The sequence below is a fragment of the Carassius auratus genome, chromosome 7 (assembly GCF_003368295.1).
Source record: "Carassius auratus strain Wakin chromosome 7, ASM336829v1, whole genome shotgun sequence".
In the NCBI taxonomy this organism is placed as follows: domain Eukaryota; kingdom Metazoa; phylum Chordata; class Actinopteri; order Cypriniformes; family Cyprinidae; genus Carassius; species Carassius auratus.
This window is the reverse complement of record NC_039249.1, coordinates 20570042-20642130: the sequence shown is the minus strand read 5'-3', so window position 1 is coordinate 20642130 and position 72089 is coordinate 20570042.

The following is a 72089-nucleotide window of genomic DNA, read 5'->3' as shown; positions in this document are numbered from 1 at the left end:
TCCACTTCAAAAGCATTTTACAAAACTCACATGAGGGCACTGAGAAGGATATGTATTTCTGTGCAAAATGCTACTATAGCGAGGATGAACACGAATGACCCTCGGTTCCCCATTCGCTGGCACTTCAGAGAAAAATGAGAGTGAGAATCAGGTCAATGCTGCTTTAAATATGCAATGAGTATCTTAAGCCTCCTCCATGCGATTCATTGATTTTCTTATTCCATCATCCTCAGACCTAATGAAGGGCTTTCATTTTTTGATCGTGTAACCTTTCCGTCTAAAATATGATGAATCATTTATCTCAAAGGACTAAATACATTTTAATCAATCGACTTTTTCAGTATTGATTAGTAGCTGGAAGACGAAAGTTATTGCATTCGGTCATGAAAGAGGGGACAGATATGACATCATTTTTGATTGGTTTATACAATCAAAAAGGGAGTTAGTGGGTAGAGATGACATCCTCTTGGACCATTGTGATCAATCCATAATACCTGCAGGGAGTTATCCGTTAGTATTCCCATTAATCTTAATGGCAAAACTGTAGCATGCAGCCCTGATGCTGCCATTTTTATAAGTTTTTTATTTTATTTTATTTTTCTCAATTGCCACTGTATGTGTATCATTATTTGTTTTGGGAGAAAAAAAATCCTTTTCAGCATGTCTGCATTAAATTGATCAACAGTAAATTGTTAGAAATAAATATATATATTTTTAAAATAAATGTTGTTCTTTTGAAACTTGATAATGCATCATGGTTTCTGAAATGTAATGTGACATTGAAGACTATATATGTATATATAAATCATTTATTTATTTGCATGCATGCAGTTTGCATGTTGCTTGGCCATCAGTGGAGAAAGATAAGTTTGGCCATGTAATGTTGTCGTTATATAATCTACAACACTATTAACTAATATACAGATTTCTGCTTGAGCAAGCCAATGCATGTGTTATGTTCGCATTTTGTTTATTTACAGCACTTTAAAATGCCCCCCACAATAATACTCACTTTGTACAAGTTGTAAAAAGAAACTGGACTCAGCTTTACTTGTCTATGCCTTGAAGTTACAATTATCACTCGTACTGAGTTGTGTTATCACAAGAAGTAATCCTGTCTTCCATCTACTTCAATTTACAGTATACAGATGAAGAGATTTTGCCCCCTGGATAAGGACATGACATTTGCCACATACAACATGAACAAGGTAGTGACATCACTGCAAACAGCAACTGACTGATGATATTAAATAAATATATAATGAAATGTATTCTGCTTTCCACATTTAGATAAACAAAACAAATGTTTAAATAGGCAATGCCATAATTTATCAATGACAATAATACAGCCCCACCGAACATGCTGACAGACATAAAGAATAAAAGTGCATGCTGCTACTTTTAAATAATCTCCTTTCATCTTCTTATATTAAGATGCAGATCTTGTCTTGGTCACAGATTGTGCTCAAGGGCAATAATGTCCATTTCTCCCTTCAATAGCACATCACCCACAGACCCAATAATGCATTAACATCCTATTAACTGAGACTTTAAAGTGGCTTTGTAATTGATAAGGAGGTTGGATGGGAGGACTGAGAGTGACAGAAGGCGTGGCGGCAACCAGATGGGAAGCTATTATCTAAATGAAAATCTGAAGTGTCAGGCTGTATCTAGTTTTCAGTGCTTTTTGGGACAAAGCGACAGGAATAAAACAGTTGAGTTCTGGTCAAACTAATTGTGATAGTTTTGATCTGAATTTAAATTACACACTCCCTTAGCAGCTCTATTATACTGCATAATTGCCATATAAGAAAAGAAATGAGTGACTAAAAGAAATACTAATTTGAATTACATTCATCCAAAAACATGGTTTTCATTCTGAATGTAATAAAACATTCATAATCTGTGGATTTGAGAATTCAGAGTTGCTCAGAGGCAGTGCAGTTTTATGAATAAATTGTTTTAATCTCTAAAAATTACACAGATTTACTGATGTTTAGGAATTAAGCTTTGACAGTGATGTGAATGCTGATGTCTTCTGATATCTTCTTCATATTTAGTCCCCGTGCCTCTGAGTGGTCACCTGTGCTGACAGTGTCATCAGATGCTCCAGGCAAAGGGAAAGCATGCAGAAACCCAGATAATGTCATCCCTGGCATTCGACAATTTTGCGCCGAGCGTGGTTCAGATGCCGGAGTCCGATAAACTGTCACTGATGCCAGTTCTTCTAACTCTTAACCAGATGCTTGGCTGCTCCCTACAGTCCCTCCACAGCAAACCCGGGATGTCTCAAGCAGCACAGTGATGGGACAAGTCAGCACTGCTTCTGGGACTGTTTGCGTTGATGGCCTTATCTCAGGACAAAGGTCTCTGTCTTTTAGTCAAGGCAGGAACTTTGTTCAGTTTATCAGGGGACTGCAAAGATACAAGAAGAGTTTGGTGAAGAAGAAAGAATAAACCACACATCAATAACTGGAACAATGTGTTTATGTCCTTGTCTAGATAGTCAAGGGCATTTTGGGCCTACGCTGAAAAATGTGAAATGACTGACTCATTTGTTTAAATGCATTTTTTACACTGATCTAACTAAAAATAATGGTTTTCAGTTTAAACCTGTTTTGTCAAATTTGAGAGCAAATAACTCTACCTCATCCTCCACTGGTTACAGGTAGCTTGCATGGCAGGCAGGCTTGAGAACTGGCTGGCTTGACAACGGAGCGGCTGGTGAACGTGAACATCGAGTGGATGGTGGGTTTGATGGAGGTTACCGCCAGAAAACCAGGACATTGAGCACATAGGGAACAAAACGCAAGACACAGGACTGACAGTTACGATGACCTTCACTTTAGAATTAATTATAAATGCATTATTCATATTAATGTATACTGCAGTTTTTAGTAGCTCTTGGGGAGGTATGGAAAAAATAGTACTTATTAGCTAATAGTGAACTACCACATTCTACTAAGCACTATTACTTACTAATATAGTAATCACAGTTTATTGATACTAGCAGTTTCTAGAGTGTTCATATTGTGTTACTCATGTATTTCTGTGTGTTATTCATTAATAATGGAACAGTATTCTAAACTGTAACCCAAAAGTGTATCAAAAGGTCTTAAAGTAATGAGACAAAATACTCATTGGTCATGTTTCCACTTCCATTTTAGATTCTGATTATCTGGCATTATACATTATATATTCTTCTTCTTCTTCTTCTTCTTCTTTTTCTTCTTATTTTTGCATTTTATGGATGATATTTTATGGGCAGTTTGCTTAGCAAACATACAGGCAGTAGATTAATCACAATGTAATCCTGTAAAACTTGAAAGTAGCAGTAATGAATAATTATCATACCATATTACACAACTGCATGTCATATTATTGGAATAAGAATCTGTCAGTAAATTCATCTAAATTTAATAGCTAATCTGATGCAGATCCCTTCTGCACAGGTAGTGCTTAAACAAGAGAATGCCTTTTAATTCCCTGTTATTATTCATATATACAGTGAGATAATTAAGTACGGCTTTTTATTAAGCACTCAGGGAAGGTTTGTGTGTTTGATCATGTTGACACTAATGTGATGATGCCTCACTAGTATTTGAAGTCATGTTGCCCTACAATGTGTACCTGCAAGGCTATTATTTTGCTTACATTCATTTTATTCTGCACACACAAATCATGCAAATGGTTTTTATATTTTAAGATCTGTGTTTTTTAAATGGGAACCTTCACTAGACAAATGCTAATTAAGAAATCAGAGGATCCCAGGACCTTGGAGGATCTGTCTTAGCTCGTGAGTCATTTGTTTCATGTGTTTGTTCTTGTGACTTGTCTAGAGGCCAACAGCAATCAGAGGGCAGTGAGACCTTCTTCACACTGATTATACAAGCTGTTATGTACCATGTCCCATGTCCCATGTCCCATGTACCATAATGGTAATACTGTAATTTCTTTCTCTCTGTCTGGTCATTCATCTTAATTCTGCTCTGCCCATTTATAGCTGTTCGCCTGAATAATCTGACTACTAATTGAACAAAAATAAACACCAATTACTGTTTGATTACTGCATGTAACCTCTCAAGAGAAGCTCTGTAAATCAAGCGAAATCGCCTTGTTGCCTTAGTTCTCCAAATGGAAATCTTCCAGTTAATGTTTCGTAATGAGATTTAAGGGGTAGGTTGCACACTCATCTGTAAGAGGGGATTTACGTTTATATAATATTTTCCACATAAAATAAATGTTTACTAGCTAGTATATACAGTAAACAGTATTATTTTATTAGCATGGAGATGCCATTATAGCTTTTATTATTAGTTCAAAGTTTCTTTGTTTTTATTAATAGTTTGGAATTCCATTAATTAATTAATTAATTCATTCATTCATTCATTCATTCATTCATTCATTCATTCATTCATTAATGGAATTCCAAACTATTAATAAAAACAAAGAAACTTTGAACTAATAATAAAAGCTTCATTCATTCATTGAATTTAACATTATTATTATTATTATTATTATTATTATTATTATTTATTAACTAATTAAAATAATGTATTATATATATATATATATATATATATATATATATATATATATATATATATATATATATATATATATATATATATATATATATATATATATATATATATATATATATATACGATTAATATACAATATAATATATCATATTAATTTTATTTCCATATTAGTTATTAATTTTAGTTCAAATAAATGAAAATGAAAAATTTAGAAGTTGTAGAAATCACTTTCCGAGTTCAAACATATCCATTTCGTATTAAAACAAAGGGTTTGGTATTCTTAAAGAACGTGACTTTGGGTCAATTTGTATCTCTCTGTCTCACAAATGTGGTTTTGCCTATTTATTTATTTTTTTTCAATAGTAAGAATGATGATTTTCAGTGGGACAAGATTTGTACTGTTCTATAAGTGATACTTTACATCTGCACAGACTTAAAGATTTCTCTCAGTTTACCTAGAAATGTCTTAAGAAGCTTGCAGAACACTGATGATGAAAACATATTTTCATATTCTAAAGGTATTAGGAGTCCAATGTTATTATGTGTTTGTGTAAAGGACAAAATAGTTTGACATAGGACGTCCCTTTATTAACTTTTAAGCCCTATTCAGCTCTAAAACAGGAAATGAAAGGGCAGGAAAGGAATGTTTTCTGGAAAAATGACAAATAGTGCATTATGTAACTTAACTAAATTGAAGGAGCATTATTAAAGGTATTTTGTAGATTTACCCAAAATAACTTCAAAGCATTACATTATTTAGTGTTCTGTGGCATGTAGTTTAGAAAGAAAGCATGCAATGAAATACTTTTAGTTTCATGGTTGCCTGTCCTTATTAATCTCTCCTCATTCACTGGAGAAAGTCTGCATCTGATAATAACACACAGACACACAAATGAGATTAACAGTTCTAACTACACCTGTGAGACTGTGCTTCGTTATCGGTCATTATTAACATAATGCTCTGACTGCAATTAAAAAAATAAATAATAATAATAATAAAGCATGAGATTAACATTCCACTCAGCTTCTTGTTTCTCGCGATATAACGTTGTTGCAAATAAAGTACAAAGTGTCTGAGAGAGATAAAGTTTCAGACACAGTGAGAGAGAGTGTGAATAAGACAGAGAGGAAGAGATGTGATTGGATGGACGCACACAGGGATAAACACAAATCCCGTATTTGTAACTGTGCCAAGAGTCCACGCCTCTGTGTTTCCTCTATCTGTACAGTGTAAGAACAGAGTCCAACATACTCCTGTCTCCAGTACGTGAAGAATTCAATTACGTGTTCATGTGTAGCTTTCCCTTTGTGTGTGTGGAGAGAATGTCTGTAGTGAATGCCGATGTTGCTCGCTCCCACCGGGGAGTGAGGGGGCAGAGAGAGCCACAATACGAAAGAGTGAAGATAGCTCTGTACAATGAAGGATCAAATAAATAAAAGTGCTGCTGAAGCTGGCTAGCAGTTCTGATATATGCATGTCTACATGATAAACATGAATCTGGACTTCATGGGAAAATTTTAAGACAGTAAAAAAAAAAATGAGAGTTTGGTTGGAGCTCAGGGATGGTAACCGAAAAAAATGCCCTTACGTCCCTACAAGAAGTGAACCATGAGTAATCACCAAGTGTGCCTTTGAGCAAGACACTGAACCCCAAGATGCTGGAGGGGAACTATCCCTTTAAAAAGAGTCCTTATTGTCACTTTGGACAAAAGTATTTGCTACAAGACCTGACTGACCTAAACGACAGCTTAAAACCTCTGCAGGCACAGTTCAGTACCACGGACAGCTACTATTGTTTTCGATTACAAAGATAAATTAAAAGTGCAAATTGTTCATGTTGCATACATATGCATTTTTAAATGGATAATTATCTTAAATTATCTTATTAATATTGCAACATGGGGGATGTACCCCCCCCCCCCCCCAATCCCCTCTGTTTCAAGACATGTCTCCAGCTAACAAGTAATGATTTCAATGGAATAGCTTTCCTTGGGAAATCGATATCCATCTAAGATGTTCTGCATACCAATGCTTTCTCAGAAACCATTACATGGGATTTTGATATATACAAAGATAAATAAATAAAAAAGGTAGCATTATGTTTATATTTAGCATAAAATGTTTTAGCGTTTATTTTTATTTTTCTTTGAATGGATCCTAATCATATTTGTTTCAGAACCTAGCACTATTCATGGTGAAGCATGTTCTCTTTTTATTGATTCCGAGTACACCTGGCTGCCCACGTTCACTCTTTCAATAAACTCTGATATCTTACTCCCTTCTTCTCTTTCTCATGTGTTTCATCTGATCTGAAAGAGCTATCCATGAAGGTTTTCATTTTGGTGCCCTGGCAAACTGGTTAATCATTAAACAACATTCACCACTCTATGTGCATTTGTAGAGAGACTGGCTGCATATGCATGTGTATACTGTGTGTGTTTGCAGAAACTGTGCTGCACTGTCATTTAAAAGATTTGGTCATTTAAACAGAATAGATAATAGAATAAATGAATAAATAAATGAAAAATGTAATTATTAATAATTAATTATTAATAAAAATAAATTAACAGCATATTAGGATCATCAAGTGACAATAATGACTGCTTCTCATCTTAGAAATAAAACAACATTTTAAAAGATATCCAAATAGATATTATACATACAGACTTTTTACACTTTGTGAGCATAAGACAAATCTTTCAAATGACATGAAAAATTATCAGTTATTCCAAACTTTTGACCACTAGTGTATATACAGTTATTTCATACAAAAATATTGATTTGTAGAGTTAAAACATTATTACAACAACTGCCTACAGTTTCCCCTACACACATCAGAGCTCAAACAGAAAGTGAATCAAAGAGAAAGCAGCACATAATGGGCTTATGAAGCCTAGTGTGATTTGTTGCTGAAGAGATATGAAAAGGACAGAAGAGAACTTGATATTTAGGAGCAGGAATCTCTCTGGAACTCAGAGAACAAATGATATGCATGATACATTTTAAAAATCCTTTTGAAAAAAAAAAGAGCCTAGTTTAGTTATTTAAATATTTCTGAACACTACAAACCATTGCAGAGCCATTTGGTTCATTTATTTGAGGAATACGCCAACTGTATATAATCCCAATTCAGATGTCATCAACTCGTTAATCTCTTATACAGCAAATTCATTTTCTTCTCACTGACATTTCCAATGATCCAGTCACATTACTGTGTCTTTCGAGTGTCTTTCTGGCCTGATTCACTGACATACAAGGAGGTTATTATTGGGCTTTAATGCAACATTACTTCAACTCACCTGGTACCCAGGCACTCATAGGTCGAGCCAGGGCCAGATATTTATCAGACCCTTACACTTCTCGGACCCCCTCCAATGTCTGTCACGCTGTAAATTGAAATGGAAATAGATGTGTTGCAAAGGCTCAACACTAACTTCAAAGCAGAGCCTTAAGCTATGACATATCAGAAATCTTGCTGATGTCAGTTCATCAAAGTAACAGACCAATGACAGAATGACAAAGGGTCAGGAATGGGAGACATGGGGGACTTCAGAGAAAAGGAGGGATGCACTGCAATAGCAGGAATTTCTGTAGCTACTCTGAGGTGAAGAGGGTTTGAGGAACCCAGGTGGCAAGCGATGTGACTGCTGTTCAGGGCCAATTACATCTCTCTCTGTCGATCTCTCTTGCCTTGACCCCAGTGGCATGTTTTCCAAATCATCCTGATTTTATACATCAGAGTAACTTAGAAGAAAGAGACAGACACTTCAACAAGCTTCTAAAATTGAAACCACAGTGTAAATAATAGCACTATATTTAAACGTACTGTCTATTTTTAATTTGATTGCAAAGTGTATTTTCTAAATTAGAACACAATCAGCATTCTGACCTGTGTGAGATAAAATACTTCAGAATCACATACCATTCAAAAGATTAGGGTTGGTAAGATTTGCTGTTTTTGAAAGAAGTCTCTTATGTTCACCTGATAAAAACAGTGATATTGTAAAATATTATATCAATAATAATAATAATAATAATAATAATAATAATAATAATAATAATAATAATAAATGTTATATATACTTTAAAATGTATTTTATTTCTGTGAAAGATGTATTTTCAGCAGCTTAGAAACATTTCTTATCATCAATATTTTTTTAAGGATTATTTGATAAAAAAGAACAAAAGAAAAAGAACTCAAACGAAAACCATTTGTGAAATAGAAAAAAATTGTTTGTACCATCATAAATATTTTACTGCCAGATTTGATCAACCTGAATAAAAGTATTCATTTTGTACTGAAAAAAAAAAAAAAAAAAAAGCCTGACCCCAGACATTTGAATGGTTTTTCAGTAGCAGCGCCGTGGTAATGATAAAACACTGCTCATTAATTTACATGTGGGAAATGTGTTTGCATGAAAAAAAAAACAAAAAAAAAAAACATATTAGTCATTATAGACATATTTTTAAATTGGTAAAGTGTCTCTTAACTTTAACTGCTGCTCACACCAACATTTCCTTTGCTCAGACTGAAATAGAATGCTGGAAAGCTTCAGAAAACACAACTCATCCATTGTCTTTTATTCTGCTTAGAAAGATTCAATCAATTCTCTTCTCTGCGCTGTGAGGTGCCAACTTACAATCTAACCCTGCTGTTTCTTAGGAAGTGAAGAAATTCCGTTACATGTATAACAGTTTTTTTTTATTATTTAAGATGTTTTTAGATTTTTCCCCATTAACATTACATGTAATATTACTTGAAATGTTACACCCTTAGGGTGAATATGAAACATGGATTATAGAGTAAAATGTATATGATATGATTTTATATTGAATTCAATCTTTGTAATTGTTGATACTACATACATGAAGGATATACCAGCTAGTAATCTTAATTACTGTTCAGTTTTATTGTTTTAGTTTTACTGATTTGTATATTACTTTACCTCATAAGAAAGGGAAACTTCCCCCCAAATACTCATCTGTTAACCCTTTTTGCAATTTCTGTACTATACGATTTCTGAACTATAGTTCATAACCTACCTGTCTGCTCAGTTAAATCTAAGTCTATCTGCTAGCCTTCCAAATGTCCTGCACTGTCCTTGATAGGCACTGATTTCCACTCAGCTGCACCCTGACACAGGTTAAGCTGCTCACAGGCACAGCTGTTCCACAGTTCAGCCAGCCTGTCTCTCATGACAGGCTCACCCACAGTGAACTCATGCACAAACCGTTGGGTTATGCTATTGATGTACAGGGAGCTACAACAATGGCCTTTGATTTTGCGTTGTAGGGGACAGGGGGGCAGGAGCTATGAAACAAGCTTCTGCTCTCCCTGTAATGAGTGCCTTTATGTAAGCATGGCATCTAAAATCAATAGTCGACAGGCATATAGCAGAAAAAAATGTTGAACAGGAACATTAGCAATATGCAGCCTTATAGATTCAGCACAGCATTTTATTATTCTATTTTTCTAGCTTCAGTGTCATAGAAGGGACACAGTGTAAAAATAAGCAAAGAAAAAAACACATATTGAAGTTCCATGCTGTTCTCTATAAGAATATGTTATTTTATGCATGTGCTTATTTGAAAGGAAAAATTATACATTTAAACTTCTTTTGTCATTTTCCATTTTCCCTTGGGTATATATATTTGTCCCTGGCGGTGTGGGACAGTTTTCACAGCCGCTGTCAACAAGTGATGCTGCCATCATGATTTTTTTCTTTCTTAGAAACATGTCTGGTCCTCTCACAGGCCCTGAGGGCTGTCTGAAGTTTCTCACTTAGGTGGAGTGTATGTCTGTGTCCATCAAAGGGGATCAATTGGTGAATGTAAAAAAACAAAACAAAACAACAACAACAACAACAACAACAACAACAACAAACCATGCCTTTTAAAAATGTTTTATGTGGCACAAGGCTGCATTCTCAAATTTTATTTTCTTAAAAGTGATTCATATGAAAACATACTACCACTCAAGATTTTATTTTTTGAATGAGATTTCTAAAGAATCATGTGAGAATCTTAAAACAAAAATAATAATAATATTTTTTGCAGTAAGGCCATTGAAGGGCTATTTTGGGCTCCTCAAAGAATCTTTCAAGTTCTTAATATGTATATATGTATAGTGTCAAGAACATTTTAATAATCTAAAGAACCTTTTGTGGAATGGAAAGGTTCCATAGATGATCAAGGTTCTTCATGGCATCATACATGCCATGACAAAAAAAGTCAAATATTTTACAATAGCACTGTTTTTGCTGTATTTGTTATCAAATAAATAGAGCACTGATGAGCAAAAACCTATATTAAAAACAAACTAACCAAAAATATATACATATATCAGAACCCAGAATTTTTCTTTTCTTTCTTTCTTTTTTTTTTTTTTTTTGGTTTTTGAAATCAGCCATGTAATGGTTAAAGTATTCTGGTCATGTTAATGGAGATATGAGAAAGTATTTTACATAAAAAAAAAACACATTTAAAGTACAATGAGTAGTATTTTAGTACCTCTGTATATCCTCACTGTTCCATTCATCCAGTAAGCTCATGCATTTTCTATTGTTTCCAATCGGAAACTATTTGCTTTTTATTTTTATTTAGTTAAAATGGCCAGTTTGCAAAGACTCACTTCATTACAATTCACCTACAAAACAGAATGAATATGTGTGTGCGTGTGTGTGTGTGTGTGTGTGTGTGAGTCACTATAAAATATTCTAGCCAACAATATCCTAAAGTAACATAAGGCCCAACTGTGAAATTAGTATATAGCAATAATCTAACATGACCTAGTCTGAACCAGAGAACAAGTTGTGCTAAAATTTATCAGCTCGACTCATGAATATTAATTGCATGACGTTCACCCTGCAGTCCTACCTGATTTACTGGAAGACAGTGATAAATAAGTGCTAGTCACAGTGGGATTGCTGCTTGGTGCATTGCTAATGCAACCATTACTTGTATGTTGCTTAAGAAAACCTTCCTAAAGGAAAATTAAATTGAAACCATACAGATGTGATAATTGTTTGAACAGAAATGTCTAAAGAAGGTGGAGGTGGTTTATTACGACCTCATTACTGGATAGGTGTGGTAGAAAAGGTTGATTTACTAAATAATAATAATAATAATAATAATAATAATAATAATAATAAATAATAATAATAATACATAACAATTATTTCATATTAAACTGATAGTAAGAAATAGATAGAGAAACAGACAGAACATGGACAAAATATGTTCTTCCTTCGTTTTAGTGTATGAACACATCAACATTTCTGCTCAATTACTTAGTATTCAAATTTACTGCTTAGAAGCAGAGATCAAAATTATGTATATATAGCAGAGCCCTATACTCTATATAGCTTGTACTGTATTCCCATAGCAACAAATCACAGCTTGAGAGAAGAAGCAATCTGACAATGTTTTCTCTTTCCATTTTGTATGGACACAGCTTCTGAGATCTGATTTCACAGGACAAGAGAAACAAACAATCTTCTCTTGTTTACTATACAATGACTGCAAGAATAAAAGCACACAACAAAACTTCAATGGAGGACTCTCTTTCCTCATTGAATGGATGTCCATTTGCATATGTTCTGTTTTCAGTGGAGAGCTGTGGAATGCCATTGTATTCATTCCTCTATATGTTCAATCATGTAATGCAACTGTCTAGTGATGGCTTCCTAGAGGCTGAGCAGGAGTTTATAACAATTGCAGTCTCTCGGAGCTGTTCTGTTATGCTTCTGCTGAAGGTGTGACCAAAAGTAACTGTAAAATGTTTTTTTTTTTTAGAGCATCACTGTGGTGATTGATCTAACTATGTTAAGCTGCAAAGAAAGAAAACAGCTTACCGGCTGTCTGCACTACTGTTGATTTTCCTTGGTCAGCACAGCCTACCTGTGTACAAATGAAGAAAAATAAAATACTATACAAGTTTAGATGTTTTGATACTACTGCTGACTTGTGACAAACCTAGAGTTCAGCCCAGGTATCTGCTGTCTCACTGTCTGTCTGTCTTTCCGTCCGTCCGTCCATCCATCCATCCATCCATCCATCCATCCATCCATCCATCCATCCATCCATCCGTATCTATCTATCTATCTTATGGTTATGAAATCAGATTGGTTGAGCAGCATTCCAAGAATACTGAATTCAGTATCAGTACAAGTGAATCAATGACTCATTCATTTAGTCTTTATGAGTGAATCATTGAATAATTCAGTCAACTGATTCATTCCACATCAATAGCACTCTTGCATGTGTGATACTGCTTCTCCTATTCTCCTCTATTTGATCAAATATTTCAAATGAAACAAAAATCAAAGCAAATAACAATGACGAAAGGCTGAAATTGTCACATGATGAGTGGATTATACACTTTAATCTGAAATTTCTTCAATGTGAGAAGGTCAAACTAGGCTATATATGTATATACGTATATACGTATATATATATATATATATATATATATATATATATATATATATATATATATATATATATATATATATATATATATTCTTCAGTGAACACATCCAACTGCACACACCAAGCCATGCCATAAAAAACAATAATCCTTGGGTTTAGGGGCAGGAGATCTTGCAGTTTTGAAAAATAAACATTCACTGAATAGCACATTATTCTCCTAACACCCACTTCTCCTTCCCACCGTTTCCTCCCACACTCTGCCACACTCTCATGCCTCTCTCTCTGCTCTTTTCATTTTCCCTCAGTGCTCTCAGGAGCCATGAGTCCTTTTCTGTTCTCTGTCTCGTTGTGTCTCCTGCGCTCTCTCCATCTCAGTTTCTCCTTTTCCGCTCTCTCTCTCTCTCTCTCTCTCTCTCTCTCTCTTTCTCTCTCTCTCTCCTTTGTCTTTCTTTTGTAGCTGGAGTGGAGCCCCTGTCTTCCTTGTCAGTAGTCTGTGTCTGCTGGCTGCTTTGGTGACAAAAAAAAAGTCACAACAACAGCACATCCTGTTACCAGCAGGTGACAACAGAAAGAAGGAAGGAAGGAAAATGATAGCGAGAAATCTAAAACTAAGAAAAGAGACAGAAAAAGCAATAACACCTAGTAATTTATGCCTTAAAGATCACATCAATTGTTTAAAAAAAAAAAAAAAAAACTTATGCTTATGCTTAGAGTAATCATTAATACATAATATTCAACTGTGTTTACTCATTAACACTTAATGTATACAAATAGAACAATTATTTACATATGACAAAATACATCATATGTCCTTGCTTTGGCAAAATAAAAAAAATAAAAGATTCATTTTATGGAGAGCGTTTCTGGATTTTGTCTCATTAGGCTGATTATTCACTCTTGGTTTTGGGGTGGTATGCTCACTTTGGAGCATCTAAATGTAGGTCCGGAATATAGTAAACTGAAACAACAAGCTCTGCAGCATTCTCACAGGGTGTCTGTGTGACTGAAACGTCCTTGACAGATTTGTCTGCTGTGAGGCCAGGATGAGCCACATTATGGACAGACACCTGTGCCTCCACTGGATATGCAGCTGCAATAGAAACAACAACACCACAGCCCACCTGTCATCCATAGCAGAGAGAGACAAACAAAGTGTGCTAGAGCGATAGAGAGAGAGAGAGAGAGAGAGAGAGAGAGAGAGAGAGAGGGAGGGAGAGAAAGGGGGTGGATGGCGAGGCTATTTCTTTATCTTTCATTTGAAAAGCAGGCAGTAGCTGCACTAATTATGTTGATTCATGTGGTTTGCTCTCATAAAGCTTCTGTTGACAGCAAACATGCAAATGCCCCCTCATGTTTCTGTAATGCCGACATCAGACCTTATTGATGGAAAGCCCCTGGTGGATTTGTCCACTTATTAAACCTGCAGGGAGCACCTCCCACATACCCCGCTCATCTTAACTGCCAAGTGAAAACAATGCAGAATGATGCTTGAATTCTTCCAAGACCGCCTATTTGAATTTTACTGGATTGTATTTACAATTTGCTGCATAGCAACATGGACCTCCCTTAACTGCAACTGATGAAAAGCCACATGTTAAGCTGTGTTGAAGCTCATTGTTGCTGTAACTGCAGAGTAAAAATAAACCAGCTAAAGGTGTGATTTGTTTTTGTTTTTTTTTTGTTTTTTTTTCTGATCACACACACACACACACACACACAAAAAATGTGTTTGTTGATATCTGGGAAACATGTTCACATGCAATGCTACAGCCAGTTGTTCTACTTTAAAATGTGTGCTTCTGTGTCAGAAGGTTTTTTTTTTATTTTTTATTTTTTTTTGATAAGTGTGATTTTGCTCACTGCCAATTAGTATTTTGACACTCTGGGTTGCCAGATGGTGGAAAACACGGCATACTGCAGCCATGGAAGCAGTAAATTAACTGTTTTTACATTACCTAAAAAGCCTCAGCATCCACCTAAAAAGCTCTATGACCAAAGGAATATTAAAACAACGATAAATAAACTGATGAATTTTCCATTTTCAATTTCACTCGTTCATGTTGCTTGTCCTCAATCTGGCAACCCTTGGAGATTTGAGTGCAGTACCCATTTCAATTGCTAGCTGTCAATATTACATATGGCAACAGGGGGAAGTCGTGGCCTAATGGTTAGAGAGTCTGACTCCCAATCAAAAAGTTGTGAGTTCGAGTCCCGCGCCGACAGGAATTGTGGGTGGGGGGAGTGCATGTACAGTTCTCTCTCCACCTTCAATACCACGACTTAGGTGCCCTTCAGCAAGGCATCAAACCCCCAACTGCTCCCCGGGCGCCACAGTATAAATGGCTGCCCACTGCTCCGGGTGTGTGCTCACAGTGTGTGTGTGTTCACTGCTCTGTGTGTGTGCACTTCGGATGGGTTAAATGCAGAGCACAAATTCTGAGTTTGGGTCACCATACTTGGCTGAATGTCACGTCACTTTCACTTTTCACTTTATTTGTGAGATAAAGTTTGGAATAAAAAAAAAAAAAAAGGCACACCGTAAAACATAAAGAATCAGTTTTTGAATTTTTACGAATGACCTACACCTAATCCCACCCCTAAACCTACTCATCACTGGGGTCAAGACAAATCGTACAAATTCACACAAATTAGCCACCTCATAAAATATGTACGAATTGGCTGTGAGATAGCGCTGAAAAATCGGCTTCAATAGGAAATACTGGGATGCTGAGGTTGATGATAGAACCTTAGCTAATGGATCCATATCTTCATAAATCTATTAAAGAGGCATTAAACATGCATGGAGGTCCATTTTCAGCACATAAAAAAAGGAAAATAAAATAAAGCCAAATCAAAGTCAAATATGATATATCAAGACAATTATGAGATATCAATACAATTATGAAATAAAAGTTAAATTGTTATGTCATAATTATGAATTAGTATATATACAGTAATATATATGATTTTTACCACCTAGTAACATAATTATGACATTATTAACGTTTGAGTCATAATGATTATGATCATTTTTTTGTCATAATATAGATTTTTAATAATTTTTACTCGTAATTTTTTAATGTTTATTTCCTCTCTCTCTCTCTCTCTCTCTCTCTCTCTCTCTCTCTCAAGCATGAGATGCAAGCATAAGATATTTGATGATCACTAGAGCAGATGAGCTCAGCAACCCATTTCAGAAAATATTATTTTCCTGGAAAAGGAGTGGGCTCTTGCACTAGCCTCCCTGTTGCTACGGCACACCATGTGTTCTCCACTACGTCTTTGTGCCTGATAACTTGTGCGCCCAATTTGAGAGACAGTTTTCACAAACTACATCCATCCCATATCGTCAAGGGAATTGGCAAACAGCAATTTGGTAAAGGGTGCTAATTTTGCCCATGTCACGCTCAGCAGGGGACAGCCAGTGTCCTCACTTGGACTCAAGGGTATGCATCTATAAGTGCGTACAGCATTTTAAAGCTCTAAGTTTCTTCACATGAAACCAGCATGAGACTTGTAACCGGCTGTCAACAGGGAGCAGAGTGACACTAGCAACCATGCCTTATATCTCAGTTTAGAGAGCCTTGTCATACATGTCATGCTAACAGCAACCACCCAGAGATTTAATGTTTGAAATATTTTATAACCTTGCAATAAGTTCATATTGCACCAATCTGTCACATCTGGCCTCTATAATGTACATGTGTCACACACTTTCTCTATAGCTCGGCAATGACATGTCAGTGCTTGGCCACAGGTCACAGGATGGAAGTCAAGAAATGAATCTCATCCTGTCAGAGGAAGAACCTGTCATCCCATACCTGCAGGTGTAAAAGGGCTTCAGCCTCATGCCACTCAAGTTCCTCTACTTAAACCCATACCCCTCACTGCCATCACCAATTTTTATTTCAAAGTGTAATTGGAATTATAAGTGTCTGACAAAGAAGATAATTCGTTTTCAAAGATATGAGTATTTGGCTCACACATATATTTTCAGAGCACTGATATTTAATAAAAAAAATAATAATAATAATAATAATAAAAAAATAATAATAATACACATACATTAAAAAATAATAATAATAATAGTGAAGATGACTGGGACAGCCTTGTTCCTTTATTATGTGCTCAGTGACCATTTTTTTTTTTTTTTTTATGTTTGTTTTAGAATTCTCTCCTGATGGAAGATTCAAACATGGTCCATTATAATATTTCTAACAGAGGCAGTCAGGATTAGACTTTTAATCTGTTGGTATTTGATTGAATTCATGTTGCCATGAATCTGAACATGATGTCCAGGACCGCCTGAAAAAAAAAAAAAAAAAAAAAAAAACTGGCCCACAACATTAAATATCCAGCATTATATTTGACCCTGGACACAGGGTTAAGGCCCCGGTACACTTCAAACAAAGTTCGTTTTCGTTCTTCGTTTGTGGGCAAAAAGAAGTTTGAAAAAGGCTGAGTGGTGTTATACTGTTTTCTAACATTCCGGGAGGCTGCTGGTCATTGAAATTGCTGGTCAGCTATTTGTTGGTCAGCTGTTTCGAACTGCTGAAATGAACTCAACACAAACTTCATTTCAACCTTATTTTATTTTTATTTTTTTCCGAAATTACGTAATCTCAGTACGTTCTTCAGTTTCATCGGAAGTATATCAGGGCCTTTATCCCTTGTTTGTACTAAACACATCTGGTGGGTTTGCTGCCAAAAGGCTATTATTTTATTTAGTTTTTTGTTTTAGTCTTATCTGAACATGGAAGCCTGTGCCATTTTATATATATACATACTTTTTATTGTTGCATTTTTACAATCTTTTACTGGTATAAATATTTTATTTTATTTTATTTTTTACAATGTGGAACTGTGACAATAAACAGGCACCTGGACTTTTGCATTTCACAGACAAAACAAAAAGAGCAAGTTGTTTCACCTCAGCATCTCCCACGTCTTGTGCTTCATCTGCCTCCAAACTGGCTTGAGTCATGTCTGAAGGCTTTTGACCCAGTGGTCTGAAATCTCATAGAACTTCTGAGGTTGAAAATAAGATTACAGAGCAGGCTAGACAACACAAGGATTGCAGTAAAGCAAAACAGTTAAAGGCAGGGTAGGTAAAAAATATATAAAAAACGTTTTTTCCAAATTTGTTTAAACTTTATTTATATATCAATACATAATTAAAATGTAAGTACTCAGAAAAAGAAAGTATAAAAATCAAGTGTCTGTAGACCTCTCACGACTGTTTTAAAGACAGCTCATTATTTCCATTCACTCCACCCCCTCCCTTCTGGGCTCCTTCCAAAGCCACGCTATAGCTATCATCTTGAGCTAGGCCTATAGATTATTTATCGTCTCTACTACGGCTCGCTAAGTAATGTTATGTTAGCTATATTATGCAGCTACGTGTGCTAATGACACATGCTTCATGAAAAAATAAACAAAAAAATATGTATGATCAAAATACAAAAATAAAGATTTACATGTCCAGCAGAAATAAAGCCATCAAGGAGTCACTTTTCAGCCCCTTGAGTTCCCTCAGTTCTCGCATCGCTGGAAATCCACGCCGATATTAACTCACGTTTTATTTCTTTGTTTATCCAAAGACTTTTTGTTCATTGCCTTTTCTTGTACTGTAACTGTCTTCCTTTTTTTGCCTGGTTTGCCTTCACTAACTGCATAGGCCGGTACTGTGAATTTTGCTTGCTGTTTCTCTGCAATTGTTTTGGTATTCCTAGGATCCGTGCCTCTTGAATTCCTCAAATCAAATCAAATCGCCATGGTTGCGAGAGAGTGACAGTCGCCTAAGCCAATCCTATGTTTCGTCCCGAATGGAAATAATGAGCTGTGTTTAATACAGATTAAACGGTCTAGAGTCACTTGATTTTTATACTCTTTTTATCAGAGTACTTACATTTTAATTATGCATTGATATATATAGAAAGTTTAAACGAATTTGGAAGAAAGTTTTTTATAAATTTTTTACCTACCCTGCCTTTAAGACTGGAGCTGGTAAGTAAGAGAGCTTTGGTGGGTACACAGGGGACGAATGCTCCCCTAGATGTGATAGTATGTCAAAAAAAAAAAAAAAAAAAAGAAGACAAAAAAAAAAAAAAAAAACACCTTTTCAGGCAAAATCTTTTCAAACATGCAAAAGCTGTCACAGGGAAGCTGCAAGGCAAAAGTCACACTGGCTAACAAAAGCGCTGTAACAAACAGGGTTGTGGTTCTTGAGATGCTCCCTAGTGTTGTGTTGTTGTAGATTCAGATAAAACTAAAGGCTTTCTTAGTTGATATTGCAATTGTATATTCATATTATATACTATATTGTTGATATTTACACTTGCAGCTTTATGATGTTGATATTTGCAGTCACAAACTGAATAAATTAGTTAATTAATTCTCAAGACACAGAACATTTTGCACTATTTTCTAAGCCAATAATTTTGAAAATGACAATATTTACACAAATTAAATGGATAGTAATGTTACAATGATGTTCAAACTAATTTAATTAGATCTGTTTATTTTAACTATGACATTCCTCAATATTTAAAATAGATAAATAAATAATTAGCATGCTATGGCATTGTGACATGACCTCACTGAACAGTACTTCACTGGGTCAGTCTGACACAATGAAAATAAGTAATGAACAACACTGAGGTAAAATAATGGGAGAAATATGGACTGCAGGAATGGAAATACATTTTTTTTTCTTTCTTTCTTCTATTATTTCTTTCTTTCTTTAATTAAGTTACTTTATTTTCTTTTTTTTCTTTTTTGTTCGGGGAAGGGGCAGGGGGATTGTTGTTGCACATTTTGCTTATTCACTATTTATCCAGTTTTATTCTTATTGACTTGCTGTCAGTTTGTTATGCACAATGAACAGCACATTTTTAAAATGTCGTGTCGACAGGTTCAGCAAGCAGGGAGTACCATAAGTTTTAGGGTGCTCAGTCAGTGACACTTCTGCTTATTCACAGATTGTGGCAGCTGGCTCTTTATATTGGGTTAACTGTTCCATCTGCGTTATGTTGTAGACTACATTTCAAGTAATATTTTAAGAACAAGAGAAGCTGCATAAAAAAAAAAAAAAACATCATAAATAAGATAGTTAATAAATATCATTCTCATTTACATATCCGTCAATGTGGCACCACATCCCTTTAAGTTTAACGACATTAACTGAACAAACCTGAAAAGTAAATGAGCTAAACAAGCAACATTTATAATGCTATGGTTTTGTTGCTGCATACCACTAACTATATTGCTTTCTTGTTTGTTTGTTTTATTTAAATGTAAGTTATTGAAATATCATTCTGACAAAATAAGTAGATACAAGTGTTAATTGCATGACTAGAAAATAGCTGCCTCAGGGTGTTGCCAAGATGGCAAACATGAAGACTAAATTTGGAGGTGGAACAGAAGGGCAAAACGATGCATACCAATCAGACAAAAATAAATAAATAAATGACATTAGCATGATGTAATTTCAAGGTTCAGTTGATACTCATGACAAGCATCATGGTTATAGAATCTATATTTTATACAGAGAAGCAAATGTGTCCACAGCAGATTTGATCGGTTGTCTTTTTTTTAATATAATTATCTAGACAGCCTACTGGAATTTTTTTTCTACTGGAGTTATTTACCTGCTGTCATGGCAAAACCTTTAGCCAGGCCTGAGGATCCCTGGTCACAATATATATATATATATATATATATATATATATATATATATATATATATATATATATATATATATATATACACACACACAATGTTTTCATTGTGGTGTGATATTTTCATTGTGTTGCAGCTTGTTTTCATTGTGTCGTGTTTTGTGTTGTGGCTTGTTTTCATTGAGTTCTGCCTTGTTTTCGCTGAGTTTTGCTAAGTGCACTCTATTGTGGCTTGTTTCCATTGTGCGGTGCTAATTGTATTTAGTTGTGGCTTGTTTTAATTGTGTTGTGCTAATTTAATAGGGCTGTAGCTTGTTTCAATTTTGTTGTATTACTGTAATTGTTGTGCCTTTTTCCCGTTGTGTTGTGCTAATTGCATTGTGTTTTGACTTGTTTCCATTGTGTTGTGCTAATTACACTGTGTTGCTGCTTATTTCAGTTATTATGTGGAGATTTCATTGTGTTTTGACTTGTTTCCATTGTGTTGTGCTAGTTTCATTGTGTGTCTTGTTTCAATTGTGTTGTGCTAATTACGCTGTGTTGCTACTTATTTCAGTTATTATGTGGATATTTCATTGTGTTTTGACTTGTTTCCATTGTGTTGTGCTAGTTTCATTGTGTGTCTTGTTTCCATTGTGTTGTGCTAATTACACTGTGTTGCTACTTATTTCAGTTATTATGTGGAGATTTCATTGTGTTTTGACTTGTTTCCATTGTGTTGTGCTAGTTTCATTGTGTGTCTTTGTTTCCATTGTGTTGTGCTAATTACACTGTGTTGCTGCTTATTTCATTATGTGGAGATTTCATTGTGTTTTGCACTACTGGGCCATCGTTATAGTTCCAATATGAAAGATCGAACACAACTAAGTTTACTGATGAAATCAGAAGACTTATTATAATAAATTATGAGGAAACAATATTATCAGTTAAATCATGGGTGTCAAACTCAATTCCTGGAGGGCCGGAGCCCTTTTTTTCCAACCCTGCTCCAGCACACATACCATGTAGTTTTCAAATAAGCCTGAACAATTTGATTAGTTGGATCAGGTGAGTTTAATTAGAGTTGAATCTAAACTCTGCAGGGCTCCGGCCCTCAAGAAACTGAGTTTGATACCCCTGAGGTAAATGATCATTATATTAATTCAGAGACAGGTCAAAACAGGTGACAATAATTGATCATTGACTGCGGTCGTTGATGTTGCTTTCTGTAATGAATGGCAATTCAAAAGTTCAGTGATTCAATAGCATTTCCCAGTTAAAGGAAATATTTTGCCAAGTATATGATTGGCACATTTGCCACCATAGCAGCCTTATCAGCTGTCTAGACCAGTTATTTTCATCTGAGAAACCTACAGCAGAACATGCTGAATGTAATCCTGCAACTGACATGGACATGTCGTGGTTCAAAGGAGTTCAGATTGAGAGACAGGAGGCTTTCTGGTGCTTGCACGATTAAACAGGCTAACAAAAATAATCCTGTTAGCATCTCTGCTTCTCTCTGTGTGTATCTGATACGGGGCTCTGCTTTCGCTTGGTCTCACGCTCACTTTCTTTCTCACTTTCTGCCAGCCTAAGGCCTCTATTGGCTGTTGATATATGCCCAGCATTAGTGTGAATTACTCCTGCTGTTATCTGGTGTGTGTGCCAGGCTCCTGCCTCTGTGAACACATTCATACTACCTCACAGATGCCCACCTCCACTGTATCAATTCATTTGTTTTGGATGAATCATCTTTATCTCGAGTGCATAGCTTATTAAATGGAGACTCACAGGACGAGGGCCATTTTCGTTGATGTATTGCTCTCTCAGACATCTCAGCCAAGAAAAAGCAGCCCCAGATTCAGGTTAGCACAAGGGAACCACTCAAAATCAGTGGCTATGTTCACTGTTTGGAATGCGGAAATCGTATTTAGTAGGCAAGATTTTTACAAAGCTCATCATTCTGAAAAGCGAAATGTGCTCTTATTGGCCAGCTATCCAGTGTGTTGTGACAAGACAAAAACAATGAGGTATTTGTTGCATCCAGTGCAGACATAATTACTGATTATAGTAACTTATAATACTGTCTTTTTACACATTGTGTAACCACACTGTCCTTGCAAAGATGGAACTGCCCCACTTTATAAACACAGACACTGGCATTGTAGGCTACTGGTTCAGGAAACAGTCCTCGTCCTCCATAAAATGTGCTGCACACATCTGAATAGTTGGGTTGAACTGTTCTGGAATGTTGTTGTAAATACAATTTAAACATGCAACTTTACAAATCTTCTTTATGCACCAAGAGCTTGTAACACTCCAAAGAGAAAGGAAAAATTTAAATAACATCATATGCCTCCTTTAATACCATGTCCAAACCAGACTTGATGTGATTACTATTTTTATTGTGAATGGGTCAATTGAACATCATATTCTAAAAACCATAAATAATGTCCTTATAATCTTTAACATGACTTTATTCTAAAATTATTTCATTCTGCTGACATCAATCTGATGTAATAGTGGAGAAAATAGGTACAGTGCCCTACACTATTATTGGCATCCTAGTTAAATATGAGCAAAGGGGCTGTGAAGATATCGCTGCATTTTGTATCCTTTTGATCTTTCATTCAAAGAATTCTCAAAATTCTAACGTATCATTGAAGTAAAAATACTGAAAGTGTGAGGAAAATTTCATGATGAAATAACTGTTTTTCTCCAATGCATGTTGGCCACAATTGTTGGCACCCTTACAATTGATTTTTTTGAGTAAAGTTTTCTGAAGTTTTTTTTTTTTTTTTTTTAGCACACACGGGTGACTAGGAGCATGAAATTGTGCAGCAATGGCTCGCTGTTCCACATGATTATAAATATGAGGAACACAAGTCCAATAACCCCTTAATCATCCATCACAAGGAGTAAAACCAAAGACTATAGTTCTGATGTGCAGAACAAGATTGTTAAGCTTCAAAAAATTGAAAGAAAAAGAAAGAAAAGAGCAAAAGCACTGAAAATCCCCATTTGAATCCCATTTGAGCTTTGAATCTGAAGGATCTGGAGAGATTCTGCATGAAGGAATGGTCTCTGATCTCTTATCAGGTGTTCGCCAAACTCTTCAGGCATTCTAAGAGAAAACTCAGAGCTGTATTCTTGGGAAAAGGATGCTGCAACAATTGGGTGCCAATAATATTGCCAACATGAACTAGAGGAAACATTTATTTCACAATGAGAGCCCCCCCCCCCCCCCCCACTTTCAGTTGTTTTAGTTTACAGGAAATTTAGAATTTTGTGATTTTTTTAATGAAAGATAAAAATTACAAACAATGCAGATTAATTTTCACAGCTGCCTTTGCTCATATTTACCAAGGGTGCCAATAATAGTGGAGGGCACTGTAGATATGCTTCAATAGAAGAACCATTTATGGAATTTCTTAAAAGGACCGGGGTGGGTTTTATTTTATTTTATTTATTTTTGTGTGAAGGATGTTTCAATTTCCTAAATACTATATTACCTAAAAAAATATATTACCTAAAAAAAAAAAATAATAATAATAATAATAATAATAATAATATATACACATGTATATATATATATATATATATATATATATATATATATATATATATATATATATATATATATATATATATATATGTATGTGTGTGTGTGTGTGTGTGTGTGTGTATCATGTAACTATTGATTCCGATAAATAACTGATTTTCAAGTGAATAAAATGGAATGTTTCAGCTACAGTGCAGAAATGATGTGCAGTTTTTCATTTGACTATAAGTCACATTTAAAAAGAAAAATGCATGTTAACATAGAAAACAGAAGCACTCATTCACAACAAAAAGCTACAGAAAAAGATACCTTAAAGTTCCTACCTGTCCTCTCGGCTGTACGTGCTTCTGAGTGAGTTAAAGTATTTTTATACAAATTTCAAGATCAGGCACATAGTTTGTGCAAATCAATGAACGATGCATTTAATGAAGTTACTTTTAAAGTTAAATGTAATCTGCTAAATTAAAGCATACAACATTTGCAAGACTGCATTTACATAAGCACAGAATCTTCCAGATGACCATCAAGGAAACAACTAATTTGTAAAGAAATGGCAGAGCAAGTGTCAAGGTTAGTGTTTATCTGTCTTAGGTAGACTGAAGGAGGTGAAATACAAGGCTGGACTGAGTTTTGTGAAAGAGAAGAGTTTCTTCATGGGCATATATGACTACATGGACATTGTTGGTTGCCATGGAACTTCAGGTCAAGAACAAATGTATTGATCTTTTGAAACGAGTGAGCAAAGAGGAAAACAAGCACATAAAGACAGTCAGGCACGTGCACACATACATCAAAGGGGGTTTGAGCACCTGTCCTTTTTCTTCCTCACTAGAATGTGCCCTTTTTTTAATGGGGACTTTTTAAAATAATTTTTTAAATAAATGAATATACGTATATATGTGTGCATGCTTCTGTTTGCGTACAGCTTTCCTCGTCAAACAAATAAAAAATCAAAATATCTGGTCTAGTCTGGAAATGTTGAGACTCTGTCGAGTTCTGATGTCTTTCTCCCTCTGCGTCTCCATGCAGCACAGCAGTGTCACTCATTGATCAGCTGCACATCACGGTAACAAACAGGCAAAGAGCCGCAGAAGTGAAGCCCTCCCTCTCTTTCTCTCTGTCTTGCTGTGGAGGTGAATGGTGATGAACAAAAGACTAAGCTACCTGTGTCTCACATTTACAGCTAATTATCCAATCCATAACTCATGAGAGCTACCAAGTTAGCTAAAGTTTAGTTTAATTTCAAGTATCAGTATTTAACGTTTTATGTTATAAATATTAAAACAATATTAATGTATGTGTAAATCCAGGTTAAATACATTAATGTTCTTCATTAAACAGAGTGTAAGTACATCTACTGTAAATCCCCATTCTAATGCAGCTTCTGTGTTTCCTCTGCATTACAAAGATGAATTTAGTCTTTCCAGATTTTGGACTGGTATCACCCCAAATGAGTTATGAATTGAATAATTCTAATTGAATCAACTGAAGAATTAAAAAAAAAAAAAAAAAATATATATATATATATATATATATATATATATATATATATAGCCATCCTATTCCTTCCTATTCTGTGTGGTGATCAGTTCAGTATATATATATATATATATATATATATATATATATATATATATATATATATACACTGAACTGATCACCACACAGAATAGGAAGAATATAAAAAACTTTAGGAGTCAGATGTCCGCGGTGGTCCTTAAGATATCAGCATGACACCCCTAATATACTTAACGTTTTGTTTAGATTTTTAATTTTTTTATAAATATGAGAAGTGCCCTTTTTTCCACTTGAGCCCCTGTCCCTCAAAATGTCTGAGCACATCCCTGAAGACAGTCAAACAAAAGCCCACCATTCCTGGCATGACGACTGTTGATACATGCATGTAAAGCTGAAAGACGATTGCTTTCATTTCTTCCTCCTACCTCTTGTTTGTCTGATTGGACTTGTGTTTTCGATGGCTTGACTATAAAAATGCAACCAAGCATTTCCCAGCATTCCTTGGATATTTGAGCTGACAACAACCTTGTTTTGACCTTTCTAATCAGGTTTTATCAACAGCCACAGCACATCAGTGATTTACTCCCTACTCACTTCTGTCTCTCTCTCTCTTCTCAGGCCAGTGGGAAAAAGCAGCAGACTGAAACATGTTGACACAATTTTGATTAAAATGCATTTCGGAGACTACACAGCGCAGATGAAAAGCCTTTATTAATGGGGCAATAAAAATGATTAGCCATTAAATAGGACACGGTTAATAAAATGGTCTTGTAAATAAGACAAGAGACAAGGTACAGCTTCTGTACACTATGGATGCCATATTGTCAATTAGTATTGCAATTGGTATTTCTTTGTTTTCACTTTGATATTTGATATTGTTATTGTTCAAAGAAAATACATGTAAGCTACACTGTATGAATAGGTACAGAAAATAGATAAATGGATGGATGCCTTCCATTTACTGAAAATTATTGTTCTTCAAGTAGTCTCAATACTCTTTAGTTCTTGGATGTTTCTCTTTAAAACTCAGAAATGTTTATATCGTTTTAGGCTCATATTGAGAGGATTTTGAGTCTCAACCATGTGTGACATGTTGTCTCCTGGGGAAAAAGCAAACAAACAAAAACAGGCCTCCCACAGGAGGTTTTTCTACAAAGAGGGCTACACCCCCCCCCCCCCCATGCTGTAAAAATCTCTATTTAAATTGCATCTATGGGTTTTGGATATTTTCTAACAGCTGAGCTGAGCTGGCTTTGAAAATAGGAACTATGACCTACAGTTGTAAATACCAGACCAGGACAACACTGGGATCTGTGTGTGTGATGGTTAATAAAGACAGAGGAGAGGATGGGAAGCACAATTATATAAGTGTCTTATTAAGCCATACTGTCATTCATTTACCCCCATGTTGTTACAAAACCTGCATTACTTTTTTTTTTTTTTTCTTGTGCAGAACACAAAATAAGATATTTTAAAGAATGTTGGCAACCACATACTTTTGGTGACCATTGAGAAAAAGTAATTTGTTCTGTAAGAAAGAAATATACAATAACTTTATATATATATATATATATATATATATATATATATATATATATATATATATATATATATATATATATATATATATATATATGTATGTATGTATATATATATATATATATATATATATATGTATGTATATATATATATATATATATATATATATATATATACACACACACACACACACACACACACACACACCATTTTGTCTGTCCTACTCGACTGTTTCTAGGTTTATTTAATCATTATCAATAAAACATCATATTAAGACATATTGAATTCAGAACTTTGTAAAAAATATATTGCAAAGAAAGCAGTCCTTCACTTAGCTGATCCAGACCTCCAGAACTTTATCACAACACCACAGACAACATCAGAATCAATCAGATTATTGCACAAATCAAACAGAATTACATCACCCACTGACAAACCCAAACACAACAACAGAGTAAAATGCTATGCTATGTGGCCCTAAAGAGAGAGTACAGTATGACGGAGTATCTGTTTATAGTGTCAGATTAGAAGCTGAGAAGCACACTGACCAGATACAGACTCCGCGGACACAAGTTGACGGTAGAGACGGGCAGACACAGAAAAGCATGGCTGCCCCCAGAGCAGAGATTGTGTTCACACTGTGATCTGAATCAGATGGAAACAGAACTGCACTTCCTAAAAGTGGTTAATGCTCCAAATACATGGACATACAGACACTGTACTATGATAAAATATGGCAGATCCATCAAACATTTAAAATCTTTCAGACCAGGAGAAACTGCCATATCTGTTAGGAGAACACAAGAGCTGCTGTGTGTTTGCTGCTCAATATGTGTCTGCCTGTCACCATAGAAGGGAAAAAACTCAATCTACCCTGATCTGACGTTTCCAGCGCATGTAGATTATATTTTGCCATATTACTGTATTATATTATTTAGGTGTATATTTTGTTTCTGTAAATCTGTCTAATCCCTTATTTTATTCTATTTAAAATTTCTAGTTTATATACTTTAATTATTAATTCATTTTGCACTATTTGCTTAATACGTTTTATATTATTTATTTATTTATTTATTTTCTGTTAATACATATGTGCATTATTTGTAAGCAGCCCAGCTGCAATTGCTCTGGCATTTCAAATGTATAGTTTTGTCATGCCAATAAATCACTATTAAATTGAAATTGAATTGAGAGGGGGGGGGGGATCCTGTAAATAAAAGGCTCCAAAAGCATTTTCAGAGAAAATAGAATAAATCTCGAACTGAATAAATCTGTGATTTCTAAATGCTGGATCTTAAATCATAACAAGTCTTCATTCAAAATTAAGAGCCAGACTTCTGTCGGATGTTAAAAAAGAAAAAAAAGCTCGTAGTCATCAAAACTAAGCCATTAATGCATTTATTTATCGAGCTCTTGTGAAGTCTATTGACCCTAGAAACATGCTTGTGTAATCTAGTATCTAGCACTGGTACAGAGGTGATGAGACAGACATCTGCTCAGATGTGCCTGATGTGTCATCAACTTGCGTAACTTTATTCAGGTCAGCAGCTCTCTATTCTCTCTTCATCCATGGTTGTATATACCTGTATCTCAGTAGCCTAGACTGCTTTCTGGCATATGGCACACACACAAATTAATTATATACACAAGAAGGATCCCAAAGGATTTCATGATGTATTGCATCTCATTTATTAAACCAGATACTATCCTTTAAATGGGGTCAATAAACCAATCCAAAATGACAGTAAAGACATTAAAAGTACAAATAAAATAAAAGTAGCATGGTTTTCACAAACATATTAAGCAGCACAACTATTCAACATGAATAACAGTAATAATCAGCAAATCAATCTATTAGATTGATTTCTAAAGGATCATATGTCATTGAAGACCGTCATAAATTACATTCTAAAATATTAAAACAAGAAAGTCATTTTAAATTCTAATAACACTTAATAATGTTACTGCTGTTTTTTTTGTTTTTTTACTGTACTTTTGATGAAATAAATGCAGCCTTGGTGAGCATAATATATATATATATATATATATATATATATATATATATATTATATAATAATTAGCCATAACCATAAGGAACATGGGACACATCAAAGGGCTTGTCATTGCGGTGACTTGCGGGCTGGACTTCATCGTGATAGGTTGGCTTGACAACAGCATGGCTGGCAGGCCCATCTTCTGAGCGGTCGGCAGGCTGGAGTGAGCTGTGGCCAGCGGGCCTGACATCGGAACAGCTGGCAGGCTGGAGTGACGTGGCCGGCAGACTTTACAGAAGAACGGCCATCGGGCTTAGCACAGGAACCGCCGGTGGGCTTGCCACAGGAGTGGTCTGTGAACTTGACTCAGTAACATGCAGGCAGACTTGACTCGATAATGGCCGGTGAGCTGGTTCTGGCTTCTGGTCCTGTTGTGTCAGGGAGGTCCACGGGGTGATGGTAGTTGGCCCTGTTCCAGAACAGAGAGTTGAGGGAGGAGTCATCCAGGGCTGTAGCTGCGGTGAGCCTGCAGAACTCCCAGGAATACTCAACAAAAGGGGATATCAAGGCGAGCAAGGGCGCCAAGCTAGTTTCCAAATGATTACACAATTGGAACTGAACGAGGATGGGAACAAGAAAGCTAAAGTTTTACTTGTGTTAAGTCAAAGGATTTAATTTCTCTTTGAGTTTCTGTTTTGGGGGGCTCTTGCATTCTAGTATTGTGTAATTGGTTTATTGCGTTGTTAATAGATGTTTTTGAGCAGTTGGGAAATGTGAAAGTGCATGACTCTCTGTAACGTATTGACTTTAGTATATATATACTATGGCTGAAACAATTAGTCTGCAAATTTTTTGAGTAGTGGTTTGATCTCGTATCTACCTAATGTGAGAGCCTGCTATAATGCGGTTTCACCAGTGTGGCGATGTAGCGCAAGACTGTATTACAGCTCTCCTGATTCAGTTCAAAAGAAGAAGATAGTGCTTCAGTTAACCTGAGAACCTGAGGCTGCTGAGCAGCGTTTGGATGAATGTGTAAATATATACTGCACGCCTTCTTCTCAAAAACTAAATAAACACAACAAAAACTGGCCACGATGTAAAAGCAGCACTTAAGAACACATTTGATTAAAAAAAGTCCACCCACATGGAAAAAAACAATATGAACATATATATTTTAATATAACTTAGGTTTTGATATATGTTTTTAAAATATGTGACATATATAAATTGCCTGTTTACCTATTTTATATGTACATATATGTATATAATATAGGAAAACGGCCAATTTTATGGACATGGAGGGATATTCTCTTATGGATGCTTTGGCACAATCAGAAGTAGAATATAAAAACCTAACTTCTTCAGTTTCAAAGTAATCTCCCTTAACCTGTGGATACACTGCAGTGCTCCATGACATTAATTTAGCTTGTATGCTGTCTCTGTCTCATTAGATATGTTCTACAGTTTGCTTTGTAAATTAGACTATGCTTTCCTCCGTCTTGGCCATATGGTGTGTATGTTTCATTTTATAGTGCTATAACATTTTGATATGCTATTTTTAGGGAGATTTGATCAGCTGTAAAAAAAAAAAAAACAAACAAAAAAAAAAAAACAATCACATATAATACTTCAATGTCTACCAAAATAGAACAAGTTTCCGAAAACTCCTGTACTTATGGGATTAACACCTTGTCATTGCACCAGTCTCATGTTGCTCTCTCAGCTTGTCTCAAAAATTGCATATGTATTCCCAGTATCCAGACATCTTAACTTTTCTGAACTCACAAACCAATCAAACTTCACTATTGGCTGAAAATTTACAGCCAATCACACCCATTTCATTGTAAACTGAATTTGTGCTCATTTGTCTTTGTGAAAAGACGTCCCATCAGTCTCCACGACACAGTCTTTGACCTCAGGCTGCAGGTTTTATTTACAGGCATTGCTGAAGATGGATGACCTGGTTACAGTCAATGATCAGTCTGTAAACAGCTAAACTCAGGCATCAACTACAAAATCAGCGCTGCAATTTAAAGTTTAAAAATGTCACATAAGTTTCAGTTTGGCATCTGTAATGTGTCTCTTTTGATATGTTAGAAAGGCTGCCCTTAGAAAGCTTTTTAAAAGTCAGCTTCAGAAGCTAAGCAAGATAAAATACAATACTTCTTTATAATCTATTAAAAACATTGGGGTCAGGTTTTTACTTCTTGGAACAAATTTATAATTATATTCATCCAGGATGCCTCAACTAGATCAAAAGAGCAGTAAAGAGATTTATAATGTTTTTTTTTGTTTTGTTTGTTGTTGTTTTTTTTTTGAAAAAATGCTGTTCTTTTTTAACTTTTCTTGATTCATCAAAGAAACCGAAAGGAAAAGTTTTACGGTTCCACAAAAACAATAAGAAGTACAAGTGACACTGAAGCCTGGAATAATAGCTGCTGAAAATTCATCTTAATTAAACTCAATTCAAGTTTATTTGTATTGCGCTTTTCACAATATTAATTGTTGCAATGCAGCTTTACATAAAAATATCAATGTTACGCCATTAATGGAATAAATTACATTTTAATATATATTAAAAAATAAAACATATTTTTAAAATGTAATTATATTTCACAGTACCTCAGTTTTTACAGAGAGAAAAAAAAAGATCAGCCTTATAATAATAATAATAATAATAATAATAATTGTCAATCCCTTCCTGTTGAATATTAATATTTAAATAGGTAACCTTTTTTCATTTTTAAATTTAATATACAAGCTTAAACAAGAAATTCTGACTATTAAAAATAAAATTTTAATACTTTGACTTAAAGGTACAGGTTATAGGACCTGCCACGAGAGGGCTCACTTTCAAAACAATAACAATCGCATGGTTTGATGACGCAAAGAAACAGTGTGGAATGATGGGATATGTTGTCTTCTACGCAACCACTGACAGCCATCAATCAGAGGGAAAGATAAATCATGGATTTAACGCAAGTTCAACAATTGGTGCGAATAGATTACATACAAAGTCAATGCAAAGACGCGATCAGACGATGGATCAGATGCGTCCTCGTGCAGGTCTAGAGATGAGATGCCCTGCGTTTGGCGTATATGCTCCATAATACTAATCTTGTTGATTGTTATAATAGCACACATTTTCTGTAAAGATACGAATCAAAACAACTCACCTGTCGAGTAAAACACAAGCGAGATCGGCAACTCTTTCTAGTTGAAGTTTGTCACAAAGCTACTTCTGCATTTGTCCAAGACACTGTTATCATGTGGTTTCTACGTCAGTAAAGGTGGTAACAAAGGGTAACTAATGTCTTTGACAGGCGACTGCACTGCCCCGTGTCACTGTTTAGAATGGGAATTTTCTCATGATTTACAAGTAGTTGAAAACATTAGAGATATTTTTAGTAATCAGCTGGACAAAATATATAACGCTAGCCTAGTGGTTTTGGATATTTTACTGTAAATATCTTTAAAAAATTACCTTTAAGTCTAATATCTTTGGAGATGAGGGGTGAGTGCTCTATGCTGGTTTGTTTTGTCCATCAGGCCTTGAAATTAATGAAACCAGTGTCCCCTGCTCTCTCATATGTTTATCACCCCTTCTTCCACCCTACCGCTGAATACATATACCTCTCAATACAGCCTAATGTCTTACTCCACTACTCCAGACTATCAAACCCCCAGCATTAGCAAGTGTAATACAGACGGAGGCCATCATACTCTGCCTTCTTCATATCACACAATCTGCAGGGCAGAGAGTTTCTCTGGAGTTTCAAGTTCCATCCACACACAGGCTTTCTAGGCCTAAAATAACTTGGGCACATCACCAATCATAATGATTTGATAATTATATTAGGAGATGACGATGGCCCTTTGCCTTGCTGCCTGACTGACCCCAGGCTTCGTTTTCTCCACTCTTCTTCTAACATCCTATGGGCAGTGCCAAATGACTGGAGCAGTGAAAAATGGTTCCCGTCTGAAAGTGCGCTTGCCTGTCTGGGAGGCCGAATTTATATTCAGGCTTCCCTGTCTCCAGCCCTGTGTTTCTGTGGCTCAGGAGGAATGCTGGACTTGCGGATGCAGTCCTTCTGGGAACTCCCACAGGACTTTAATTATCTGTGAGTGAAAGGAGCTGTGGAGCAGAATTTTGTAGATGAATGCATGCATCTGAGGGGTATTTGCTCTCAGTTTTGCTCGCTCTTTCCTCTTTTCCCTCTCTCTCCATTGCCATTTCCCTTGGTCAGACACTGTGTGACCTGAATGAGCAAAAATGTGGGCTAAATGGAAATGTCCAGGGAAATGGTTGCCCTGCCCGTCTGGAAGCTGAAATTCATCACATGCATATGTCCTCGTTGCCCTAACCCATGATGAACACCATAAACAAATTTAAACAAACAAGGACATGAACATGAACAAACATAAACAATTAAGCTAAGTATATCCAATATTTGTATAGCAAAGTATTTTGTTTCTCTCTCAGATTTAAAAAAAATAAATAAATAAAAAATAAATAAAAATAAATAAATAAAAAAATATATTTTTTTTGGGGGGGGGGGATAAACTATCCCTTTAAATTGTCCAAAAGTTACAGTGAAGACATTCATAATTAATTTAAAAAATAAATAATTTGTCAAAGAAACTAAAAAAACAAAAACATTCCATATGATATTAATATAATATTTATATGGTAATATTAAATCTGAAAATTCAGCTTTGCATTCAAAAAGGTGTATATTGTAATAATTATTCACAATATCACTGTTTATACTGCATTTTAACCAAATAAATTTAGTCTAAGACTTTTAATCAAGTCTAGGACTCCTAATTATTTAATAACAACCAAAAAACATTCTAATAAAAGCTGTATTATTTTACATGATCGGGGTCAATGTTGTAAACACCTCTACAGAAGAACACTGTTTTAAAAACAGCCCATGTTGTTTAAAATGTCTGCCTTCTTTTCATTAAAAAGGTCACAATGAATGCATTTGTATTACACCCACACTTTTTCACGCCAGAGGCAAAGGAGAAACCTCTGGCTCAGTTGGGTCAGCTAATATCAGGCTGGATTTGCTCGTGTGATCTCGTCGCTCACTCTTTGGCACAAATCAGTGTACTGTGAAGACACACTCAATGCACATTTGCCTCTCTATCTAGACACTATATTTAATATCCCTTGGCTCGCTTGCATGAACAGGACTCACCCCATATACTCAATATTACATATAAACTACATAAATATTTCAGCATGCCTGAAGCTTAATATAATATTTGCTTGCATAGAAAAAAAAAAAAATTTTTTTTTTCCTTTTACTAGTATTGCATCACAATGGTCATATATAAATGTATCTATGCAAAAAGTGCAAAGAGGATTATGAAAGATTAGACAGCACTGCATCCAGATTAAAGAGGACATCTGTGAGGTCCCTGCCACCAACTCCACTGATGAAAATGAGAGTTTGTTCAGTCACCTCATGTGTAAATGGATTTCACCAAATGCCTCAGTTAATTTCAACATGATAATGTCACGCTGCTTCCTGGCTTGACAGCATGCAATTACAAAAACAATTAACCGTTATCCAGACCTCGGTCATGTTGCAGGACAATAATACATGCATACTGTGATACTGGAGTAGTGTTTCCCTGTATCTTTTGTGCCATGTTCTCAAAGCTGCTGTGCTCTCTCAGATAAGAACCTAAGCCTTTTATGCTTTGATAACATCTTCGCTTTGTGCTCTTAAAGTCAAACACACATTAAGAGAACAGTCTGTGTGTGACATTACACGTAACTCCCCCTGCTAGGAAACCCGTCAAGGTATAATGTCATTTTTTAGGGTAATATTCTGTTGTTTGTTTTCAGATATTGAACGCTTTGACAATGACCTACCGTGGCGCATGTCTGATAAGGCAAAATGAGTGTCATTACCTTGTGGAACTAATTCTGTATGCCTGATATATTCTTCCTCAATTTCTGTATGTAAATATAATAATAATTTTTGGAAGAACGGTTCTATCCAAAGTGATTCTTAAATAATGGACGATGCCATTTTTTGTAGTTTGAAATATATATATAAATTTTCATTTGAGTATAAAAAGTTCCATATAGAAATTGCACCATTCGTATGCTTTTTATGCTGAAAGGTATTGTAAATTATAGTCCTGTAATTGCTATTCATGCAGCTTTTTTTGTACAAAGTGTGTTAGTTTGAATTACACCTTACAGAGTTAGCTTTCTACAAATGGCATACACTTGTCTATGTCTATGCTCTAAACTGCGGCAATAACCACAGTCTTATAACATAGTTCACTCAAGCAAATGTGAACTGTGAAAAGCCTAATGGAAATTATAGGCTGGACACATGACCTGGAAAATATATAATCATCCCATTTAGGGTCAGAGCAAGAGGTGTAGGCAAGTACAAATCAGTTCTGGAAACAGAATGCACTGGACAAACATGAGATTAAAGATTTGTTTGTTTTGAATCTCTACTAAGACTTGTTTAAATGATTCTGATGTCCAGTATCTTATCGATTAATACATTTCTTCTTTTAATACAATAGTGATGGAAGTCTTATGACTCTTCTTGTGTTACAGGACCTCGGAATCATTAAGAACACTCACCAGGTCCTCTTCGGAGGATGTGACCTTAAGAGGTAAAGATGTTAACTTTTCACCTGCTTTGGGATTACTGTAACTATTTTTGTGCTCTCTGCCCTTTCTGCTCAAATGCCTTTCTCAAATATTAGATGGTAATGATCATATCTGAAGCAAATTTGATTTTATCTTTATGCATCAATATGGATGGTGTTGGCGCAGTGGATAAGACACATGTCTTTGGTGTGAGAGACGTGGGTTCGAAACCACTGTAAGACACCAATGTGTCCCTGAGCAAGACACTTAACCCCTAGTTGCTCCAGAGGTGTGTGACCTCTGAATTAGCAATTGTAAGTCGCTTTGGATAAAAATGTCAGCTAAATGAATAAATACAATATAAAAACATCAGTTTTAACTTAAGCTTTATATATAGTTTATTTGTAAACTATGCAAATGGACTGCATATGTACTAAATGACACCTGTTGTTTTTACACAAAGAAATTAACAGAACTTCAAAAGGTTTTAGATACGTAAATAATTAATTAAAACAGCCAAATATTTACAAATAAACCATTTAAAAAACATCTCACTAATGTTTAAAAGAATAGTTCACCCAGAAGTGAAAATTTGATTAAAAAGTCTCTACCCCCCTGCACCCACAATCACCCATTAAGTGTTGTCCTATGCGTTGGGTCCCACGATTGTGCTGGTCTATACTAGGAAGGTGCCTGTTATAATGTTATGATGAAAGCTCTTATTCTATAACAAACTATTAAAAATGTTCTATAAAAACGTTAATGCCCTGGCAGTGGCAAATAGTTTTGATTTTATATTTAATCTGATTACATTAATGTGTAAGTTGACATTTACAATAAATATTTTAACTGCTATTATGTAAAAGGAATACTGTTGTAAAAAAGCACCATATTTGTTTAAAGTGTTTGAAAACCAAATGTTATTGCACTTTTTGTTCATATATATATATTTTGTGCATAACAATTCGATTAGTCACAAAGAAAAAAAAATAATAATTTGTAACACAGACTGGGGATAGATGCAACAGTGTGAAGTAATTTGCTGAAATTCTCTATGACTATTATATATATAACTAAATAACTTTTAAAACTCACACTTCCAAATTATTTATCCAAATTATAAAAAAAACAAAGAATAATACATTTTTGAATAAAGTGAACCATTTAAAGTGACAAAAACATTATATTTTATTCCTTTCAGGACTTTACATTTAACACAAAAACAATTCCTGTGTGTGTGTGTGTACTGTTTTCGGCCATTAGCTGTGTTGCCATCTACCTTAATTTTGTGTGAATTTTGGAATATCTACATTGGCCCAGTAGTGCACAACACAGTGACATTAAAAAAGCAAACATAAGCTCACAACACAACGTTATTAAGCCACAACACAATGACATTAAGCCACAACACAACAACATTAAGCCACACCACAAAGACATTAAGCCACAACACAATGACATTAAGCCACAACACAACGACATTAAGCCACAACACAACGGAAGTCTCACAACATAATGACATTAAGCCACAAGACAAAGACATTAAGCCACAATACAACGGCATTAAGCCACAACTCAACGTAATTAAGCCACAACACAAAGTCATTAAGCCACAACACAATTAAATTCTCACAACTTAACAACATTAAGCCACAACACATTGACATTAAGCCACAACACAAAGACATTAAGCCACAACACAAGGACATTAAGCCGCAACACAAAGACATTAAGTCACAACACAAAGACATTAAGCCACAACACAATGAAATTCTCACAACACAAAGACATTAAGCCACAACACAACGACATTAAGCCAAAACACAAAGACATTAAGTCACAACACAAGGACATTAAGCCAAAACACAATGAAGTTCTCACACCACAAGGACATTAAGCCACAACACAAAGACATTAAGCCGCAACACAATTAAATTCTCACAACTTAACAACATTAAGCCACAACACATTGACATTAAGCCACAACACAAAGACATTAAGCCACAACACAAGGACATTAAGCCGCAACACAAAGACATTAAGCCACAACACAAAGACATTAAGCCACAACACAAGGACATTAAGCCGCAACACAAAGACATTAAGTCACAACACAAAGACATTAAGCCACAACACAATGAAATTCTCACAACACAAAGACATTAAGCCACAACACAACGACATTAAGCCACAACACAAAGACATTAAGTCACAACACAAGGACATTAAGCCAAAACACAATGAAGTTCTCACACCACAAGGACATTAAGCCACAACACAAAGACATTAAGCCGCAACACAATTAAATTCTCACAACTTAACAACATTTAGCCACAACACATTGACATTAAGCCACAACACAAAGACATTAAGCCACAACACAAGGACATTAAGCCGCAACACAAAGACATTAAGCCACAACACAAAGAAATGAAGCCACAACACAATGAAATTCTCACAACACAAAGACATTAAGCCACAACACAATGAAATTCTCACAACACAAATACATTAAGGCACAACACAATGAAATTCTCACAACACAAAGACATTAAGCCACAGCACAATGAAATTCTCACAACACAACAACGTTAAGCCACAATTCAACGAAATTAAGCCACAACACAATGAAATTCTCACAACACGTTGACATTAATCCACAACACAAAGACATTAAGCCACAACACAAGGACATTAAGCCACAACACAATGACATTAAGTCACAACACAACGACATTAAGCCACAACACAACGGAATTCTTACAACACAACAGAAATGCTCCCGACCACTAGGGGGCAGTTGGTCTGCAGAAACGGGCAATATACTACGTATTTCCTGTGAAATCTCAGGGAGAATAAATTGTTCCTGTCTGTATTCTGCAGTAGTGTGAGTGCATTACCAGCCACAAACCTTTGTCAGTAAACGATGATTATGAAATAATATTTATACATTTTGCTATAATACAACAAATTAAGTATACCACAGTAATATAATTATTTAATGAAGAGTTCCATAAACATCCGTGAGTGGTTTACACAACAATTGTTGTGTTCCGTTTTGTGAGGCTCCTCAAAGGTTTTTCACACTTCTCCCCTGCTTGAAGAAACTCAAAATAAGTGGATTCAGAGTAGTAACGTTAGATGTAAAGATTTTAACATCACTTCTGATACTACAGTCTGCAGACGCCTCTTCAAGAATGACAAAAGCATTTGAATCTACACTAGGTAAGCTCTAAACCCTTATTACTATATTACCGAGCACAATGTAGGCCTATTGTGAATTTTTAAATTGTCATTCTTTTTTCTTCTTTTCTTTTTTTTTTTTTGTCGCTGTGGTTGCCTGTTTGTTTTAAAACCTCTTCCATGGATCAAGGCAATACGTGTTAATAGATGATTGACACAAAAATAAAAATAAAGGTGAATTGCCTTAAAGTGGGACACTTCCTAATGTGGGACACTTAAGGTTTTGTGTTTGTAGCTCCCAGGGCCGGCGCTAGCCATTTGGGTGCCCTAAGCACAAATGCTTGGCGGTGACCCCCCCCCCCCCCCCCCCCCCTCCCCGCGTTACTGAAAAAATAACGTTGTTACCTGCAAGCGACGCACGAGCATCATCCCGCTGTCTCTTCTTTTTTCTTTTTTCCGCCCCCGACTCTTGGTGCCTTTTCGAGGCCATGTCTGAGGTCGTTGTCTGCCAAATTTGACATTGATTGAGGCATAATCGAACAGTCCACTATTATTAGTTGTAGATTTAATGTTTTGGTCACACATCACAATATGTCACAGAAATCTGAAATACAAAAAAATGTCCCACATTAGGGCAATTCACCTACTCAACATTATGTCGTTGTAAACCCTTATGGCTTGCTTTTTTCATTAGTATGCCTATACAGAAATGTTGTAAATAATGATACCATCAGTCACCTATTTAGATAGATCCCATAGAAGAAATTCATAAAGGTTTAGAATGAAAAAGGGGAGAATAAGCTAAAACCCCAGCTAAATTTATTTTTTATTTTTTTATTTTATTTTATTTTTTTTACTTTTTTTTTCAATACATTAGGCCTATATATTTTTTTTTAAGTATCCTTCAAGTTCAGTGTAGGAAAACTAACTTTTTACATTGTTTGGTGTGTATTTTCTGAAAACGTGTCACATCCAATCTAGATTTGAGATGTAGAACCATTTAATTGCCTTTTCAAGAGTTATTGAACCTGCATTCCACATGGTTTGTGTGTTCAGAGAAAGGATAGCTACAATGAAGAGAGAAGTTTGAATATCAAGCAATGCAATGGTAAATGTTGTTATTGTATTGTTTGTAACAGAGAAAGAAAATGTTATAGCAGGATTCTACGGTGCCTGTAAGGTGACTTGTTTGGTTTACTTTTCATGGCCACGAAATAATAACTTGTGGGAACGTGATAATATGTTGTGGCCACGACATATTAATTTGTGGGAACGTCATATTAACTCGTGGGAACGTCATATTATGAGGTAGCCACAAGATCATTTTGTCGAGGTAACGACATCCTTATGTCGTGGCCTCGAGATGCTATGTTGAGGGAAAAACATCCATTTCTCGTGGCCACGACTTCTTATGTTGAGGGAACGACATGTTTTTCTCGTGGCCACAAGTTTAATGCAACAAACCTGGATGTCCATAGCAACCCAGGATTATCAGAGATGGATTCATTAATATTTTATTTTGAATTAAGTAATTATTATTTTAACCACATGATTTGGCTACCGGGCTGTATTACATACGATCGTCAGCATTCAAATGAAGTTTATCATAAATACATATGGCATAAAGAGCATAATAAAATAAAAACACTTTTTTTATCCATCCTACAGTCTTGTAAGTCCATTAACTGATAATATTTCCCACATAATATGTGTACATTATTATTATTAGCATTAGCCTATTATTATTGGTATATTTTTTTATATCGTTTATATTAACTTTTTTGCTTCAATTTCGATCACTTTACTTAACATTCTGAATACTTTTGTACATAATATCATACTGTAAATGCTCGACATTAACATAAAATGTCATAAATGCGTAAAATGTAAATGCATACATTTTATATGTATAAACAATATAATAATTTCTTAATTAAAAATAATATAATAATGAATCCATCTCTGATAATCACGTTAAACTCGTGGCCACAAGAAAAACATGTTGTTCCCTCAAAATAAGAAGTCGTGGCCACGAGAAATGGATGTTTTTCCTTCAACATAGCATCTTGAGGCCACAACATAATATGACGTTCCCACGAGTTAATATGACGTTCCCACAAATTAATATCTTGTGGCCACGACATATTATCACATTTTCACGAGTTATTATGTCGTGGCCACGATGAAACTAAGTTAACCGTACAAGTCACCTTACAGGCACCGTAGGATTCTGATTGGCTGTCAATGTTTTTAATCGTTGATCAGCTGGAAATTTTCTTAAAGTGATTACAACAATATTGTTTCTCTATGTCTTTATCATTATAGCTGTGGTGTGGACTCCTTTTTAATACTGAGAACGATTTTTAAAACTATATATCTTTAATGCTGTCTATATAGTTTGGTGTGAATGGGCCTTTAAGGTTTATTGCGGTACATAGCAATCTAAAAATGGCAACAGTATTTAAAATACTTTATATCACGTAAAGAAGTTCCTATCACAGCAAATACCTATCAGAACCACTGATGCAAATAAACGTGGATTACCAGAAGCCCTGCTGTTAATTCTACTATAACTTAGGAGTTATAAAAAGATAATGAAAAAAAAAAATAACTGTACAAAAATGAACATAAACTGTTGTTCAAGTTCACATGCTACTTCTCCTGTAACATAAAAAATGTGAATGGATATTGATATGATATTGATGACATCACCACAGCTCCTTTCGGACATGTCAAATTAACACTGTTACAACTAACCCTGTGTTACTTTTATCCCCAGTCTCCGAGAAAATTCAGTTCTTCAATAGCCTGGAAATGTCCACATTATATTAGCCCTTGGCATGTTTACAAGAGTAATTTACTGAAACTCTCCAATATTCCTGCCCTCAGGAAGTAAACTACGGAAGGACGATAGCACAAAAAAAACAAAAAAAAAAACATAATATTACCAATTCTAATGTTTTGCAGTTTTCCGCTTCATTTACTGCCCAGCATTGCACACTTACTTCCTCTATGAGATAGGGTTGAAGATTAATGAACTCATTCTAAAAATGGAAACAACCGGATCTGTAACTATTAATACTGTTGTAGGTGACTAGGTTATTTTTATAGAGCGCTTCTTACACTTAAGAAATACCATTATTCCAATGTAAAGATGAGACAATGGGAAAGACAGAGAGAGGAAGGAGAAGAGAAGGAGAAGATAGTAACTCATGAGATAGGCATTACAGAAAAAGTCATCATAGGTCTCCGTGATCATGAATTTGACAAGCAGGTCTGAATAATTGAGCATGAGGACATCCAATACCTGATAAATGTGACCCTGCACAAATGGAAGCCAGATAGCACCTAATGAAATATTCATACCTGAGCTGATGACCCCAGCGCATGGAGCGCTCCTACCTACACCACAGCACAAAGAGCATGAGGAGGCTCATGCCACTGTTTGTGCTCTGATGCATTGGAGCCAGCTTCAAAGACACAAAAACATATTGTGCAATATATTTTTCACAGTTTCAGAGTTTTATCCTGCAGTGTCTGTCAAAGGTGAGGTTTGTGTTGCACAGTATGAGACCGTGTACAACATATGGTTGCTGTTCAAAGAAATATACACATTTTTAGTGTATGTGGTTTATTGGGATGAAATTGTAACCTCCCCAGGTTAAAAATAAAGTACACTTTCATAATTTACTTAAAGTGCTCTATAATTTTATATATATATATATATATATATATATATATATATATATATATATATATATATATATATATATATATATATATATATATATATATATATTTAGTCACCAATTGAAGCACACCTGAGTGTACCAATTTATGATAGTTCAAGTGTACTACAAGTGATAACTAAATATATTCTGTCAAAGTCAAACTACAGCCTCTAAATATATAGCCTATCCTATATATATATATATATATATATATATATATATATATATATATATATATATATATATATATATACTGTATATGTGTGTGTGTGTGTGTGTGTGTGTGTGAGCTTGTTTATGTGGTTAACGAGGACACGAATTTGTATAATGACATAGGTATGACACAGGTATTACAATGAGGAGGTGGTTTATGAGTGTCCCAGTAATTCAAAACGCTTATAAATCATACAGAATTAGTTATTTTGAAAATCCAAAAATGCACAAAGTTTCCTGTGAGGGTTAGGTTTAGGTGTAGGGTTGGGGTAGGGCAATAGAAAATACAGTTTATACAGAATAAACCCCCATTACGCCTATGGAGAGTCCCCATAAACCACATATACCGACATGTGTGTGTGTGTGTGTGTGTGTCTATCCTATGTAAACAAGTAATTGTTAACTATGATGTTGCTTTATTGCAGTTATCAACTACTTTGCATAGATGATAGCACAAAAGACCATTTCACAAAAATAAATATATAAGCAAACAAACTAATTAACAAACCTTATGAGTGAGCATGCCCGAGTACTCTGCTAAAACAGTTCACACTTGAATACCAATGTTCAAATCAAAACTACTGTATGCCCTTGACCTGGGTCCAACGTGATGCATACAACCAGGGTGATTGAAATCATCCATACAACCCTTTGTAGCTTCTGGAAGTCATACATTTCTAATGGAAAGAAGAATGGGAAATGTATGTATTTATGGCCATATGCCTATGCAAATTTTTTGGATTAGTAAAAATGGTTGTATGCAAAAAGGGTGGGCTTTAGAGGCTTTACAGGTTAGATGACATCAACTTACAAGGATAGTTCACTCAAAAATATTCACCCTAATGTTGTTCCAAACCGATACAACTTTCTTTTCTTCTGTGGGAACACAAAAGAGCACATTTTGAGAAATTAATTTGGGTTCAATGCATTTGTTTTTGTTGTTGTTTTTCTTTTTTTTCCTTTTCTTAAAATCTTCAAAAAGGGAAATGTCACACATGCTTGTATCGACAGAAGGGTGAAAAAAATATGATAATTTTAGTTTGAGTTATATCTTTAAAGGGATCATATGATGTTGCTAAAAAGAACAGTATTTGGTGTATTTTGTGTAATGCCATGTGTTTATGCAGGTTAAGGCAAAACAATTGTTTTCTGCATACTGTACATTATTGTTGCTCCTCTATGCCCCGGCTTTCTGAAACGTGTAAATTTTTAAAAAGCTTATCGGTCAGAAAAACAAGGTGTACACTGATTGGCCAGCTATCCAGTGTGTTGTGATTGGCCGAATACCTCTAGCACTTGATGGAAATGTAACACCCCTTAACATACTGTGATTTTGTGTCCCGGCACAATGAGACAAAACCAATAAAACCCATTACAAACAAGGCATTTGTTGCATCCAATGGGGACGTAATTACTGATTATACTGACTTATATACTGTCTTTTTACACATTGCGCATTGCGTATCGCGCTGCATAAACATAAAGCCATGTCTTCATTTGTGATCGGAGAAACAACAAGCACTACTCTAAACTGCTCAAAACTTGGATTTGAATCATCAGCGGCACATTCTTTAAATATGGAAATGTACTTACAGGCTGTGAGTCAGAATCTAGGCTATGTCACGCTGTCAGTCTCTGTTTTCCTGGGTGTTCCCTAGTGAGCTCACTTCTCCTTAGGCACTTCACCATAGGCACTTTAATTCCTCTAGTCTGGTTCTGTCTTCACAGTAATTGCACTCCAATTAAATCGCACAGGTGCTGACAATCCTTTGTCATTAGTCTCCCTATGTATAGCTGTTTTTCTCTGTCATCTGGATCGAGTCCTTACCGTCTGTGTCAATGTTTTCATCTCCCGAGGCTTCCCCTTACCTTCTCGTTCCTCCGAGTTCCTATCCGTTTCATCCGGTTCCCTCTTTTGTTTTGTTTGGTTTGTCACCCTGGACTGTTTATTTTGTATTTAACCTTTTGGTACAATAAAGCCTACCTGCAATTGGATCTACCCTCTCCTTGTGTTTTCCTAAACACCAACCGTCACAGAAGGACTCCATCAAGCTAGATCCAGTGGTATGTCTTTTCGTGTCTCCTCCCCAACCAGCATGGTGGAGCGGAGGAATAAATATTTAAAATTGGCCTCATTCCAGCAAGAGGGCAATGACGTGGGAGTAATGGCACTGGTTTTTTGGTCCCTGGCAGATTACAATGATGCGGCCCTCATGGAATATTTTAACGCTGGACTGGATGAGCCGGTTCCTCAGGAGGAACTCAAACAATTGGATACATGGGTTCTGGGAGTTTGTGTGATACATTTGAGTTCTGGGAGTTTGTGTGCTACCTGCAGCATCGGCTTCCATGGGATACCCCAGCCACTCCTGTCTCCTCCGATAGGATGGCCGCCAGTCCAGAGCCACTGCCCAGGATGGTCACCAGCCCAGCGTCACAGCACAAGATGGCCGTCATCCCAGCGTCACAACAGGTCATGGCTGCTGAGCCAGCGCCTCAGCACAAGATGGCCGCCAGTCCAGCGCCACAGCACAAGATGGCCGCCAGCCCAGCGCCACAGCACAAAATGGCCGCCAGCCCAGCGCCACAGCACAAGATGGCCGCCAGCTCAGGGCCACAGCACGAGATGGCCGCCAGCTCAGCGCCACAGCACGAGATGGCCGCCAGCTCAGAGCCACAGCACAAGATGGCCGCCAGCTCAGAGCCACAGCACAAGATGGCCGCCAGCCCAGCGTCACAGTACAAGATGGCCGACTCAACGCCTGAATCTCCAGACAAGGTGCCACCGGCTCGCCATCATAGAGTGCGGAGGAGGAGGAGACAGGCGTCTAGCATTCCTCAAAGCCCGGAGAACGTTCCGGAGCGGGCCGCTGTCGTCCAGGAGGATGTTCCCGAGTGGGCCGCTGCCATCCAGGAGGCCGTTCCTGAGGCCGATGCGGTGCCCGATGCTGTTCCGGAGGCCGAGGCGGTGCTTGATGCTGTTCCAGAGGTCGAGGCGGTGCCCGATACTGTTCCGGAGGCCGAGGCCGTTCCCGAGGAGGTGTCTGATACTGTTCCCGAGGCCGTTCCCGAGTAGGTGCTTGATGCTTTTCCGGAGGCCGAGGCGGTGCCCGAGGCCGTTGCCGAGGAGGTGCCCGATGCCGTTGCCGAGGAGGTGCCCGATGCTGTTCCAGAGGTCGAGGCGGTGCCCGATGCTGTTCCAGAGGTCGAGGCGGTGCCCGATGCTGTTCTGGAGGTCGAGGCGGTGCCCGATGCTGTTTCGGAGGTCGAGGCAGTGCCCGATGCTGTTCCGGGGGCCGAGTCGGTGCCCAATGCTGTTCCGGAGGCTGAGGCGGTGCCGATGCTGTTCCGGAGGCCGAGGTGGTGCCTGCTGCTGTTCCGGAGGTCGAGGCGGTGCCCGCTGCTGTTCCGGAGGCCGAGGCGGTGACCAAGGCCGTTCCCGCTGCGGTGACCAAGGCGGTGCCCGAGGCAGTTCCAGAGGCGGTGCCCGAAGCAGAGGCGTCTCACGTCTCCACAGGCAGTCCAAAGTCAAGTCAGGTGCCCATTGACTGTTCAGAGTTGAGTCAGTTCCCGGTGGACCCTCTAGAGTCGAGTCAGGTGTTCATGGACCCTCCAGAGTCAGGTTTAGTCACCGTCGACCTTCCAGAGTCAGGGTTAGTTACCGTTGACCCTCCAGAGTCAGGGCTAGTTCCTGCTGACTATCCAGAGTCGAGTCATGTTTCAGTTATTCCTCTTGAATCAAGTCAGATTCCTATTGACCTTCCCGAGTCGAGTCAGGTGCCCGTTGACCTTCCTGAGTTGAGTCAGTTTCCGGTTGACCCTTCAGAGTCGAGTCAGGTTCCCGTGAACTCTCCAGAGTCGAGTCAGGTTCCCGTGAACCCTCCGGAGTCAGGGCTAGTCACTGATGACCTTCCAGAGTCAGGTCTAAGTACCATGGACTTTCCAGAGACAAGGCTAGTCACTGGTGATATTCGAGGACTGAGTCAAGTCACCGGTGATCTTCGTCCTCCCATTGGGCCGACCACAAAAACGTGGTGGTCTTCCGCTCCGCCCTGGGGGACTCCGGCCTCGACCGCGAGGACGTGGTGGTCTTCTGCTCCGCCCTGGGGGGGCTTCTGCCTTGACCACATGGGTGTGATTTTCCTGGGTGTTCCCTAGTGAGCTCACTTCTCCTTAGGCACTTCACCATAGGCACTTTAATTCCTCTAGTCTGGTTCTGTCTTCACAGTAATTGCACTCCAATTAAATCGCACAGGTGCTGACAATCCTTTGTCATTAGTCTCCCTATGTATAGCTGTCTTTCTCTGTCATCTGGATGGAGTCCTTACCGTCTGTGTCAATGTTCTCGTCTCCCTAAGCTTCCCCTTACCTTCTCGTTCCTCCGAGTTTCCTATCCGTTTCATCCAGTTCCCTCTTTTGTTTTGTTTGGTTTGTCACCCTGGACTGTTTATTTTGTATTTAACCTTTTGTTACAATAAAGACTACCTGCAATTGGATCTACCCTCTCCTTGTGTTTTCCTAAACACCAACCGTCACAGGCTATCATTGCAAAGCTGGAATTGCCCCACTTTATAGAAACACAGATAGCATTTTAGGCTACTTTCTCTGGAAACAGTCCACCATAAAATGCACTGCACACACTCAAATATTTGGGTTGAACAGTTCTGGAACAGTGTTGTAAATAAAACTCAACCACTTATTTCTAGTTGTGTCCTCTTTTGGAATGCCAAACAAAGTAGTTTCGCTTTCACAACAAAACACACAGTGTCTCTAAGACATGGTGGCGGCGGTAACAATATAACATCAAGAATAAAGTCACGCCTTCTTTCTTTGTGTAAACATTTGGGCGGTGTTATGCAAATTGTCCCACATATGGATGTACACATGGGGTGCATTTAAACGAGGTGTTTTAGGAGGGTGTGGATGACTCTTTTATAGAATATCTGTTTGAGACTTTAGTCTTTGCAACTTTAGGGATCTTATCCATTCACAAACAGCTTGTAACAGTCCAAAGAGAAAGGAAACTTGAAATCACATCATATGACCCCTTTAAGTAGTATGTAAAATCCGTCACACTAAAGAATATACAAATACAATCACACAAAAGAGCAACATAAGACTTTGTCATTGTGATTCTTCACAAGGTCAGAGGAAAAAAATAATTTAAATTCAACAACTGGATCCATTGCATAGGGCCGAGATATAAAGTGGAAACAACAATCCATCGTTACAACTTTATAAGGCAGTGACAAAGCAAGATTTTATCTGTGTTGCTTTTGACATTGATTGGCTGTTTCTCCTTCCCCTGCTTCCCATGAACTTGCAATCATCCTATTCTTAGAGACATATTTACCCAAGCAAGAAATCAAATTAGAATCTGTTTTGACAGTATCTTCTTATGTACTTATGGTGAATGTATTTGTCTTTCATTTGGAAACCCTGACTGTTGCGATCAAAGCATGATTATATTAACTGATTTTAATCAGCACTTCAAATGGCATGCCAAACCTCTTTGTAAAAATATTAGATACACAGACAGAGACCAAGAGAGATTATTTCAAAGGTTATGAAAAGAGAGACTGTTTTCCTCCCCAAAGACAACATTCTTTTGAAAATTAGAGTGAGGTTTGTCAAAATTAATCATACAACAAAATTTGTTGTCACACCATTTATTTCTCTTTCTTTCTTTCTTTCTTTCTTTCTTTCTTTCTTTCTTTCTTTCTTTCTTTCTTTCTTTACTAGCTTTTTAACACATTCATTTATTGGAATGACCAGTGTAGCATATCTATGTGTTAATGGCAGTGTGAGGGATCTTCTTCCAATAACACTGGAGTGACAAGGGGCATCCAGTGGCTGTTCTAGACCACAGTAACTGGCAGGGGCTACTTTCGCTTTTAGGGGGCACACTTTTAAAATTCATTTTAACCTACTTTCAGTATTATTCATTCAGTCATTTTACTATGTAATTTATCATTGCAATCTATAAAAGTACTATAACAATTTAAACTTGAATGTTTCATCATGTGTCATTTATGTGACAAATAATTTTGTATTGTAGTATCGGTGGTGTCATGCTTGTCATGTGACACAGCAGCCACAATAACAATATATAACTGATATAGGCTTGTATTATTATTATTTTTTTCTTCTTCAAAATATTTCCAAACATGTTAACTATATCATGAAATCCATCGATTCTCAAATATGTGTAAGTAAATGCATTTTGTAACTTTATAGACTATGATAGTTGATCTATAATGTGCGATGGGCAAAATATCATAATTGATTGATTGATACTTTATTGATCCTTTACAGGAAATCAAACTTTCATGGCAGCTTCAACACACAAAACAGCTTGACACATAATAAACAAGTCATTTGTTTTCTACAAATCTACAATATAAAAGTGAGAGAAAGTGCAAATAAATGTAGAAAACTGGACTTTACTAGCAGGAATGCACCGATACCACTTTATTCAGTACTCAGCCGATACTGATACTTTTATTTTTGTTACTTGCTGATGCCGAGTACTGATACCGATCATTTTATTGCATTTGTACATTTTTTAAATATTGATTACATAGTGAACGAACTCCATCGCACACCTGTAAGTGATCTGTGCGTAGAAAATTAAGACCAGGTGGGTCGTATCAACATATAAGGAACTCCCGCACCCTATCTTAACTTGCAAATTAAAATTTTAATCACACCAACGTTTCAGTCACACGGCCTTCATCAGGAGTATACAAATGTTCAAATTCATCTCTTTTAATAAAGTTCCTTATCAAAACTAAAAGAATTATATTTCAAAAGGTACGACGCCATCTCGATGATAAAGTCTGATGGTGGACTAGAGTCCTCGCATAACGAAAGATAATGTCTAAGGGCAATAAGTCATTATCTTTCGTTACGCGAGGACTCTAGTCCACCATCAGACTTTATCGTCGAGATGGCGTCGTACCTTTTGAAATATAATTCTTTTAGTTTTGATAAGGATTTTTTTCTTCAGATAAGTGGGACAGCAATGGGCTCGAATTTTGCCCCTAACTATGCCAATCTATTTATGTTTTTTTTTTTTTTTTTTTTTTAAGAGAGTTATGTATTGAATACAGAAAATAATCCTTTCTATTCAAAGATCATCAAATGGTATAGATACATTGACAATATTTTCTGTGTCTTTTTGGGTGATCACGATGAGGCTCGAAAATTTGGTATACATATTTGAATAGCTTGGTTGACGACTTGGATTTTACTTCTGAAATTAATCCGTCTAGAGTACACTTGATATGTGGATACAGAAGAACGAAGGCAGTTTAACTACAACTTTGTTTACAAAAGAGACCGATCGTAACACACTTTTACTTGCTACCAGTTTTCATCTGACTTTTAAAAAAAAAGGACTGCCTAAGAGTCAGTTCTACAGATTGAAGAGGATTTGTTATTCTGATTCCGACTTTATTGAGAAATCGAAAATCATGAAATATAAATTTTTGAACAGAGGTTACCCTTTAGATTGGGTTGATGGAGGATTTAATACAGCTTTTAAAAAGACGCGGTCTGAATTGCTAAAAAAGAAGACAAGAAAAACAAGAAAGTATTCTTTTGCTTGTATTACAACATATTCACCTAAGTCTTACATGATAAAATCAATTTTTAAAAAACACTGGCATTTGTTGTCTTCTTATTCAGAGCTGAGCGATATTTTTAGACATCCTCCTTTGATTGTACACAAACGCGCTAGGAATTTAAAAGACAGCTTGGTACATGCTCGTTTTCAGAGCGTTAGCCCTCGTGCATCTCAGAGTTTACTTAGTCCTATACAGAAGGGCAATTATCATTGTGGGAATTGTGCTCAGTGTAACAATACTTTTAAAACATCATTTTTTTGTCATCCTAGAACTGGCACAAATATAGCATCAAATCTGTGATTACTTGTGTTTCCACTCATGTTGTGTATTTGATCCGTTGTCCTTGTGGTATAGGCTATGTGGGAAAAACGTCACGTCAATTGAAACAAAGAATTAGTGAACATAAGAGTTCGATCAGAAGAAAAGATCTAAATTATCCAGTTGCGGCACACTTTTTAACTTTGAATCACAATGTAACCTCTTTACGCTTTCGTGGGATTGAGAAAGTAACTTTGCCACATAGAGGTGGAGACATTGAATTACTTCTACATAGACGCGAACTGTTTTGGATTTACACCCTTCAAACTTTATCACCTATGGGTATGAACGATGAAGCATTATTTAATGTAATGTTATAGTCATGCAATTGTTTTGAATGAGGTGTTGTTTTTACTGTGTATTCACGATGAGTTTGAGAGACTATGGAGCCTGACTACCAGTTTAGAATTACAATTTGATGCTGTTTGATGACGATGTGTTGATTGTGTTTTTTGGATGACTTTGTTAACCTATAGGGGGATCTTGATTGTTGTAACTGTTTATGATGTGGTGCTTATTATGTATTCTGAATGAGCTTAATTCTGTGCAGATGGAGCTCTGTTAATCGGTCATGTGTTTATTTTAAAAGAGATGAATGTGAACATTTGTATACTCCTGATGAAGGTTGTGTGACCGAAACGTTGATGTGATTAAAATTTTAATATGCAAGTTAAGATAGTGTGCGGGAGTTCCTTATATGAAAATATTGATTACAGAAACCAAAGGTGTATGTATAATTTTAGCTGGTTAAATTAATTTATTAAATAGATACAGTTAAACCAAAATTTATTTAGACATGATCACAGTTTATTCTCTATTGTTTTATATAGTTTATTCTATAGTTTAGAAGATGGTAATAAAATATGACAAGAACTCAGAGTTAAACTGTCAGAAAAAAATAAATAATATAATGTTATATAACTTTGATAGAAATGTATGTAATGGATTGGAGTAAACCAAAGATTATTCAGACAGCTGTTTGTATGACAGTATTTACACAACTATCAATACTTAGTTGGGCAACCCTTAGCCTTAATGACTGCTTGTGGTCTCCTGGGCATGGTATCATGCAGGTTCATGCAAACCTGAACTTAATTTTTATTTTTTTTTATTTTTTCCAGACTTGGAATGTATATCTGGTGACTGTTTAAATTTTATATAAATTTGTATAAATTTAAATTGGACTGTATATACTTTTTATTTTTACACTTAATTATGCCCATTAAATTGTATTTTACAAGTTTTTTTTTTTTTTTTTTTTTTTTTTTTTTTTTGCTTTGTTAATTTTTTCTTTTGCTCTATGGTTCATTATCCGTAATTTAATAGCATTAGAGCTGCCCCATTGCAGTGACTTAGTACTGTAATGACGCGCTTTGATGTAATAATGCAGATAACCACTAGTTATAAACCTCCTGTGATATTTTCACAAATAGGTGTCAAGATGTTTTTTTTTTGTTGTTGTTGTTTTTTCTATCTGAAACGTGCTGTGATTTTTATTTCAAAGCCACTCAAATAATACAGAAACACTCAAGCAAACAAAACGTGCAACGCGTGCATGTATTTGTCCTGTTGCAGAACGAGAAGGACAGTCTGCTAGATTCACTTTCGCCAGAAAGTCATGTATGCCTATGGTTGAAAATAAATTATCTTTACAGTAAATGCTCCTATAAAAGGTATTTTTTACGATTTAGTTTTAATCCAAATGCGTGTGCTAAGTTAATGAACATCAAAGACCACACAACAGAAGTGTGCGAGCGTGCTCTCTCTCTCTCCCCTTCCCTACCGTTCAGTAACTTGTGCATTGTTTTACTTAAATTTTTTTGACATATCCGACCGAACTACAAACTTTCCAGTGATGAATGTATATTCACTTGACAAGCTCATGCATCTCCATCGCTGAGTGCTCAATCCACTCAGCGTGCTTTATCAGCTCACGCACATCTTCTATACAGGCGTTAATACTGAATGTTTAACATTATATCCATTGCATAAATATCCGAAGTAGGCAACCTTAATAACTCCATCCTGCTGTCTGTTGTTCAGTTGTCTGTGTTTCTTTGTCTGAATATGGCACTTATCACATGCTGTGTGGTATCTGTGTTTGGTATTGGGGCATTTTAACGAGTACGAGTACAGGAGCTCAGTATCAGGAGGGCCGATACTGGGTGTATACCTATGCACTAGATATTTACTATATATACATTACCAGTAATTAATGCTATCAACAACACAACACAATCTGATAACCACATATAGAAAAGACTTTCTGCAGGGCTCAGACTTGAATTTTGGTGCAATCAGTCTGTGACTGAAGGTGTTGCTATTGATCACCCTCAGAGCGTGGAGTGGATGTGAGGGATTGTTCATTATCGATTTCAGCTTAGAGAGTGTTCTCTGCTCTGCCACCTGCTGGACCGTGTCAAATTCCATACTGACAACAGAGCCAGCCATCTTGATAAGTGTGTTGACTCTGCTTAGATCTCCAATGTGGGCACCCTGTCCCCAGCACACCACAGCAAAGAACAGAGCACTAGCCACCACTGTCTGATAGACGCTGCACAATAGGGGAAAGCTGATGTTAAATGGCCTCAGCATCCTCAAAAAATAAAGTCAGCTTCGACCCTTTATGTACACCATCTCCATATGGCTCTTTCAGTCTGGCTTGTTGTCAAGCTGCACACCAAGGTATCTGTGGCTGGAGAGCATCTCCACCTAGATGCCCCAGGTGGTGATCGAAATTGATTAAGTCCAACTCTTTCTCCTAAAATCTACAACCATCTCCTTGGTTTTTAAGATCTCAAGATGGAGATCTCCAGTCCACAAAGTCCTTAATGATTCTCCAGTACTCCTCCTCCTCATCTCCCTTAATTAAGCAGACAACTACTGTATCATCAGATAATTTCTGAAGGAAACCGCTATTAGAATTATACTGGAAATCTGCAGTGAAGATGGTAAACAAAAAAGGGACCAAAACAGTTCCTTGTGGTGCTCCTGTGTTACTCAGATTTGTATTAGAAACAGTATTCTGTAGACACACATACTGTGGTCTGCAGGATAGATAGTCTATACACCACAGGACCAGTGATGAAACCACCTGTATTCTCCTCATCTTTTCGCACAACAGTTAAGGCTGAATTGTATTGAAGGCGTTCAAGAAGTCAAAGAATGTGAACCTCACAGATGCATCAGGAGTGTCCAAATAAGCATAGGTCCTCTGAAGCATGTGAATGAGAGATTCATCTTCAGAAATATGAGGCTGATACGCAAAATGATCCATGTAAGTTGACACACTAGCCTTGATGTAAGAGAGGACCTGTCTCTCAAACGTCTTCATAATATGTGAAGTGAGTGCTACAGGTCAATAATCGGGAACAGAGACAAGACAAAGATTTTTCCACAGTCCATGAACCTTCTGTAAATACAGGCTCAGATTAAACAGCTATGTGAATATACCACACAACTGTGCAGAGCAGGTCTTCAGCATTCTGAGGCTAATACCACTTGGCCCCACTGCTTTCCCAGGCTTCAGTCGGTCCAGTTCCCTCTTGACATGAGATGGTTAGGAGAGAGGAGAGAGGGCTCTCAGGAGGACTCTGGGGAGATAATATCATGGGTAAGTTGGTGGGAGGAGGGGCAACAGCACCCGACAGCAGACTGGATGGGGCAGGCCCAGGTAATGTGGTGTTGTCAAATCTATTAAAGAACCTGTTCAGTTCGTCAGCCAGGTTCTGGTCACCATCCAGCAAACCCCACCTCTGCTTCATACCCGTGATCTTCCTTATGTCTGCCCAAATCCCCTTTGCTCCATCTTGCTACAGTTGTTGTTCTAATTTACACCTTTATGCTTTTTCCCATCCTGAATCTTCACCACCAATTCTCTTTGAATTGCATTTTTCCTTTCCACCTCTCTGAATCCCTTTTTCTTCTCATTTAACATGGTCTTCTTGCTATTATCTATCCATGGTTTATTATTTGGGGAACAGCAAATTGCAAAAAAAAAAAAAAAAAAATTCTGCACTTTGTTGTTAACAGATGATGCATCTATCTCACACCATTACCTCAACCCAAAAAGTATTACAATATGTGTGTGTATAGATAAATACTAAGCCACATATCTGTTTGCACTGCTAGGTCTGTTTTGTGTCTCGTCATTCTCACACTGATACATGAAGGACAAAAGCTAACAGGAGCTGGAATCATTTCCAGCCAGAACACAGTATAAACAATGATTACAAAGTGTTCCGTCTGTCCTGCTGTGAGGTGGTCTGCTATCTCACCGTCTTCACATCATTCAACTACTCTCCTCTGAATCTCCCTACAGTACACAAACATACTCTAATGTTCTATCAGGAAAAAAAAAAGCCTTTCTAACTGTTTGATGATGTAAATCTTATTAAAATCGTGCAATTATTTATTAGCACCTTGATGTACTTAAAGTGTATGCTTCTTTCATGCACTACCACAAGAAAAAAGTCACACAGTTCTACACTTTCTCTAGTCTCTGTTGTAGTTAAATGTAGACATGTCAAACATGTTCCCTCGGCTCCAAGAAAAAAGTGAACTCATAACGTTTATTCCACAGTTCAATGTGGAAGACAAGTCATCTCTGTTCTGTGGGAATTCAATCAGAGTTCTGTCAGTATGCAGCAGCAGAAGGAACCCATATTCCCCTGCTGCTCTTTATTCTGTGTGAGGGACTGAGTGAGACACTGTAATGTTTATTATATTATAAAGCTCAGATTTGAAAGATACTTTCAAATAAATAAAAGTCAGATCTCTGTCTCTTTTTTCCCCCACTTATTGTTCCATTTCCTCCCCATAGTCACCTTTCTTTTTCTTCTGTTTTCATAGACTTTGATAAAACATTTCTTATTGCTGACAGTGCTACAGATGTAGGCCTTTCCAAACACATATTCTACTTCAGAGACCAAGAGCAGTTTATTTATATTATAGTGGAGTATTACGTTGGCCCGCTAGGCCCATCCTCTCGCTCCACCCAAGGGAGGGCCCATGGCAGTGAAAGATGTATGGTAGGCATAGATAGATAGATGGATCGAAGTGACTGAGTCAATGCCATTAAACCCCTCTATGATCTTATATTTTATTTCCTTTCATTTTACATTTTCTCTCTCTGACAACCACTCACAGGCCTCAAGTCAAGATTGAAAGAAGGGTGGAACGATTCCTTTACAAATTGTCTACAAAAGTTTGGATGAACCTGCCTCAGAAAGCATTACGGTAACAGATACGGACATGTTTCCAAACCCATATTGAGCTTGTTCTTGAAATTGGGGTCAAATGCACACATGGAAATAAACCAGACAGGCTGGATTATGACATCCCTTTGTTTCTTACAGTATGTTACTGGAGTCATTGCGTAGCATTTAGGAATACTTCTCACTCTCTGAGTGCCGTTTTGAAAGCTGGGAACCATTTGCACCCTTTGATTACATACAGTTGGTACTGTTAATTCCTTATTAAGAGCAGAGGAGCCAGAGGCTGGTGAGTGGTTGGAAAGTGTGCAGCCATTTCAAATTAAAGAGACATGAAAACACTACAGCAAAAGTTTAGAGCTGAAACACAATTGTTCTGGAAAGATGCAAATTTTCTGCCACCCCAATGCGCCTTGCATACATTGACAGACAGAGAATTCCTCTACCAATCACAATGCTGAGGCAGATGCTCAGTTCACTTCACTTAACACAAAATGCTATCTAATATAGTTGAATTGTTACTCTTCAGTGGTGTAAAAAGTACCTGAAAGTCATACTCAAGTAAAAGTACAGATATCTTATAAGAAAATGAATTTGGTAGAAGTTGAAGTCACCGTTTAGAATATCACTTGAGTAAAAGTCTTAAAGTATGTGATATTCACTGTACTTAAGAACAAAGTTATTTGACAGCTGGATCAATTTATTTAGTTTTTCCTTTTTTAATTAAATGATTCACAAATTATCATAACAGGTCATGAATAATCTGATATTCCGATTCATAAATATGTGTTAATGAGTGTGTTTGGTTGTTTAAAAACCTTTCTAAATTATCTTGATCGTGATCTGTAATGTGAGATGGGAGGTGTCATGTTTGGTTGTGCTGCAGTTCAGAGAGTCCTGTCAGTTGGATTTACAGCACGTGAATTCATACATTTCTCCAGAAATACAAGTGGCTGGTAAACTGGGTGAAGAATAGAGTGAACTTTATAGTTATGATATGAATAAAACACATATGCAAATTAAATTTGATTGCATTGTTATTGTTGCTTCCATAGACATAACTTGCAACATTGTGCTGTCTTATAAAACTGCACATTTTAGAGTGGCCTTTTATTGTGGCCAGCCTAAGGCACACTTGTGCAATAATCATGCTGTCTAATCAGCATGTTGATATGCCACACTTGTGAGGTGGTTGGATTATCTTGGCAAAGAAGAAGTGCTCACTAACACAGATTTAGACAGATTTGTGAACAATATTTTAGAGAAATGGGCCTTTTGTGTACATAGAAAAAGTCTTAGATCTTTGAGTTCAGCTCATGAAAAATGTGGGCAAAAACAAAAGTGTTGCGTTTATAAGTTTGTTTAGTGTAATAACCTAGAACACTGTCTAGAACTTGATGGCTGCTCTTTCAGTTCTTCGTCAGTTAGGAACCTAGGTGTGCTATTTGATAGCAATCTTTCCTTTGAAAGCCACATTTCTAGCATTTGTAAAACTGCATTTTTCCATCTCCAAAATATATCTAAATTATGAACTATGCTCTCAATAAACAAACTCCAGCTGGTCCAAAATGCAGCAGTTAGTGTTCTTACTAGAATCAGGAAGTATGACCATATTAGCCCGGTTCTGTCAACACTGCACTGGCTCCAGTGATGCGCGGGTTGATCCAAAATGAGCGGGTGCCTGCGGTCACCCGCGGTTAAGAGTCATCCAAAAATATTTTAATGATATTTGGGTCGCAATCGGTTGGGTCGTTGGAAATAAAGATGCCAATTAAACCATTGTAATTTATATAGTACTAGACAAAATTTTTAAATACATTGGCCTACTCATTATTGGCTGAATAACTGGCACGAATAGAGTGACTACCTGTCCCACTTTAAGTTGTACTGTACAGCAATTTTACCCTTTGTCTTGCCTCATGCTAATTGAGCATCTGTCCCGCTTTTTCATTCGACTCTGCCTAATAAATACACGGATACGTCCATAGGCGTAATGTGAACTTATGTTCAATAGTTCAGATGACAGCAATAAAAGCGTTAGTCGATAGGCTGATTTGTAAGTCACTCACACTGTTGAATGCCGCAAAAACGCCTCTTCAACATTGTCAGCAATTTCAAATTGTAGAGAAAAATGGCTATGATCCGCTGTTCCTTCATCTTGGCTGAGCTTTCAATGTTGTTACAGAGAAGGTGAGGAAGCCTGCGGTGCGCCTGCGACATTCTGAAAGTTGGGATGTTTTTAACTCGATGCGGTGCGGACACGCCTGGAAAAAACGAGCATGTCACCACGTCGCTTCCATTATGAGTGCACATACCACGCACCTACATTTGAAATAACAATCTTGAGCATGCAGAAGACACGATATGTGAACGGCCCCTTAAGGAGCAATGACCACGAAAAAGAGAAGATGCAGTTTTAACAGCGAATGGACCGTACTGGTAAAGAACTGTAGATGGCGAAGCAGAGAGCTTGCAAAAGCAGTTTTTCTGTGGGATATGGTGGAGAAAACGACGTGAAGCAACATGGTGCATGTGAGTACCACATAAAAATAGCACATCATCAAGAAAAATGCAAATCAGTGCAATTGTTTTTCAATAAACCATATTACCCACAGGGTGACAAAGTTTCGGCAGCAGAAGTGACGAGCATTTATTATGCTGTACATCAAACACATTTATATTGCTCTTCTGAAATATCTAAGAAAAAAACTTTAGAAACTTTGGTTGATATTTTGGGTCAGGTAGTGTCTTAATCTTTTAGTCGGTGGGTTTAAAAAGAAATATAGGCAATATATTACAGAAAGCTTGAAATGTCTACTTTTAAACAAAAATGTTCAAACCAAAATAAATAGTCTTCTCCCTGATTATGTAATCCATATGAAATGTGCATTTCTCTCTGGTGTTTATGTCGAGTCCGCATCGACAATTTCATCTTAGCAGTGACACAGAAAACACCAGAAAACACCAGTTTGTTACTAAACAATTAAATGTCTCCTTGCTTATTCAGACACATTTATAATCATTATTTAACCGGTTCTTTGTGGCAAGCCTTATGTGTGTGGTCATAACGCTTATTATCCTATAGGCTATAGCCTATTTAATTAATTAAATTAATAAAAAGGGGCGACACATTTACTACTTTTAAAAAAAATGCGGGTCAGGAAGCAGGTCGGGTACAATATTTTATTTTTATTTTTTGCAAAGTTTATACACAGACATCACTGACTGGCTCCCTATTAAATCACTTAGATTTTAAAATCTTGTTTATTACTGTCAAGCCCTGAGTGGTTTAGCACCTCAGTATTTGAATGAGCTCTTATTGCATTATAGTCCTCCACGTCCGCTCTGTTCTAAAAACTATGGCAATTTGATAATGCCTAGAACAGTGTTTCCCAACCGTTTTCAACTCGCACCCCACACAACCACACACATATATTTGCGCGGCCCACTTCAAAAAATTTACTGACCCTGCTATTGTTGGGTTAATAACTTAGTACTCAGAAGCTAGTTGTTAACTGTATTTTTTGAATGAACTAGGGCTGTGCGATATGGACAAAAAAAAAAAAAAAAACTCTATTTCTTTGATCAATTTTGCGATTGTGATACAAACCGATATGCTTTTACAGTCATAAATGCATTCAGGATTAATTTGAAACATATTTCCAAAAGAAAACCAATTAGAGATTTATTAAAAAGTTGTAACTTCTCTAGAACAGACATAAATCTGAATTATCACTATAGTAAAGATGTAACAAATTGTATAGACTTATGGCAAAAAAATAAATAAATAAATCCTGTGTACAGGGACTTTTTTTTTTGCCATGCATTGTTCATAGAGCTCATTAATTGTAGTGGTGCCTCAGGTGTTTGCAGTGTGTATCTAGTGTGTGTATGCGGTCAGCAGCGAGAGCACATAAATATAGCGCGAAAGCACATTAAAATAATGCACGAGTGCGAATCTCTCTGTTTGCACGCAGATTTCCTTTGCTCTGTCACAAAACCAGATGTGCTTGCTCATATACAAACTGTTCTCGCCATAGGCGCAATGCATTCTGATTGGACCAGATAGCATACTACGGGTGTTAAGGGCCACGTAAAATCATGCTATAAAGCGATTTAGAAATCGCGCATGCTCAAATCGTGATTTTATGACGATTTCCTTTAATAACACAGCCCTAGAATGGACTGGAAATGAACAGGAAATAATTGGCGGCCTACCTGCAATACCACCGCAACCCACTAGGCGGCCGCAGACCACATATTGAAAACCACTGGCCTAGAATATGAAAACCAATGGTAAGAGGCAGATCCTTTTCCCATTTAGCGCCCGAACTCTGTAATAACCTACCTAACATTAATTAGGACAGCTGGACCCAGGAATACTTCCCATGACACCCGATGTACTTGCACTGACCTGAAGTGATTAAGAGCCTGCATCTTGTTGTTTATTAGGCTTTGCCTCTGAGGTTTAAATGGAAGGGGGGCCACCAAGCTATTTATTTAATCTTTGTAGAAGACTCCTTTCATCAATTAGAGGAAAGTCAGATCTTCAGCAGACAGAGCTAGATTCTCATCATCCTTTGTTCTCTTGAAAACATCCAATTCTACATGATGTTCATCTTCCCATACTTTCTTCATCACAAACAATTTATTTGATGTGATAAGTGTTGGGACATGGCTTGAAAAATGACTGGCAACCACCAAGGTGTTAGTAAAGAAAACATTGACTCTATCCGGCTTTTGCACCTTGCCTAGGCAGACGTTGCTCACTATTACCCAACCAAGATCTAACTTCAGAGCATCACTTTTTTTAACTTTAATGATGTCTCTTACCAGCAGCATCATGACTGGAGTGTCCAGGTCAATTTCACAGATCTGTCCTGCAATATCCTTCAGATGTGGATGATGAAGAGCAACTTGAGGGGTGGGTATCTCTGAGCAATCATCTGAATTGTCGTCACACTCTATTAAGGTACGTAGAGAAATAATGACTTGTACATCAACTGATGCAACTTGAAACCTATATGCTTTCCTCCCTGTCTTTTGGAAGACCTCAGCACATGTTTTGAGGTAATAGGAAGAACCGTCAAAATCCACATTGAAAACATCAAATAAGTATGATCTCACCAAAGATAGATTACTTAAGTCATCGATGGTGGTATAAACCATGATAGCCTTCTCCCTTTGTCCACTTGGAAATACTGAGAAAAGACAGATTTTGGAGCACGTTTTGCCACTCAAATCACTACCACAGACACATCATCTTCAGAAGAGTCTTTCTTCTCCCCTCTTAAGTGAGTGTTTTAGCTTTTGCATGCCTATCCACAGGTTTTGGATGCAATGGGAATGATGTGCTTCACTGCCACATTCCTTACATTTGACAAGTTTTTTTTTTTTTTTTTTTTTTTTTTGCAGTTCCTTGCAAGGTGATGTTGATGATATTGATTTAAAGTAAATCCCATTCTGCTTTTGAAAGTTGTGACATTTGCCAAGTATGGTAACCCATACTCGGAATTGGTGCTCTGCATTTAACCCATCCATGTGCACACACACACTGCAGTGATAAGTGAACACACCGTGAACACACACCCAGAGCAGTGGACAGCTACAGTATATCCAGTGCCCGGGGAGCAACTGGGGGATTCAGTGCCTATCCTTTCCATCTGACATGGCACATCAACTGCCTGGAGATGCTGGCTGTGCTGTGTGCACTCCATTATTTTCTCCCAGACCTAAGATGGTGATACATTGGTGCGCACCGACAACACAGTGGTGGTCTTGTCACAGGTCGGAGTGGACCACAGATTTTGCGAGTCACGCCCCTTCCCTGTCTCCACCTCGAGGAGGTCCCAAGAGCACCCCAATGACCAGACACACGAGAGAAGTTAAGGATAATTAAAACAACTTTATTTAAATTATTTAAAAAGATAATTTAGGGAAGGAGAAAGGGGAATCTAAAATTGGATTTTCATCTCTTGAGAGGAGGGGACCGGGCCTGAGAAATCTGGAGGTCGTTAGGTAAGTGATCACAAGGGGAGGGGGCAAAGGGCTCTTTCGTCCTTTCACAGAACTCCCACCAATCTCCTAACTGATCCTAAGTCCTTCCTTATCGGCTTGAATTCCCATGGCTCCCTTCTCTTCTCCTGAAGGCAACAGAAACACACGATGAGTAATGTGTGAAACGGAGAAGAATGCCTTGTTCCTATATTCGTTGCTCTTCGGGTTTTACTTCACCAGCGTCTGGACAGCTCCTCTACTCCAATAGACCTCCTAGGTAAGTACGAGGAAGCACACAAGTCCCTGAGGGCACAGGTAAGTAACAAGGGTAAGTATATAGCAAGGTAACTGGGTCTTTCCCCTGGACGTACACAGGTGTATTCGAAGTGAGTAGCTTTCTACTTGTAGCAGAGGTAGGTATTGAGCAAGGTGACTGACTCTTCACGCTGGGCTTACAGAGCGTATTCAAGGTCAATAGCTTTTAGCTCGTGCAGACAGGTATGTATTCAACAAAGTGACTGTATCTTCACGCTGGGCTTACAGAGCGTATTCAAGGTCAGTAGCTTTTAGCTCGTGCAGACAGGTACATATTCAACAAAGTGACTGTATCTCCACGCTGGGCTTACAGAGCGTATTCAAGATCAATAGCTTTTAGCTCGTGCAGACGGGTAAGTATTCAACAAAGTCACTGTATCTTCACGCTGGGCTTACAGAGCGTATTCAAGTAGCTTTTAGCTCGTGCAGACAGGTAAGTATTCAACAAAGTGACTGTATCTTCATGCTGGACTTACAGAGCATATTCAAGGTCAATAATTTTTAGCTTTTCCCACAATATCCGCACAATACCTTGTCTTGCATTCACACTTCACCTCCTTCAGGCTGGGTACGGGGAAGCGGAGTTATAGGCGGGCGTAGGTGGGATAGGTGGGGACCATCACGGCAGCCTATGTTCTCTCCAACAGGAACTTTTCTCGGCCTGGAGGGCGAGTACAGACAACAGGGACACGGCACAGCACTGCAAAACTTCAGGTGTACACACGTCAAAGACAGACTCACCCACTGCACTACACACACTTCAGTGATTTTTAAGGTCGGTACTCCACACCCGGTTGGATTTCGTCCTGGAGGAGTTTACAGTCGCTGGCACGGTAATGGCTCCAAACTTTGCGGTGTAGCCACAGCCAAATAACATCCGTTCACCCCCACTTTTACATCGGCTCACCCACTCGTCTCGCCCTCCACGATGGGGCCGCTCAACAAGCTGTTAATCTCTCCAGCAGATATTAGTTATCCATATCCGAGTATGAACAATGATATGTAAACGATCCAATGTACTCACAGTCTTCGTGATACTGATTTTCTCCCGCTCTCTTTCTCATCCAGATATAAACAATGATATAAGCAATCCAATGTACTCACAGTCGTTGTGATACTGATCTTCTCCCGCTCTCTTTCTCTCCCCAGCTTCTTACAGACGCCCGGAAGTGTTATCGTTGTTCCACAATGGCACTATTTCCCTGCGGGACCTTCATACAACAGACATGGGTGAGTATGACTTCTTTCCACAAAACTTCGCTTTGGCAAACCTGTTCCAGTAGCCGTATTTCAATCCTCCAATTCACTTAGCGACTCCACAATTGCCCTCATCTGCTTCGCCCTACTCCAGCGCCCAAAACACTCCGTCTCACTCGTGGCGTTCCTTGGGAAGCAAAACAACACTCCTTCCTGTATCTTCAACGCTCTCTTTATACTCCCTTCAGCGTCCAAACTGCCCCATCCGTGATCGCGCCACGTCATTGAACACACCTGCTGAAGATTTCCCTTGATTCGGGCCGTCCGGAGTTTCCAGAAGTGACGAGGGCTTACACATTTCGGTCCGGGCGGAACTTCTCCTCTCACTTTCGGTTCCGCCCTCGAAGTCACTCCGTGACAGTCTCTTACATCAACCACCAAGGAGGTCTGCACTCACACTGTCTAAACAAACTAGCTTACCAGATCCTTGTGTGGGCCCAGGACAAATTCCTCTCTCTCAGAGCGGTTCACATTCCTGGGCATATGAATATGGGAGCAAAAATCCTGTCGAGGCAGGGGCCGAGGCCCGGGGAATGGCAGCTTCACAGCGAGGTGGTGAAGCAGATTTGGAGAGTTTTTGGCCAGGCTCAGGTCGACCTGTTTGCGACTCGAGTGACATCGCACTGTCCCCTCTGGTTCTCTCTGACTCATCCAGCTCCACTGGGGCTGGACGCCATGGTACAGATGTGGCCGAGGCTTCGTTTGTACGCCTTTCCCCCGATTGCTCTGCTCCCGGGAGTTCTGGAGAGAGTGCGCCGGGACGGAGTCCAGCTGCTGTTAGTAGCCCCGTTCTGGCCGGGACGAATATGGTTCTCGGACCTGATTTCCCTCCTAGACGGCTCTGCCTGGGAGTTTCCTGTCAGGAGGGATCTCCTCTCACAGGCGGAGGGCACCATAGTCCACCCCTGCCCAGAGCTGTGGAAGTTATGGGTGTGGCCCCTGAGGGGGCACAACTCGTAGCTTATGGTCTCTCAACTGAGGTTGTTGAGACCATCCTCCAATCCAGAGCTCCCTCTACGAGGAAACTGTATACCTTGAGGTGGAAACTTTTCACTTCTTGGTGTGGAGACCGCCAGCTCAACCCAGTTAACTGCCCGATTGGTACAGTGCTGGAGTTCCTGCAGGCCCGTTTCTCCACAGGGTTGACCCACTCCACTCTGAAGGTCTACGTGGCGGCCATTGCGGCCTACCACGCCCCTCTCGGTGGCCAGTCAGTGGTCAGACACCCCCTTGTTACATGTTTCCTCCGCGGTGCGCTGAGGCTGAGGCCTCCAGTACGTTCTCGTGTCCCCACATGGGACCTGGCCGTGGTATTAGAAGCTATCTGTAGGCCCCCCTTCGAGCCTATTGAGGAGATCTCCGATCGCCTTCTCTCTATTAAAACTGTCTTCTTGTTGCCGATTTCTTCTCTCAAGAGAGTTGGGGACCTGCAGGCCCTCTCTGTGGCCCCTTCTTATATAGATATTGCGCCCGGTCTGGCTAAAGCTTTCCTTTACCCCCGTGCGGGGTATGTCCCTAAGGTTCCCACTCTACACCATGGCTTGTCGTACTCCAGGCCTTCAGTCCTCCTCCCTTCAGGGAGCTAGACCAGAAGAAGCTTAATTGTATGTGTACAGTGCGAGCATTGGACACATACGTCCACATAGCTGCCCTGTGGAGAAGAGCGGGCCAGTTGTTTGTTTGTTATGGTCCCCCTAAGAGAGGTCTTCCTGCTACTAAACAGACCCTCAGTCGGTGGATAGTAGATGCTATTTCTCTTGTATATGAGTCCTCTGACCTCCCCTCTCCCCTGGGAGTCAAGGCTCACTCCACTAGAAGTGTGGCGGCCTCCAAGGCCTTCCTAGCAGGTGTCTCTATGCATGATATCTGCGAGGCTGCGGGGTGGTCCACGCCCTTGACCTTTGTAAGATTTTACTGTCAAGATTTACGAGCCGCTCCAGGCCCCTCTGTTCTCTCGTCCTAGTTGTGCAGTTTCCCACACTGGCAGAGAAGTGTAAGTCTGGCGGCGTGGGCATTCTCGTTCCCCAATCGTTCTCGACGCAGCTCGAGTTCCTGAAGAGGAACGTCTAAGGTTATGTATGTAACCCTGGTTCCTCGAAGGAATGAGACACTGCGTCGCAGTGCCACATTTCCGGCACCTCTGGCCGGCGCTTGCTTCATCCTTTGAGGCTGGTGCCGGCTGTGTCTCTGGCTTTTATGCTTCCTGGTCTCTGACGTCACCCACCTATGATGTCTCTCCCATCCATTGGACTGATTACACACATGATTCAGAGACGTCACGCTGGGGGCGTTCCCCAATAGTTCTCGGCGCAGCGTCTCGTTCCTTCGAGGAACCAGGGTTACATACGTAACCATAGACGTTATCTTTTGTTTAACCCACAATATCTGGCCCTGAATTCTTTATTTTTTATAGTAACATTTAGTAGGGTTTCATGTCACATTATTAACTGGGAAACCAGAAGTGGTTCATGGGTTCACTTTGAGATCAAAACCCCCTTGTGGTGAACCATCTGAGTTTTGAAATATTTCAAAATAGTGTGATGTAACAAAGCTTTGTTTGCTAAAATCACATGACCTGGCCGGTTTGATACACGCTTCTAAACACTGATTCGAAAACAAAAGATTTGCAAATGTTTCTAAGCTTCGTGAAGCAGTGTTTCAAATGCGCCCATGACTACCTTGATCGGTTTATGTGTGAGAATGCATTTCACTTCACAATAAGATCAAGTAAACCAGAAACTTGAGTACAGTGCTATGAATTAAATCCCATCAACACTTCACTGAAGCACAGAGCAGCCAAATGTGCTGCACAGTTTACCTCAATGCTCCTTGTGTAAATGGATTAAACCGAGGCCACACACCTTTATTTCATGAGTGTTTCACCTCTTCACCATGATATTGCACTGTGATCCATTTGTCATACTATTCTTATACAGTGAACTCATTGACCTGGATAAAATGGTAAATGACATAGAACAAATATCTTATAGTTATATCTTATATCTTTAGTACTTGAGATAAAGATACTCTGATTAAATATTGCTCCAGGTATAAGTACTCCTTATAAATGTCTTCTTCAGTAAAAGTGTTGAAGCATTGCATGTTGAAGCATTGCATGTACTCAAGTATTAATAATATTTATGATTTGTTAGTACAAGTATATCTATCTATCTATCTTTTTCCACACTTGGCACGGCTATCATATTGAATTAGTGGGGTTTAACCTTGAGGTTTGTGGCCCAGTTCAGTAGAGTCACTAAACATAACTGTTTTAAAAGTATCATTCTGCACAGCGTTTGATTGAAATGACAGCCTTTGTGCACAGCCTTCCCAGGATCAAGAAACATCCGTCATCCGTAAAATGCACTACAAGAATTAGAATATTTGGGTTAGTGTTGTAAATACAACTTAACCACTGATTCCTAGTTGTGTCCTCTTTTGGAAGGCCAAACAAAGTAGTTTCACTTTCACAGCATCTCTACAACATTAAATGTTTTCTTTGCATTATTTGAGGTCTGAAAGCACTGCATCTGTTGTATATATACATAACTGGTTTGATGTATATATACATAACTGGTTTTATGTATACATACATAAGGTTTTGCAATAAAAATAATCACAGAACAAAATTGTAATTTGTAATTCAGTACAATTAAACAATTGGCTCTACAGTAAATGTGTACCAATGCGCTGCATTTGGATAAAATGCAAAAGAGAACTAAAAAGTCAAACATAGTCTGTCCCCACAGTCTGTCTTTCAACCCAAGGCAGTGTGAACGAGAAGAGGTTCCTAGTCTGGGTCAGGCAAAGCAAGGCTCAGCTGATCTGAGCACTACAGAGCAGGGCTGATGCTAGCACAGTCTGACAGTTTGATGGATACTGCTGAGTGAAAAACTGATAGATTTTCTGTTGATCCCATGCCACTGTTTGCTGCAGCTGGGGCTCTTCTTCCATCTTACACTGATATATGACTGGAAATATTGAGGTCTTTGGGGAAATGGTTCCCGGAGACAAAAAGCATTTTATTCTTAACGATACCCATTCCAAACTTAAGAAGTGTGCTCAATGAGCAATATTTCACATGCCTAAAAAACCTAATATATCTGAATTGATTTTGACAGAACTCATAAGGACTACTGCCATAACATGAACAAAAAACAACCATAATTCCACATTAGAGGGTAATTTTATCATACTAACTGCCAAATTTTCAGACATTCCAGGTTAGTCTATATGCTTTTTTCTAAATGTGATTATTCCTTATTAACACACCAGAAGAACCAAACACACAATTCAAAGTGTGTTTTTGTGCTGCTGACCCATTTAGCCATACCAGTTGATAGGTTTGTTGAGGCTGAGAATTTGTTTTAAAGGGGACTATGCAAAATTCACTTTCACATGTTGCTTGGACCTAAATGTGTGTTGGCAGTGTGTGTACACAACCACCCTAAAATGATAAAAGTCCACTTGCTCCTTTTTTTTTTTTTTTTTTTTATCCCGGTAAGTAAAATTAAGTGTCTCCCAACTACTGATTTTCAGCATTGCTGCTAATGTGACATCACATTAGCCACAGGCCTCGCCCACATAAGTCAACAGACACTGTCGTTTATACATATGTGTAGAACGGCATTGAGAGAGTTCACAGCGAGTTGAACACACTCGCTGTGTTGAACACAGTCCGCCATTGTTGCACTGATGAGAATGTATCCCAAGAACATTAGGTGTTCTGTAGCTGCATGTATGAATCCACATAGCTCTCTCCATATACTCCAAAAGTCTGAGCTGCTGAAGATGAGGTGGATTAATTTTGCTTAACTCTACCGATTTTTTTTTTCCATTTTTTTTTATGCACAATACAGTCACCAGTGCACTGTATTGTGCACTGGTCATACAATGCACCCCAGTGCACCTTCTCATTTGCATTTAAAGGGGAAGACACACAAATTATGTGTTTTGGCTCATACCCAATTTTAACAAGCTATAAAAATGATCTATAACGTATTTTGAGTTAAAACTTCACATACGGACATCAGAGACTTATTTAACATCTTGTGAAAAGGGGCATATTAGGCCCCCTTTAACCCTTTCGAGTCGATTAACGCATATATGCGTTTTGAGTCATTTTCACCTGATAACCCCCGAAAAGAACTTAAATTACACTCTCAGTTTTAATCGTACAGATAAGAGCAATACATCAATCGAATCTGTAAAGGGTCTAGTTTTTTTTGGATACAGACATAATAACAAAAAACCTTTGTGCACTTATAAAATAAAGATAACAAACAAGGTGCGCTGTCTACAGTCTTTGTCTCCGCTGATCGTCATGTACAAACATTTAATTAAAATGAACTGTAACTCCGTGAATACTCAACGAAGAGACATGAGAGAGATATCTATAGAAAGCCTGGAATGTCTACTTTTAAACTAAACAAGTGCTGCCGAAAACAAATATTCTGAGATAAAGTAATCCATATGAAAACAACGCAATGTCTGTTTTTCATATCTCCGCTCATTATATCTAATGTGACCACGCCCCCGCGCTGAACGCGCTATTCAGATTCAAACTGAAGCGCGCGGCTTGAATACGCCCACACAGAAGAAAAAGCAGCCAGACTATTCTTCAAGTTTTTATTTTATTTTACTGTTTGCTTCGTGATGAGAGGACTAAGACATAATTCACCCCAAAAAGATGTGATGTGGTTGAGGATTTGAGAAATGGATTTCCTCAGAAAAAAAGAATGAAGCACTTTATTCAGCAGAGATCATAAACATGAGTAAGTCTCTTTTTATTTATTTGTACTAGTTTTCACATAACGTGTAAACATTTTACTAGTTAGACTTTTTCCAAATACTTTTTCCAAACTATAATTCCTGACTAAATGTATAATCAAGTGAAACATTATGAAGTTTCAATAACAATATACAATACTATACCATTCAAAAGCTTGATGTAAATAATATAAATGTGACAAATAGAGATAACTCTAACAAATGTAAAAACAATGCAGTTCTTTCAATTTATTCCCCTTAAAAAAACCTGAAAAATATTATCAGCTCTTTTCAACATTAATAATAATAATAATAATAATAATAATAATAATAATAATGATGATAATAAATGGGGTTTATTTGGTAGAAAATAAGATTGTTAAAAGGATTTCTGAAGGATTGTGTGACTAGAGAAAGGATGCCAAAAAATTTGAAAGTCAGCTTTGATTGTTCCTAATAAACTGTTTAAAGAACAGTCATGTGTCCTGCGGAGAGAGTCCGTTCCACATCCACAGGACAGCCTGTGCTACTTAGCAGACTGCAGCATCAGCACAAGAAGTTAAGAGAAACAGTTTCCCGTTAATCAGGGCAGACATGAGAGGTAACCTCACAATCCATCTGCCCATGCACCTGCCGGCACTCTGAGCCCTTGGCACATGTCCGTTCCTTACAGTCAAATTGCTCTGGCATCGGTTTTTCAAAGGGAGGTGCCTAAACATCTGGCACCAAATCTTAATCAAGACCAGAGGACCAGGACTTCACCCCTCTCAGACCTTGGACAGGCTGTGTGATGAAGGTTTGGGTCACCTTCAAGCAAGTCAAAAAAGATTTAGAAGACTATTAATTTAGTAATGCATTAATGCTAAGGACTGATTTGATTTGATTTCTTTTTTTTTTTTCATTCATTTCTTCATTTCATTTCATTTCAAATATGTGAGAATGTTTTATGTTAACTGGATGGTAACATTAAAGGAATAATTTAGCCCCCCCCCCCCCCAAAAAAAAAAAAATCTGTCATTATTTACTCAAGCTTATGTCATTCAAAACCTGTATGACTTTTTGTTTCTCTAAATTAAAATATATATATATTGTTTTGGACCTCAGTGATGTTCATTCTTTAGACAAACACCTTTCCAAAATATATTCTACAGGAACAACATATGACACATGAATTTGATACATAAAAGTCTTGCTTTTTAATTTAGAAGCAATATCATCAGCATGGTCTTGAGTTATTCATAAATAAAATACAGATTTTACACTGTACTAACTGCATGGTCATTATCTGATTTTTGTTGGAATTTGTCAAAAACATAATGCAACATGTTCAAGAGTTTAGGTCGATTCACAGTGTGCTACAGATGTCAAATTATTTTTCACACAAAATGGTGAGATTGCAGCAGTCATGTTAATGTATTTGGATGTACATGCATTACACAGTACTGATGGATCTGCTGCTCGAATTGACTTGAGCTGCTAAAAAGTATTCAGAGATATTCATTCTGCAGAGATTAGATGAAATGATCAAAAGCCAGTTACTCAACCTATTCTTTTTTATACACAAACATGCAGCCAGATACACGAGGCGTTTTGCCAGATATACTGTAGCAGAAGGTATGCGGGCAGACACTGCTGTGCAATTTGATATTTTTTCATGGAATTCATTTGAATAAGAAAATCCATTTTATGCACAAGAATATTTCCTGTTTGAAGGGCTGCACTCAGTGGTCGAGCTCTCTGAATGTTAAAAAGCACACGTCCCTCTTTTTATAAAAAAAATAAAATTATCTGTTATTTGTAATCCAGAAATATGTGTGACAGGATTAATTCATTTGAATACAAATTGAACAAGAGCACACAGAGTTTGAATCTAGGCAGAACTGAAAGCTTTTGACAGCTGTATGCAAAACAGTTAGGAAGTCTGACGAAATGGACAAAGTTGGCTGAGAACAGTGAATGAGAGGTACAGAATCTGTCTGAGTGAGTGAAGGAAGAAACTGATAGATTTGGGTCATTTTCAGAGGATGCGAGTGTTGTGTGTGTGCATCTCTTGGGATGTTTTCAGTATGTGTTCAGAGAGCAGCCATCCTTGGTTAGAGTCGCTATTATCACAGTGTTGACAACAGGTGCATAACACATTACATCTATTATGGTTTCTGAAAGGTATAGTTCAGCTAAAAAATAAACAAAATTGCATTCACTTAGCCTCATCTTGTTCAAAAACTGTACATCTTTTTTAATCTCCACAAATTAAGATAATTGTAATATTCTCTCATTCTTTTTGTCTGTCCACTGAAAGTCCAACCAAAAAGACATTGGAATACAATCCAAATAGCAGTTTAATCCAAGAATCCAGAAAAGACATGATTACATTGATTAATGCTCATACATAGAACTCATAACGTAACATCAAACAGAAGCTTAATCATGCTTGCTTGATGTAATAGAACAAACGTTAAACATCAGTCAAGTTTGCTTGAGCCTCCATTTACCATATTTGGTGATCTCTATTTATGTGTGTTGATAAATTTTATATATTAAGCCTAAATTATATGTTAATTACATAAAGCCATAATTTCTCTTAA